We start from the raw sequence: 60,948 nt of genomic DNA on the forward strand, positions 1-60,948 counted from the left end.
CTTTTTTTTTTGTCAAACGTATTTTAAATTTCAATTCATTTGTCATATACATATTCCATATTCCACTAGAGTCAATTCAAAGACATACATTCAAACTAAAGTCAATTCATTTGTCATATACATATTCCATATTCCACTTTGAAAAAAAACTGCCAACAACCAAGGCAAGTTAATGTAGAGCAAAAAATAATCAAAAAAAAATTAGAGATGACACATAGACTTTATCCTGAAGAAAACTAGATTGCCCTTATTAAATGGGTAGGGCACAGAAATATTCCCACTCGTAGCTCAACATCCCTGAAAATTCAAGCAGTGGACTATGACTGCTCAATGCTCCTCTGCTCGTGACATGGAAAAGTCAAATGCATTAAAGATATGATTAATTACCAAATACTGCCTTTAATACATTCTCAATTGAAGATCAACTCAATCAAGTAAGGAATCATCATCACAATCAATTAAGGATGCTTACATCATTATCCCAAAATATTATTATCTAATTAATATCTTGGTAATATATTTACTCATTCATCCTACGGATGACATAACCTTATCTAATGGGAAGTCACCAAGTGTAAGGCAAAACCCTACATATAGGCCAAATATCTTCCTGTAAATACCTCATCTTCACCAAACTTTGGTAAGCTTTTACTACGCATACATGCCCTAAACACTCATTCTTTTCAGAGATACTAACTTAGGCATCGGAGACCTATTGGCCAAACCTCCTCCTACCTCGTGGCCGCGTAGGGGTGGGCGGTTCGATTCGGCCTGCTTCCACCCTCAAACCGGAATCGGAAAATATCAACGGTCCGGTTTGGTGCAATTCTAGTTAAATTTATTACTAAAATCGTACGGTTTAGTTCATGCCAGTTCCGAGTTTGGTTTATGCCGAACTATGGTTCTAAATACTAAATCTTTTGATACCAAATCAAAATGGTATTCAAAATTTGCTTGTTTTTTTATAATTGATTCCGTAAGAGTCTCAAATATAACCATTATTTCCTGTCAACTAGTTATTAGTTAACAACGACCACGCCTAAAGGATCACATGGAAAATCTCAAAAGAAAACGACACTCTACAACCACTATATTTCTTAGCATTTGTAGTCCCTGTTAATGTACTGTAAGTTACAAGCACCTTATTAAGGGCTGGTTTGGTATTGATGTGCTTTGAAAAAAAGCTGCTGTGAGAATAAGCGGCTGTGAAATAAATCAGCAGAGTGTTTGGTAAACTTTTTTGTAAAAGTGCTTTTGGAAAAAAAAAAGCAGTCTGATAGTGGATCTTTTCATTAAAGGAGCACTGTAGTTCTATGTGCTTTGAAAAAAAGACAGTTTTCCAAAGCTACAAATTGCAGCTTCAACTTTTTCCTTTGATTTCAGCTTATTCTCACAGCAGCTTCCAAAATAAGCCATTTTTTTTAAGTTTACCAAACACCAAAAACACTCCCAGCTTTTTTTCATAGGAGCTTTTTTTAAAATCACCTCAACCCCAAACTGGGGCTAACTCCCATCCAGCATTTAAAAGGAAAGAAGCTAATATTTGGCAAGTTGTAACTCAAAGGTAACTAAGGGGTGATAGGTGAAGTGAGGGTGAGAACTGAGGGCGAGGGTGAGTGAGGCATCGAAGGATTGAGGCTGTTCAGTAGGTGAAAGTAAAACTTAATTGAGAAATGCTCTCATGCAGTCGTACTAGGTGAAATTAGTTTGATTTTGACCACTCATTTAGTGACACATGTATAAAATTATTATATTTCTTTATTTCTTTATTTCTTTATATTCACAAATCAGTTCGGTGCAGTGAAAATCGGAACCGAAAACGGTAAGAATGTTTCGATCCGGTTCTTGAACCTATGTTGACATTTTTTTATCAACATGTTTTTTTTACGGTTTATGTTGTCGTGGTTTGATTCGGTTTCGTGGTCCACGGTTTTTATGCCCACCCCTATGGCCGCGTGAGACTTTGGTCTTTGATCAAAGGTGTTAAGGATGATTCTTCTCTCACATTAAATGATTACGATTAAGCCAATATCTTATATTGAGTGATAAAGACAAAAAGAAAAGTGTGAGAAAAGAGAAAGGAATGAGATGAGAATAAGAAGGGAGAGAATCTTACTCCTTGTTATGCGAGAATTATTGTCTTTTAACATTTTACAATTTTTTTGTTCTAACTTTTAAATAATGTTAGTTGAATGTTTTTTTTATTTAAATTTAAAATTTTAAAGCTCTTTTCGTTAATTTTCATTAAAAATGTACTAATTATGCAAATATCTTTTTCATTGTTTTCGTGATATAAACCAAATTTGCATGTGACATAGTAGAGGGATGAAGTGTAAGGCCATCTCCAACCGAATGGTCCAGATAGCCAAAAATAACCCGAAAACTGTCTCCAACAGAGGGCTAGGCCAAAGGGCTCGTGGGCCTTACTGGACAAAAAAGGGTCAAAGGGCCAACCGGCTGGCCCAAACTAGCTAGCCAGCCAACCCCGGGCTGGGCCAGAATTTCATTATTCCTGTCAGTTATAGTCGATAGCATTGTACTTATTCCTGTCGGTTATATCCGACACGAATTGTAGGCCAAAATTTGAAATACAACGACTAGCTGACGTCAGTTACCATTGGATTCTTTTTTTTTTGTTGTTGGGCCAATTTTTTTTGTATAAATTTAAAACATTCCCTTTTTTTTCCCTATAAATACCTAAATCATTCCTACACCATTTCTCACATAATTTTCATCATTCCATACTATCTCACTTCATTCTATTTCAATTCTTCACATTATATTTTCTTACATCTTCCAATAATCTTTCCTTCACTTTTTCCAATAATTTTCAAATGGCCTCATCTACAATGAAAGGTAGGGCTTGGACCCGAAAAGAAGATGAAGCTTTTTGTAGGGCTTATAGATGGGTGTCAGAAGATAGTGTGAGGGGGAGTTCTCAAACAAGTGAAGGTGTTTGGACTCGTTTGTCCAAAAAATACTTAGAGTTCTACGAATGCACCACTCCACCGAATATCCAAAACCACGAGAGTTGTTCTTCAAGATGGAAGAAACATTTTCAGCCAAGTTTGAACAAATGACATTAAGCACTGTTAGCAACCGCAAGTAGACATGAAGGCGGCGCTAACTACTACGACGAAGTAAGTGTTTTCATAATTTAATTTAAATATTTAATTATATTACATTTAATTTCATGAATTACTTTCCTTTAATTTTTGTAAATATATTTAATATTACATTTAATTTCATGAATTACTTTCCCTTAATTTTTTTAAATATATTTAATTATATTATGTTTGTACCATACTTATGGCCTCCGTATTTTGATCTTGTATAAATACTCGGGGGACTCAAATGTAATTATGTAATAAATGAAGGGACAAATATGTAAAAAGGGAGAGAGCCCTTATTCTATAAAATGGCCTCCTCACCCTCACAAACATCAAGCTCTCATCCTCACAAACAGAGAGCTCTCTCAAACTCTCTCTTTCTCTGGGGGGGACTCCCCCTCACCCTTGTAACCCATTCATACAGAGAAGAGAAATACAATCAACATCAGTGTGGACGTAGCCCAAACATTGGGGTGAACCACGATACATCTTGTGTTCTTTACTTTCTTACGGATTCACGGTCGGATTTACCATGTTCCAAGACCTCCGGTTTTGTGCATCAACATTTGGCGCCGTCTGTGGGAAACGACACGAAAAACTATGTCGGTTCTCTCTCAATTTTTCATACCTCTACCGTGAATCTGCAAAAACCCAAGTTGTTTAAAGTGCTTAATTACACTCACCGAAACCTCACCACAACAGTTCCCAGCAGATTTGCCATTGATTTTCTATCAATTCGAAAAAGTGACGACCCACTCAACCCTCCACGTAGGCATAAATGTGGTGGGGATCAGCCTCTTTCATTCTCGACAAGCAGGACGAGGAGCGAAACGCCGCCGTCTTAGCCTCCAAACCTGAGTCTCGAAAAGGCAGTGAAAATTCCAATGGCTACTGCTGCAGTCACCTCATTCTCACTGTTTAGGAATTGTGCAGCAACAACTGTGAGAGCTTTTGTGACAATGAAAGCCTCCAACACCAATTTCACAACTTCCCTTCTTCCTCTGCACTCTCACAGATCCATGTGCCGTGTTAGCGCTACAAACAACGAGGAGGCTACTGCAAAGGTAGCTGCAGTGAATGCCGACACTAGAGCTCCAAAAATATTTGACAAGATCATATCTAAGGAAATCCCATCAAGCATTGTATATGAGGATGATCTGATCTTGACATTTCGTGATATCAATCTGCAGGCTCCTGTTCACGTTTTAGTCATCCCAAAGCTCAGGGATGGATTAACCGGCCTGGGAAAGGTAATCTATGGCCCTTTTTTGTCACCTGGGCGACCAACTTTCCGAGCAGACCTCGATCTTCAGCCTCCGTCTCTGGATTATTGTTGGGGCGCAGACAACCTCTCTTCTCTTTCTCTCAGTCCTTAATGCATCCAAATCTAGATGTGGGCCAAAATCAGCAGCAACTGTGTCTGCTAAACAGTACACTGACTGATTCTTCATCACCCCATCTTTCTAAGTCCTTCGTCAGTGAGCATTGGGAGGGTTACAAGGATTTCTGTTGCGAATGATTCTCCTTCGCCACCAACTACTCCAAGTTCGTTAAGTGGGACAAGCCTCTCCCTCCCTGGTCCGACTCCGACGTCGAAGCCTTCATTGCTCTCGACCCTGTTCATAGCCCCGTTTTGAAGACTGCTAGGGAAGCAATGAAATTTGGTCTTGCATGAAGTGTTATTAGAGCAGTATGAACTGCCAGCTTTGTGTGGAGATATTCAAGGAGTTTACATGAGACCCCGGGGAGATCAAGAAAAGCAAAAGATACCTTGCAAAGCAACATGGGTGGACAGAGAAGGAGCGGGGAGATCAAGAAAAGCAAAAGATACCTTGCAAAGCAACATGGGTGGACAGAGAAGGAGCGGGGAGATCAAGAAAAGCAGAAAGCAAAAACAGAAAACAAAAAAAGATAAAAAGAAACAGACATAATTGCGGTGGTGATGGCATGCAGAAAATGGAATTATGGGCGTGACCCATTGAGCAGAGGGTCGGATTTATTTTTGAATGATGTGATTTATTTTTCTTATCTTTTGAAGACATCTGTATAACCCCATCAGAGGTTAATAATAAAATAAATAAATAAATAAATAATGGCAAGCCCAAAATAATGGGCTGGAATGTTATGTGAAGGGCGAAACCCATATGCCCAAAAGAGCCAGGCCCTCTATTATCACCAACCAGGTGATCAAAAGTACGTCCAGTACTACAAAAAATTATTCGGCAACCTGCCGCTATTATCACCAACCAGGTGATCAAAAGTACGTCCAGTACTTCAAAATTATACATGAGTATCACTCATGTCAATCATACATAAACATTCATGAGCATCATTCATGTCAACATTCATGAGCATCACTCATGTCAACATTCATGAGCATCACTCATGTTAATCAGCTTCGAAAGCTTCATTTACAGAGCTCCAGCTTCGAGAGCTCCAGCTTCAAAAGCTTCATTTACAAAAGCTCCAGCTTCAAAGCTCCAGCTTCAAAGCTTCACTTGCAAAGCTTCACCTACAAAGCTTCAGTGCATGGTATACAAATACCACCTCTGAACAATCGCCACTTCGGCCCATACATGGATTCAATTTGAAGTCTCCATCTAACAGCTCTATTAACTGAAGACTTGGGGGACTACACTATGTACCATATATTGGGCTTCCACAACTAGGCCTCATGAAAAATGCTTGGGGGACTCTAGCCCATCATTTATGTATTGAGGAGCGAGCCCTTATTCTATAAAAATGACTCCCTCACTTTCATTAGAGAGCACCCATTATTCATGTACTGAGGAGCGAGCCCTTATTTTATAAAAGGGACTCCCTCACCTTCATTAGAGAGCATCACCGCCAGCTGAGCAACCACATCGACGCAAGCATCAACTCTAGCCCATCATTTATGTATTGAGGAGCGAGCCCTTATTCTATAAAAGGGATTCTCTCACCTTCAACGCCACAAGCCGAGCCAACCAAAGGCAACATAAGCCACAAGCCGAGCAGCCTCGCAACATGTGCTACTTCTAGTTGAGCATCATTTCAAATTGAGCACCGCCTCATATCGAGTATCAGTTCTAGACGACATCTAGTTACTTCGGCCCACACATGGACTGAATTTCAAGTCTTCAGCCAAAAGACTCTCTTGATTGAAGACTTGGGGGACTACTGTTTGTACCATACTTAGGGCCTCCGTATTTAGATCTCGTATAAATACTCGAGTGACTCAAATGTAATTATGTAATAAATGAATGGGCAAATATGTAAAAAGGGAGAATAACCCTTATTCTATAAAAGGGCTTCATCACCCTCACAAACCTCAAGCTCTCATCCTCACAAACAGATAGCTATCTCAAACTCTCTCTTTCTCTGGGAGACTCCACCTCACCTTTGTAACCCATTCATACAGAGAAGAGAAATACAATCAACATCAGTGTGGACGTAGCCCAAACATTGGGGGTGAACCATGATACATCTTGTCTTCTTTACTTTCTTACGGATTCACGGTCGAATTTACGTTGTTCCAAGACCTCTGGTTTTGTGCATCAACATATTACATTTAATTTCATAAATTAATTTCCTTTAATTTTTGTAATTGTATTTTCTAGGTACGCCAAGCGAAGGAATTTTATATGGATGGAAACTCGAAACCCTTTCAGTTTCACGGTTGTTGGGAAATTTGTAAAGGATGGGTGTTATTTGAAGATCCACCTCAACATAGAGTAGGTCCTACGTTGGTGTTCGGAACTGCATCCTTAGTTGTAGATATGGACGGAGATGGATCTCCTACCATTCAACAAAGGTTTCATACCTAGGGCTATGGGACGAAACAAGGCCCGAAAGGTTGAAGGAAAAGGGTAAGGCAAATGATGATTACGCCGCTCAACAGGAAGTGGCGGCCTCATTGCGATTAATGGCGGAGCAAAATGCCATTGATGCGGAAGAAATGAACCGTAGGCATGAAGAACGGGCCAAACGAATACAATAAGAGATGAATGATAAGAATATGGAAATGAACACTTCGAATTACACTTCAATGAGTAAGGCCTATTTTGATAGGAAAAAAAAAGATATTATGATCTGGCGGCAGTTGTTTACCTCTGACTATACTCCTACAATGGTGGATGATGAAGATGATATTGATTATGGATATTAAATTTAAGTTGTTGTAGTTTTTAAATTTAAGTTAATGTTGTTTTTAAATTTAATTTATAGTTTTTAAATTTTAGTTGTAGTTTTTAAATTTAAGTTGTTGTTTTTAAATTTAGGGTTAAACTCTGTTTACTACCCTCATGTTTCGTGGTTTTCAACATTTAGTACATCACGTTTTTTTCGTCTCAGAGTCATACCTAAAGTATAAATTTTGAGACAGTTTCATACATTCGTTAGTCAAACTGTTAAGTCTTCCGTTAACTGATGACGTGGTACCCACACAGACAATGACTTGTCGCCACGTGTCATTAAAAAAATTATATAAGAAAAAACCCCAAAATCCCCTTCTTCTTCCCTGCAACCCGTACCCTCCCCCAGCTTTTTTTTCCTTTCTCTCTTCTTCTTCTTCTTCTTCTTCCTTTCTTCCTCCCCCAACCCTACTTTCCTTCTTCCTTGCAACCCACACCCTCCCCCAGCCTTCATTCACCACTAGTCTCCCCCAACCTTCCCCCACCTTCCTTCTTCCCTCTGTAATTTCTTCTACATCCCTCTCTCTAAAAAAAAAAAAAATTGAAAAGCAAAAACACAAACCCTACTGACTCAAATTGGAAATGAATACACAATTGGGGGGAAGTGGAGGGATGGGGAGTATACCTCGGCACGTGCGAGAATGAAAGCAAGGTAGTTATTGAAATCGGGGAACTAAGAGTAGTGCTAGAGCTGCTGCCAAATCTGAGACTTGTCAGCGAAGGAAGCCGAATGCAAAATCTACTGCTCCAGCAGCCCGCAGATCGCTGCGAACCCTTCTTCCTTGGGCTGCCACGGGGCGGTTACCGCCATTAGAATGGAGACATAAGGTTTTGGTTTTCTGCAACCTGGATGTTGGAAGCGCACGCAAGCTTTGGGGGTTTTGAGCAGAGAGAAGAAGAAAATGGGATTTTATGGCAGCTTTGAGTAGGGGTGGGTTAAAAAAATCGAAAACCGAAAAAAATCGAAAACCGAACCGAATCGAAACCGAAAAAACCGAACCGAACTGAATTCTTTTGGTTCGGTTTCGATTTTAGTGATCTAGAAACCGAATCGAATTAATTAAATTAATTTTTTTATTTAATTATTTGTTTTGAGTATTATTTTATAAACCCAATTTGTAAGTTAAAATGTACTAAACCAAATGTGTTGCCAAACTTTAAGCTCAAAATATTAAAAAAAAGGCCTATAAAAACTCTAAACCCTAACCTATTATTTCTCCCTCATATAAGGTTCCGGAACCAAACATCCTCCTGAAGTACCTACATCCATCTCCATAGTACTATCTACTTCTGCCCCAGCTTTCTTTTCCAAATCTACTCTCATATAACATGTAACAGAATCCATAAACATTTATTTCGAGTAGATTACTTGCGTAATTTGTGATGGAAAAGAATCCAACACACACTAAATAAATCCACCCATGCATTACTTTTACTAATCAAGTTGTCAACATACAGTTACAAGCAAACAACCCTGATCTTTGAACAACATCATACAATTTAACTTTTCTAAGTCATTTGTACGATTTTTTTGTTGTGAGGTTGTTAGTTTGGACTTTGGAAGACTTGATTGATGATTTTAGTTCAACTTTAAATGTTTATTTTCATTGTCTTTGATTCTAGTTAGAATGCTTATGTTATGATTGTGTTGGAGATGTTAAAATTTAAAATTTCAATGTTTTTCAGTTTTTAAAAAGAAAAAAAAAACAAAAAACTGAAACCGAATCGAAACCGAACAAAAAAAAAATGAACCGAACCGAAATTTCGGTTTTGGCAAAAAACCGAACTGATTTGAACCGAACCCACCCCTAGCTTTGAGGGGTTTAAAATTTGATTGGGGGAGGAAGAAGGGAAGAAGAAGAAGAGAGAGGGGAAAAAAAAGCTGGGGGACGGTGCGGGTTGCAGGGAAGAAGGAATGAAGGTTGGGGGAGGAAGAAAGGAAGAAGAAGAAGGGAGGGGGGAAAAGTTGGGGGAGGGTGCGGGTTGCAAGAAAGAAGGGGATTTGGTTTTTTTTTTTAATATTTTAATATATTTTTAATAACACGTGGCGTCCAGTCAGTGTCCACGTGGACACCATTTCATCAGTTAACGGAAGACTTAACAGTTTGACTAACGGATGTACGAGACTGTCCCAAAATTTACACTCTAGGTATGACTCTGGAACGAAAAAAACTTGATGTACCAAATGTTGAAAACCACGAAACATGAGGGTAGTAAACAGAGTTTAACTCTTAAATTTAAGTTGTTGTTGTTTTTAAATTTAAGTTGTTGAAGTTTTTAAATTTAAATAATAAATTATGTTTGGCCCTTTGACCCTCGATTGGAAACAGTTTTTTGGGATAAGGCTAAAACGAGCCATATGGCCCTTTGGCCCTTTGGCCCTCAGTTGAATATGGAAACAAATATGATCATGTATTATTTATTAAAATATTAATCTTAAAGAATCAGAAAGCTAACCTTCGATTGAAGATGACCTAAACAATCCAATGGTAACTCTTAAGGAGATCCAAGATTAAAGAACCACCACAATACTACCAATAACTCATTCCCACAAAGGCTTACACGTGTCAGTACCCCAACTCCCCTTCCTTGCTTGGCGCTACAATGTCGACCGGAAAACCTGGAATCGCCAGTCAACCAGCTACACATCATACCCAAAGTTCTCTCTCTCTTTTCTCCTCCAACGGTTCCCCCTTCCCTACTGCTATGCTATGGTCTTAGGCTCTCTGTTTTTCTTCCCACATTTGTATATCTTTCTCGAATTACTTCATTTGGGATTTTGAATTCTTGCTTTTTTTGCTGAATTCTTGATCTGGGTTTTGGAAATTTCGATCTGTTTTCTCCGGAACGACTCGAAAAATCAAATCTTTTGGAAAAAAAAACAGAGGCTTGGAGTTGCAGGAGGAGCTTGCCTTCTTGATCTGCTGTGTGAAATTCTGCATCTTGGGTCAAGCGCTTGATGGTTTTTGACAGCTGGGTTTTGGCTTTTGGAGGCATTGATTGTGTATTAGTGCTTTTTCTGTGAGCATATGGGGGTTGTGTGACAGCTGCTTTTGGCTTTGGCTGAAGTTATGGTGGTTTAGTTGAAAAGAGTTGTGAGAGAGATTGATGGGTTAGGAAGGAGAGATTAATGGCTTCAGGAACTGCAGATATCTCGCCACAAGTCACCGGATTGGATGGTGGGTGCTTAAACGGAGGTGGAATGCCGATCATGGAAGATCAAAACGTCGACGCTTTGGCCAATTCGAACCACATTCCAACCGGAAAGCCTCCGAGAAACCTCTCGGTTATGCGAAATTGCACTAGCTATGCATTGTTGACCGAATCAGTAAGTTGAGCGAAGCCTCATTTTTCTTCTTAATCTGCATTTTTTCTGAATTGCGTATGCAGATTATTGCACCTTATATGCATTTATGCACAATGCACATACTTCCCTCATCAAAACCGGAGAGATCAGAGGTAGATACTGTGGGCGAAAAGGGTCGATTTTACGTTGTTAATTAAGAACAGGCATTTGATGGTTGTGTTTAGCGGGAACTGGGAAGTAAATCAGGAAAGAACGAATTGTACTACTGATGTATTTGTTGCATTGTGGAAGAATTTGAATGATAACAGCAGCAATGAATCTGGTTTTTGGTGTGTAATATTTAGAGAATGCCATGCTAGCTTCAAAAAGGAAACAATTTTTCGACGTGTTGGAAGTGGTCAGAGAATGCTACCAGCAAACTTGTTCAACTGTTATCTTAATATGCCAACCCTGAAATTTAATGGGACAATGTCTGCAAAATATCTGGTTTTTACTTAATGAAACTGCGCAGATTGGCACGCCGCAAATGGCAACCAAAGAAATGCATTGATAGTTGTTCTAGAGGGTAATGCCTTATTGGATCCGTATTGATCCTTGTAGCATGCAATGCAATCCATGTTTCTGTTGCATATAGAGAAACTTTCTGAGGTCAATGATATAATGCTTAACTGACACAAAATGCTTTAATTAGTATGCTTAAATGGATTAAAAATCTATTCAGAATAAGAAAAAAAATTAACTAATTATTCCTCTGCGCTGTCCTTTTTCATAGGTTTCAGATATTGGAAGTATGGGATTGAAGTCACCGGCAAGTGAGACAGCTGAGTTCGTATTTGTATTCCGTTCAGGAAGCTGCTCTGAGAAAGGACCTAAACAGTACATGGAGGATGAGTACATTTGCGTAGATAATCTCCATGATCATATTGCTGAAATTGAAAACTTGCCTTCTCCTGGGGCATTTTATGGGGTATGTAACTTGGACTTGTTAATTTCTTTTTGAGTGGTACTTTTTTGTGCAGGGACAACCATGCTTAGAATTTTCCATAGTTTCTTTTTGACAAGGCCATCTTATTAATTGAACTCTTACTGAAATTTTGTTGATTTCCACAGGTCTTTGATGGACATAATGGTGTTGATGCAGCGTCATTCATCAAAAGCAACATCCTTAAATTCATCGTTGAAGACTCTCACTTCCCATCTGGCGTTAAAAAGGCAGTTAGAAGCGCTTTTGTGAAGGCTGATCATGCTTTTGCAGATGCTAGCTCAGTTGACAAGTCCTCCGGTACCACTGCCTTGACTGCCCTGATCTTAGGAAGGTGAGCAATTACACTTGATCTATCTGTCTATGATCATCAACATTAAGATCTGTAATTACGTTTTAATCATTGAAAAAGTCGAAACAATATGATTAAACTTTGCATCTACAAATTTTTACTTTATCTCGAATGCTGCTGTATGCTTTCAGGACCATGCTAATCGCTAATGCTGGGGACTGTCGAGCTGTGTTGGGCAAGCGGGGAAGGGCAATTGAGCTATCTAAAGATCACAAGCCTAACTGCACCTCTGAAAGATTAAGAATTGAAAAGCTGGGTGGTGTTATCTATGATGGCTACCTCAATGGCCAACTATCCGTAGCGCGTGCTCTTGGAGACTGGCATATCAAGGGCTCGAAAGGTTCAAAAAGCCCCTTGAGCTCCGAGCCAGAGTTGGAGGAAATTGTCCTAACAGAAGAAGACGAGTTCTTGATAATGGGCTGTGATGGCTTGTGGGATGTGATGAGCAGCCAGTGCGCAGTTACAATGGTGAGGAAGGAGCTCATGCAGCACAATGATCCCGAGAGATGTTCAAAAGCGCTCGTCAAGGAAGCGCTCCAGCGAAACACGTGCGATAACCTCACTGTTGTCGTGGTCTGTTTCTCCGAAGATCCACCTCCTAAAACCGAAATATCTAAATCCCACAAGAGAAGGAGCATTTCAGCTGAAGGGTTGGACCTTCTCAAGGGTGTCTTAAGCACCATTTGAACAAATGGACTGCATATATACAGATGGAGCTTACACCCCCTGTCGGGGATTTTTCTGAGTCGCTCCTGCACCCTGCTGCGGCCGCACCTTCCAGATTTCTTTTAACTATACGTCCTGTACAATTTGAGATACGATTAACAATCTCGAATTTGATTCTTTAAAATCAGAATTTTTTTTTATGTTAGAACTGCATAAGTTGCTGCAAGGCTCTCTTGCACCAGTCAGCTTACTTTCAACTTGGTTATAGGATTTAAATAGCAAACTCTACAAGTAGTCCTCTTATATGTAGAACTTTTAACAAATATGGATCATGTATAAAGTCTTTTTCCCTTTCCCTCTCATTTTCTTGTCCTTGAGTTACCGCTTATTGCAAAGTCATGCAATTGATATGGACATCAACTCCTTAACGAGACAATATTCTAAATTACTCTAATCAACTGTCAAGAAAATTAAACTTTTTGCATTGCAAGTCTGTTTTCTTTCCGACCACTTGGAATAACATACCGAAAACCTCATATTAGGGTTCTAAAAAACCTAAAGATTATAAATGAAATTTACACATCTTACAACACAAGATAAAATAATACACAAGATCTACTTACCCCACTGAATAAAATGAAAGAATTTAATGTTGTGCCATATAGGTAACGAGGTTGAGCACCTGCTTACCCAAGTTTTTCTCTATATGTTTGGTTAAAAAAAGCACCATCAACATAAAACAAACTTTAGGCTACAAACCTCCATCCGAAGAGACTACAAATTCGTAGAGATATTGGTTTTCCTTTTGGTACTAGAGCAAGACATGTTGGTCTTTGATCTAAGAGCAACTCCAGCGTTGCTGGTTGCTCGGGGGACAGGCAAGGAGAAAGGGCCCGATGGCCGGGGGATGGGGATCCAGCGTTGCTGGTTGCTCGGGGGATAGGCGAGGAGAAAGGGCCCGAGCGACAGGCTCGGTGGGGATTGCCAGCCCGAGAGCCTGAGGGCTGTGTGACGTATGGCTGATGTGCAGCATCGGTGCATGCGCTCGGTGTTCTCTGCGTCCTCCTTCCTCCTTCCTCCTCCTTCCCCTCCTCACCTTCCTTCCTCCTCGGTGTTCCATGGCTGCTGCTGAGAGAGAGAGAGAGAGAGAGAAAGAGAGAGGACCGGTCCTCCTTCCTCCTTCCTTCTCGTCCTCCTTCCTCCTCGGTGTTCCATGGTTGTTGCTGTGAGAGAGAGAGAGAGAGTACCGGTCAAAATTAGGAAAAAATAATAATATTTTATGGATTGGGTGAGAAAAATAATAATATTTTATGGATTGGGTGAGAAAAAAAATATTAATATTTTATTACTAATTGCCAGGGGGAAGGGTTCCAAGAGTGGAGATGCAAATAGCAATTACTATTTATTAAGGGCAATTACTGTTCATTAGGTGGATTGAATAGTGAATTGCCAGGAGGAGGGTTCCAAGGGTGGAGTTGCTCTAAATGGTTACACATTTTTCTTCTTTTTCTTCAAAAAATAAAAAACTAAAGTGATGATAATGGTCTGGGCCAATGAGTATTAAACCAACGGCCCAGCCCAACAAGGCCTGCTCCTACTTGCTTCACTCTCCATTTACCACACCTGCAAAGTGAGTGAGCGTTTGTAGTCGAGCAGCAAAACCCATGGCAACCCTGAAGGAAATCCTAACCCGACGACCCGTGGCGGCGACGATCCGCCTCACAGTCCCGGCGGGAGCCGCCCGACCCGTAGCTCCGGTGGGTCCCGCTCTGGGTCAATACAGGCTAAACCTGATGGCCTTCTGCAAGGACTTCAACGCCCGGACCCAGAAGTACAAACCCGAAACCCCCATGGCAGTGATCATCACCGCCTTCAAAGACAACACCTTCGAGTTCACTGTGAGGTCGCCGTCCGTCACCTGGTACTTGAAGAAGGCCGCCGGGATCGAGTCTGGCAGCAGTCGTCCAGGACACGCGGTGGCGTCGACGCTATCGGTGAGGCACGTGTACGAGATCGCGAAGGTGAAGCAGTCCGACCCGTATTGCCAGTACATGCCGTTGGAGTCCATTTGTAAGTCGGTTATTGGTACGGCTAATTCTATGGGGATTAAGGTTGTTAAGGAATTGGAATGATTTGGGAGGAAAATGTCCAATTTTGAAACCCTAGGTTTGATTGTGATTGTTGTTTTGGGGAAAAGCATGTGTCGTTTTGTTGGGTTTAAGGTTTTGACTGGAACGATGTTGTTGGAAAGTTTGATTATCAATAATTGTGTTAGTGATGTTCATGGGATTAGTGTAATTGAGTAGCTCTTTTCTGCTTGTGATTTCATGGTAGATTTTGATTTGAATGAGGAATGAGGACGGCTTTCGTTTCATTAAACTAGCCTTGTTTTGTTTATGATGTTTCTGTCTATGCATTTGAGTGTCGTGATTAGTAACTTAAGAAATTCATCAAGTTGATAGAGTGAAAAATGCCGTGCTCGGTTTCAAATGTCAGTGTACTTTGATCCTAGGTAGAATTGAGATTTTTCTTTTTCTGTTTGTTTATGTCATTTGGATATGGTTAAGAATACATTTAGTTGGCCGGGTTGGGACGTGGTTTCCCGGAAGGGATACGGGAGTAGCTATGGCTGGAAATTTCAGTTTGTGATTGTTTTAACATCTTGAGTTTGTTTAATGATCAGAAAACAGACAGTATCAATTAAAATTCTATTGCATTGATACGTTATTAGAGGTTTGAGTTGAAGGGGTGGGATGGAATTGAGTTTCGGAAATTTGGAAACAACAGAGGGAGAACAAAGGGGTTGGTGGTTCTAGTTTCTACACTAGTGTCTTATATTTGTGTGTATATGGAAAATTGATTGGGTGAAGCGTTTGAGCTGTTAATAAGAGTTGGAGGATGTTATTAGTTGTGTTTTGTGAGGAGAGCGACCAGTAGTTCATCAAACTTCCCGAGCCCACGAACTGGTCTCTTGCCCTACCGCATGGCAAAGGTACCAAACTACTAGATTGGCCCTGGGGGTGGCCTTCAAGACCTGTTTGCTCAGAGTTCGGGGCAGAGTTTGTTTGTTGATGGCTCGTTGAATGAAAGTGGATCCGGTATCAGCCCCTGACTTTATTTTATAGGGGTTGGACGTGAATATGGATGTTCTAGCTCAGAAACAACTCTAGCTTCGGATGGGAGGAATCAAGGAGGTATAAAATCAGATGGTTGGGGGGGAAGGGGAAGTCTAGGTCGTCTTGTCCATGATCGCTGATTTCATTTCATCCATGAATTCTGGCATGACAAAAAGGGTATGGTCGTAGCACCGTCGGGCTGATGAAAGAGATGATTTTATTCATGGTTTCTTTCATGTTGCATCAACATTTGATGTTCGTGTTTTGATGATGGGTTGTGTGCAAGGAAAGTGAAGTGGACCAACCATGGTAGGATAGGAACTGGATAATGTGTTTAGGCATCTGGCTTTAGGCCTTAGGCCAGAAATTGTGATTTTCGTATATCTTTCGTTGTATGATTGTATGCAACTGATGATACGTTGTACGTCGTATTGTCTCTCTTGAAGACGGCTCTTTGTTTATATTAATTGGTTGAAAAGTTGCAAATGTTCACGCATCCGTCTTTGTGTTATTTTTGTAGGTTCAATTCAAGTTATGTGAATTCAACAGAAAGGTCCTAAAATTAAAAAATTAATACAATAAAATTAAAAAATGGTAGAAAATTAGAAAATTCATTTCTTCTGGTGCTTGTGTGCCCATATCAATGAGAATGAGAATACGGAACATTCGAAAGACACCTGTAATTTAGCCCGTCTCTAATGAACTCCAAAACAAAGTTAGGTTTGTTCTACCAAGATTTCAATTAAAATTATAATTATAATCCAAATACGGTACAAAAAATAATGAGGATCCTATGTTATGATATTCAAAATTAGAGTAACTGTAAGTAGACTAAATTTGCAAATCATATAATATGTCACCAATAGAAAATAAGCACGTTAATCAACATTTAATAATAATTCAATCATCAACAACCACATCACATAATTTGCAAAATTTAGTTTAAAAATTTATTCTCCCCTAACATTACCCTTAAAATAAATAAATAATTTAAAAAAGGATTCGAGTTTTGATTGCAAAATTAGATTGATGGAATGGTGTTTTTTGGTCAAAGATTGATGGAAGGGGTTGTGAAAACATCAAATACTCATCTAGTCTTGACTCAACTAAATACACCTTGGATCCGATTGCTCGCATTGCAAGACTCCAAGTTGTGTCCCACACTTTTTGAGTCTGGGCGCGGACACAAGTAATACATGATTGTCGTCAGCTCGTGCTGGCATTTCAAGACTCCAAGCTGTGTCCCACTCTTTTGAGTCTAAGCACGAACACAGGTAATACATGATTGTCGTCAGCTCATGCCGTAAGAGTGAGAGATGTGATACATAGTGAGTTTAGTACGTCTCGTCAAAGCGGCTCCGAAACAAACAAAAAGGTGTGTGCCGCACTCACGAGGGTTTAGGTTACGATTGGTATGCAAAAACGAGAGTGCGAGAATGGGAAAGTACCATGAAGTGTGAATTTTTTTTATGGGAAAGTACTCGTATTTTGGTTTAGCGGTTAGATATTTATGCTATAGTTTTTTAATGTTGGTCTTTGGATAATGCCAATTATTCTCATTTGGCTTTTTGGCCCCTTCCAATAACTTGCTCAAGTAGAAATAGACTAACCCAGCTACCCATCCCCACACCCATCATCTTTCCCAAATCCCAATTTCCACCAATTCGCCCTCCAATCCAATCTCCAAATTCTATCTACTCCCTCTTCCCAATCAAAATCCCAAAACCCAAACCCCCAAATTTCCAAATTTCTCACTTGCACCCCTAGAAAATTAGGAACTTGCAATTGTCCACCCAGCGACACAGAGCGGCAGCAGCAATGGTGGTGTTCGACAAAGAAGCCAGCTCCTCCACCAACACCCTACCTCCCTTCCCCCGAGAAGACACTCCACTCCTCTCCAAACCCAGCAAGCTCTCCTCCCAACCCAAAACCTTCGCCAACGTCTTCATCGCCATCGTCGGCGCCGGCGTGCTGGGTCTACCCTACACCTTCAAGAAAACCGGCTGGGTCTTCGGCTCCCTCATGCTCTTCTCCGTCGCCTTCCTAACCTACCACTGTATGATGCTCCTAATCCACACCCGCCGCAAGCTCGACTCCCTCCACGGCGGCGGCCTCTCAAAGATCGCGTCTTTCGGCGACCTGGGTTTCGTCGTCTGTGGCCCAATCGGCCGGTTCTCCGTCGACGTCATGATCGTCCTCGCCCAGGCCGGGTTCTGCATCAGCTACCTAATCTTCATATCAAACACTTTAGGCTTCGTCTTCAATTACTCAGGCCCCGACCGGATTCTTGGTCTGACCCCGAAATCAATCTACCTCTGGGGCTGTTTCCCATTCCAGTTGGGTCTGAATTCGATTCCCACCCTGACCCATCTCGCCCCTCTGAGCATATTCGCCGACGTCGTCGACCTCGGCGCCATGGGAGTTGTAATGGTAGAAGACGTCATAATCTTCCTCCAAAACAAACCGGCTCTGCAGGCGTTCGGCGGCTTCTCCGTCTTCTTCTACGGCCTCGGCGTGGCGGTTTACGCCTTCGAGGGAATCGGAATGATCCTCCCCCTCGAATCAGAAGCCAAAAACAAAGAGAATTTCGGGAAAGTCCTGGCATTGTGCATGGCATTCATAGCTCTGATCTACGGATCATTCGGAGTTCTGGGTTACTTTGCATTTGGGGAAGAAACCAAAGACATAATCACCACCAATTTCGGGCAGGGCTTAGTAAGCACACTGGTCCAGCTGGGTTTGTGCATAAACCTGTTCTTCACTCTCCCATTGATGATGAACCCGGTTTTCGAAGTGGTGGAGCGGCGGTTCTGCGGCTCCACCTACTCCCTGTGGGTGCGGTGGCTGCTGGTTTTTGGGGTGAGCCTGGTGGCGCTGCTGGTGCCGAATTTTGCAGATTTTTTGTCGCTGGTGGGGAGCAGCGTGTGTGTGGCGCTGGGGTTTGTGCTGCCTGCTCTGTTTCATCTGATGGTGTTTAGGGATGAGCTGAGTTGGTTTGGGAGCGGTTTGGATGGGTGTATTGTGGTGGTGGGTGTGGTGATTGGGGTGTCTGGGACTTGGTCTTCAGTGGCTGAGATTATTGCACCCAAAGCTTGATTTTGGTTGAGCCCCTTGAGGGGTTAATCAATTAAGTTTTAATTTGCTGCTGCGGAATTGTATTTTAATGCTACGTTTGCTCATTATTTTCACCAATTGTAACAGCTTAATGCAATGTGTGAGACTCACTGAGATAGTAGATATTCTTCCTTTTTTTTTTTTGTCTGTTGAACTGCATAACATTTACACCTCATCTCGGTGGATTGAGTAGGTACTTGTTCGAGACTGTTTCTGAAAAGGTTAAAGGTCGTTGTTTGGGGTTTTACATAACCGCTTTTTACGAGGGTTTTTATTAGGGTTTAGGATTTAGAGTTTTTCATGAATCTGGATCATAGGTGCTTATTCAGGAAGCGAATGCTTTTCTAGAAAGAACTTGGACTAACCGTTTTTCTTAAAAAGCACTTCTAACAAAAACGTTTATAAACAAAATTGCTTCATACCATATGCAATTTCAAATAGGAGGAATTTTGAGTTTTTCAATTTCATGTTGGAATCAATAAAAAATTGTCTTCGATATTGGGTAATATCAAAAAGGGTATAGAAAAAATGAGGAACATCCTCACCGTTTTTGTGAGTAGAACTTTAATGCTATGTAGCACTAGGATCTTTTAGCTTTTAATTTGATTTTCACTGTTAAATTTTTTTATTTTTAATATCGAAAAAGAAATTCAGAAATTGAAAAGTTTGGAAGTACTTGATTGCCATCGACAAGTCCACAACTTTATGCACTCAAACAATTTTTCTTTTGTGTTTTGCATTTTTTAAATGTAAACAGTGTCACATCCCGACCCGAGCTCAATTCCGCCGTAGCACGATATTACACTCTCACGGTTTTGTTTCTAGGAACTCACACGAGAACTTTCCAATAGATCACCCATCCTAAGATTGCTCTCGCCCGAACTCCGAAGCCAGTGTGTTCTCAAAATGCCTCGTGCTATAGGGAGGTAAGCATGTACATATAAGGCATAAAGGATTCACTCCCTTGGACAATGTGAGATCTAACAATCCACCGCGCCTTAGGGGCCTGACGACGATGTGGGATCTAACAATCCACCCCCCTTAGGGGTCTGACGTCCTTGTCGGCACACTCGCACCGAACGACAGAGTGGCTTTGATACCATTTTGTCACATCTCAGACCGGCTCCGCCGTAGCACGATATTGTTCGCTTTGGGCCCCGACCACGCCCTCATGGTTTTGTTTCTAGGAATTCACGCGAGAACTTCCCAGTAGGTCACCCATCCTAAGAATTCCCTCGCCCAAACTAGCTTAACTTCGGAGTTCCAATGAAACCCAAAGCCAGTGAGTTCCCAAAAGACCTCGTGCTATAAGGAGATGAGCATGTACATATAAGACATAATGATCCACTCCCTGACCGATATGGGATTTAACAAATAATACTAATATATGTTGCATATTGATAATATTATCACTATCTAAGTGCTCCTATTTTATATTAATTCTTTATTTTTTTCAAGCTAAACAATGCAATTAGTGCTAATATTGTAATATTATTCAGTCACTAATTTAATAACTAAGATTAAATAAATTGGATTTAACCATAAAGCAAAACAAAGGGGTAAACCATCAAATGCATTTTCAACATCTACCGATGATATGTGGACTGAGAGAAACCTTTTTGAAGAATTTAAGATGTATTTTTACTCATCATCTTTAAGTAATTTCAAATTTTAAATTTATTCAACGGATATAAATAGGATGAGAAACATCACAATCATGTTACTTAAACATGATGAGAAAAACTATTTCCGAAGAAATTACCCATTGGATTCTCGCGATAAAAATACACGTAGCTCGCCCGCATGAGGCAGGTGAACCCTTGGAATATGGGCCAATATTGGAGACATGCTACGGTTAAATACAGCCCAAGAACCTTTTGAGCTCAATAAGGTTTAATAAGGCAGGAAGCCCAACAAGATCAACTGATGGACCAATACTCTAAAAATCCAGGCCCAATCACAAGCCTAATTCATGACACGTGTAGTGATCCAGAAATCATGGACTCTTAGTTATCATTCAAATTACGAATTGACTGCATGGGCAGGAGAAGGTTCTTCTTATCCAATATGGGAATAGGCCAACCTTTTATAAGCTCTTGTAAGGTTTTTTATCTTCATTCATGTGAGATTCTCTTATCTTCATATCATTGCACACCAAACTAATACGGCATACTTTATTAGATTTGTTGACACTTACGGTTTTAATTACTCAACACAACAACATACAACGAAAATTGTAGGTTAACTCGTAAAAAATATTCACGTCGACATCCTGAATTGAATTTCTACTCATGATCATATATCTCTTGTTGGAATAAAGGATAAACCAAACAAGGACTTGTAACGCCCCAAATGTTCCAGGATTTAGACTTTATTAGAAAAGGGGATAGCCATAAAGAAATAAAAGATTATTGAGCAGGTGGCTAACACCCATCAAACCATCATCAACCCCTTTCCAACTCCACATAAAAACCGATCACTTCAATCCACCTAACGAGTACAACCACCCGTTCCCCCTTATATTGGCCACCTCTTACTCATCTTCTTTTTTAGTGATTTCCCATAAAACAAAACAAAAACCCAAAATCTCCAATTTTGCAAGTTCACACCATCACAATAAAAAAATAGTGTAATATTTTAAAGTACAAGATATGGACCATGACGTATATTTGTATATCTTTGTAGATATTGAGCCACATAAAGAGTCAGCTATTATTTAAGGAGAAATTTTATTTGAACTCATCTAACCTCTTCCTACACTCAATTTACTGTCTTCACCCATATTATTTTTTTATTAAAGAATTAATATATCTTTAAACCCAAATTTATTACCTAAAATACCCTCTCAAACCCAATTCAAAATGAAAAATTATCTTTACACTCATTCTCTTTATAAAATAACATTTCTAATTGAATTTTTTTTTCTTTCAAAGAGGCTTCCTTTGCCCCTCTATAATGGCATATGCCATATAGGACTAGTATTTACATGGATGCTTTTTTTCTTTTTGCTACCACAACCCATCCATGGACTTGGGATCCAAGAGATCATTTCATAGACTTGAATTTTCCAAGAGAATGTTATGCAAGCTCCAGTTCAGTCATTTTAAATGAGCATTTTCATGTACTTTTTAAGAAGTGACATAGAGCTGGGTGCTTTGCTGCTATGTTAATAAACAACTAAACAAATTGGAGCTATTTTGAATAAAAAAGGTGCAAGACATGGCACCCGCTAGTTCGTGGTTAAGGTTGAGCAATCTTTATTTGCACCAAAAATCAAGTTTTATGTCTTTGCAGTACTAATCAAAAGTCTTTGCACTGGTGTTTTGGGGCGCATATAGACGGTAGAAAAAAAAAACAAATATAATATAATATAAAAAAATATGAAATTTAATCCAAATAAGAAGCAAACAAACAAAATATCCATAAATCGAGTCATATCTTAGTTGGAGAATTAAAAACTTCAAAATCACCATCCATCAATAGAAAAGCTTGTTTTTCTCTATCAAAGCTATTAGGGTTTTAGTCAGAATAAACGTAAAATAAACAAAGGGTGATGCTAGAGTTTAATTATAGTATGTGGGTCTATTGATAAATTTGATTTTTATTATTAATTTCATTTTGTACTTAATAGTAATTATGCAATAGGGTAAAATAAACAATTAACATTTAAAATTTAAGTTGGGTGTAGAAAAATATTAAATGAGTTTAAATAAAATTTCCCTTATTTAAGTATTAAACTGTAATACTAGTTATCCCAACGTTTATCCGTTAACAATTAAAAATGAGAATTATTATTGACACTCTAAATATCTTTATAGATGTTGAGCCACATAAAAAGTCATCTATTATTTAAGTACAAGTACAAATATAATACGTCATCATTGAGTTAAACTTAAATATCTCGTCTACAATTAAAAAAATAATATCGTAATATCACTAAACAACAGAAATAATTATTCCAACGTTTATCCGTTAACAATTAAAAATTAAATTCGGTGTCATAAAAAAGTCGCCATCACGAAGGGGCAAAATGAGAAAACACCCATTTTCCTCGGAAAGACCCACCGCACCCAGGGAAAATGCCAGCAATAGCAACCAACTAGAAAGAAAAAAAAAGAAGGAAAGCAAAGAGAAAAAAGTGGAGAGACATCAGAGGAGAGAGAGAGGAAGGCTTCCTGTTGAAGACCACACAATCCTCCATTAATCCATTTTAATCTCAGACATAGACAGAGAAAGTAGAGAGAGAAACACAAGGAAGAGTGGGTGAGTCTCCTTTCTCATTGCAACGGAGTCGTCGATTCAAATCCAGCAAACTTGCCATTTTTAGCTTTTACCCATCATTTCAAATCGCCTTCCATTGTCGAAATCGCAGAAAAGGTCGTTGCTTTTCGATTGTTGGGTTCGGATTCAGGAAACCCAGTTCGAATTTGGATCGGGAGAGGAAGGAAACCCTGTTGATCAAACGCCATGTCGTGCTCATCTTCATCCGGGTCGGAGGAGGACGATGAGGGCATCGACTCCTACAGGAAAGGAGGCTACCACGCCGTCAGGGTCGGCGATCAGTTCAACGGCGGCCGCTACGTGGCCCAGAGGAAGCTGGGTTGGGGTGAGTTCTCCACCGTCTGGCTCGCTTACGACACCACCACCTCTGTAAGCCAAGCTTCTTCTTCGTTTCATTCATTTTTTTTTTGTGTCATTAAATGTTTCTTTTTGTTATTAGTTATTGGTATGAAATCTTTTCTGGATTACATGTAAATCGGGAAATTTATTTGCTTTTCATTTATAATTTACATTTGTTTCTCGACTTTAGCATTTTTCTGTATATTCTGATACTTAAATGTTTAAGATCTTCCTTAATCTATTCGAATTTGCATTTTTCCGTGCATTTTTTGTTGTTGATGTATGATTTGATTTAATTTTCAACCCTTTTGGATTGTTTTCGATTCGATATTTGATCACCTTTGGATATAGGCTGAAGATTTGATTTTTTTCAACAAGACATTATCTTCATGTGTTCTGTATATGCAGTAATGCTGAATGAATAATTTCTCCGTGTTTTCGTGTTACGATTGTAAATTTTGGTTCATCACTTCCATTTTTGGCTCTTTCGTTGCTCCATGCATCTGCATGAAGTAAATGATTCGTAGGAAAGAATAATATGTTACTTCAGTTAATCCGATTGTTGCGTCATCTTATGTCTCTTTTGTATTTTTTAGACGTACGTTGCTCTTAAGATTCAGAAAAGTGCAGCGCAGTTTGCTCAAGCTGCTCTTCATGAGATTGCAATTCTTTCCAATATCGCGGACGGTGACCCCACGCACTCCAAGTGTGTTGTGCGGCTGATTGACCATTTTAAGCATGCAGGTCCGAACGGGCAGCATCAGTGCATGGTCCTTGAATTTCTTGGTGATAGCTTACTTCGGCTGATCAAGCATAACCGTTACAAAGGCCTTAAATTATATAAAGTTAGGGAGATCTGCAAATGCATATTGATAGGTCTCGACTATTTGCATCGAGAACTTGGTATCATCCACACTGACCTAAAACCCGAAAACATCCTTCTTTGTAACACCATCGATCCTGCCAAAGATCCAGTCAGGGCTGGCCTCACACCAATTCTAGAAAGACCTGAAGGGAACCTGAACGGTGGAGCCACCATGACTCTTATTGAGAAAAAGTTGAAAAGGAGGGCAAGGAGGGCAGTTGCTAAGATTTCGTTGAGAAGAGAATCTATGGGAGGTAATGAACCTCCCAAGCCTGAAAGAAACCTAGATGGGATTGATGTAAAGTGCAAGGTTGTTGATTTCGGAAATGGATGTTGGGCCAACAAGCAACTTGCGGAAGAGATTCAAACAAGGCAGTATAGAGCTCCTGAAGTTATACTGCGATCTGGTTACTCATACTCAGTTGATATGTGGTCATTTGCCTGCACTGCATTTGAACTTGCGACTGGCGACATGTTGTTCGCTCCAAAGGTGGGACAAGGCTTTAGTGAGGATGAGGTAAAGATGGTTTCACTTTTACACCATTGTATTAAAGTTTTATGACAATGTTGCGAATGTTTGTATAGCATACTCACGAATTTGTCGCAAAAAAAGTTATAAATATTATCCGTTTTTCCATATTTGAAAATTGAATAAACCCTATTTTTTGCCTTTTAAAAGCTTTGAACCCCAGCTCCCAAGATAATTCTAATATATGTAGACGGGAATTTCTCTCTACGAACAATTTGACATTTTGAATTTGGTTAATGTTATCGACTGTCTTTATTTCTTGTGAATTACTTGGAGTTTGTCAAATTTGTGCGATTGGTCATGTTTTGTAGAGAGTACCCTATTTTCCACTGCCTTCTGCTTACTGGTTTGCAATCGAAATATTTGTTGGATTGATTGCAGGACCACCTTGCGTTGATGATGGAACTCCTTGGAAAGATGCCTCGAAAGGTGATATTTTAATCCTTCATCGCACTTATATTTCTCCAAGACATTTATCTGATGCCATTCATATCTTATGCTTGGGTTTTCAGGTAGCGATTAGCGGAGCTCGTTCCAAGGACTTCTTTGACCGACATGGTGATCTAAAGAGAATCCGAAGGCTGAAGTTTTGGCCACTTGATAAAATACTGATGGATAGGTACAAATTTTCAGAGACCGATGCTCGGGAGTTTGCAGATTTCCTTTGTCCAATTTTCGACTTTGCACCAGAGAAGCGGCCAACAGCCCAGCAGTGCCTGCAACATCCGTGGATCAATCGCAGTACTTCGAACCAGAACGAGATGAAAAGCAAGTCAAATGTGGAAAAGGTGAATGTTGGGATGAGCAACCCGCATATTAAGGTTGGCAAGTGAAGAAAAAGATTGAAGGATGACGATGCTGGCAACTCCTACCGCACCCTTTCTAAGGCTTCCGAACAACTCCACTCCGCACGTACGACCCTATTGATTGCGATTTAATTTTGTTTGTTACTCGACTAATAAGAATCATTATTTTTTTTATTAACTATTAACTATAAGAGTTGTAAATTAGTAACGATTTTTGTGAGAAAAACGACGCCGAAAAATTCGGATAGAGAATTCGACTGTCGTTTTGGATATATGCCCCTGGTGGCTTGTAAACACATGTATGTGTTCCCACACCCTGTATACTGATGATGATTGATGACTTTCTTGATTGATATAGGGTTTTAGGTTTCTTAATCCCTTCTTGACTTTTGTTTTGCTCTCTAATCCTAATCCTATTCCCACTTTCTTGAGAATGGAAGATGAATGCATCTTCTGTACAGATTCCAGATTCGTGCTTAACGGGAACATAATTCAATGGATTGTGATGAACCTATACTCGAATAGAGAATGTGTGAATTGTCGATTTAACTACTACATTTTAATTGGAATTTGGTTATTCATCGTGTACAAGAATTCCTGCTAAGCATCCATGGTTGAATGGTTAAAACTCCAATATAAGATGGCGTTAAGAGTTTGATAAGAGCGCACATCTTCAGCACGAGGGAATATTTAATCAAAACATTAATTAATTATTGCTGTAACAATTTAAACCCTAATAAAGAACAGTGAATATCTCGATCAAACTCCTTACCTACTTTTTTTTTATTGTGACATAACAGTCCACCAATCCGTGTTCGTTTATCTTTTCGATTGTTCGATCAGGTGGGAAGTGGGCGGGCTGGTCCTAAACATTAATAAATAAACTGACTTATAACAAATCAATTGACAAATGAAATGAGTTTTTATTATTTTTTGCATCTGAAAGTTAAGTTCTACATGCTTAACTCAAGTAGTCAGTCTAATGGTATTCATGTTCTTTTAGAAATGAGAAATCTTAGATTCGAATCATCGTAAATAACAAATTCGAACCAATTTAAACCGCTCATTAAATAATTTTATTGAGCTCTCTCTTCTTAATATAAAAATATCAATGCACTAAAAACAAATGAAACCCAAGTGTGATCACCGCCCCCAACATACAGCGGGCCCACTTCGGAAAAATAAAGGTTTCATGCCTCTGTTTTTTGTTACTGCAGACGTACAACAGCAACTTCTGAAACTATTGACTATGGCAATGTACTGACATCATGATTTTTTTTAATTTTTAGTATACGTTAGGGATACGGAGATGCAAAATGTCGGCTGAAAAGCTTTTATAATGAAAGAGTAAAATATTTATAGGATGATTTATTCACACACTTATTTTAATTTCAACACTCTCATAATTTATGGTGTTGGATTGAATTAGTTGAAGATGATCAAAAGATTTCAACACTCTCTCAATTTTTGGCGTTAGATTGAATGAGTTGAAGATGATCAAAAGACATAAATTAACATCAAGCGTGAAAGGTAAAATGAGTATAATAAAATGTAAATATAAATCTTTTTTTTATCCATTTTTAGAAGATAAGCCCCTTGAGTTATAGAGAAAAAGAAATGATCTCAAATTTACACCATTGGAGTAGAACGAAATATAAATGTGATTTTGATATTTCGGAGGCATCTTTCTACTGGAGATGCTCTAACAATATATCCATTTACTGTTAGGTGTGGTTACTAGGTTGTTGATTAAGGATCTAACTGTTAACATTAGCCCTTTTAGGCCCACACAACGACATAAGCCCTAGGAAAGACTAAGAAGCCCAAGGCCTATAAAGTTCAAAAAGAGGCCCGACCCTAGTGCTTAGGCCAACTGAGACAAAAGAAGGATTACACGACCACGCAGAACGCGTGGGCATGCTGACAACTTATGGCACAAGTCTTCAATGACAGAACAACTCAAGTGCTACTCATACTATTCAACATTGTGCAGACAACAGTAGAGACCTAGGATGGGACATAAGGGCAATTAGGGCAGTGCTTAGCAAAGCGACGCAGAGTAACCGAGGTTCGAGTGAGATGCTCGGGCGACCTGGGTGTTGAAAAGACGTGTCATCTGACTGCTAGAATGTCACTTTGCTGTCGAAGGCATGGCCAAATAGGTGAAAAGTTGTTGGTAAGTTAGTACAAGCGGTTGGCACATTGAATGTTAGTTTGAGAGACCTCAAGAGGGTAAGGCCTATATAAAGGGGTAGAGACCTCCATTATAGGGGTCAGACGAATTGGAGAAAATAGAGTTAATGTATTAGCCGAGCACTATTTATCTTTGAAATCAATATATTAAGAGCAAACAGTGGATGTAATTTAGTTTTGAGGGGTAAACCACTTATATCATTGAGTCCATTAATTTTAGCTCATCTTGCAAGGCCATTTAGTTTCATTTAGTTAAGTTTGTTAACCTTATAATTTGAGTGTTAACACTAACAATTGAAAATCTCAATGTTTAAAATGTACCCAAACATACTAGAAATTTTCAAAGTGAAAATTTTGAAGGCTGAAAAAAGGAAGTGAAAATCTTCCTACATCTTACTCGCCAGTGAATGAAACACCTACATTTGAGTTCCTTTCTGGCGGGTGGATGCCACACCCGAACTCGGCTCTCTCCAGTGAGCTCGTGCCCAATATTTTTTTGAGATTTAGGTGGCTGTTGGATTGGTTGGTAGCATAGTATTTTAGACGTTTTAGAAGTATTTTAGTTTTGCTCTTTAAGGTTAGTTTTAGTTATTTGACTTGAAAAGTTCAAAGGATATGTCATGAAAAGGTAAATGATTCCAATTAATATTTGGCTCCGAAAGCTTTAAATCTCGAAGTAAGATTTTCTCCTCTCTCATCCCCTTCCCTTCTATTTCACTTTCATTTTTGTCTCTCTCTATAAAAAAAAGTCAAAACAAGATGTTGATAATCGTGATTGACTGTTCAAAAAGGAGGAGATTGAAGGAGAGGAAAATTTGAAAGGAAGAGAATCCTACAATATGGAACTGTACTACTAGTTCAATATGGAATTTTCCTTTTTAGCATAGACCGGCTGATAATGTAAATCGAGATTCATAACTATTAAATTTTTAGTCATTCAATTATTGGTTAAGGGTTCATAGTTATAAATCTCGATCTGTTCTAAAATTTTCATTCATTGTAATATGAAAAACAAGACAGTGTTTAAATTGCTGCTTTCATGATGAATTTAGGGTTCGAATTACGGGAAAAAAGTCGGTATCATACGAAGTTCAGTTGCCGAAAACTGATACTGCCAAATGTCGAGAACCGATCGTCTTTTCTAATCGAAGGACAATCATTGTTCTTTTTTATATTGCAACAGCAAAGTACCTAAGTTACCAGATCACAGAGGATTAGTTCATTGATTTCATGAAGAATTTACCCCATTTATGGAAAGAATTAACCCCCTTCATTAGTTTCATGAAACAACAATCTCAGACAGTAAAAATTTCAAATGAATATAATTACCGAAGACAATGAGAGTTGTTTACATCTATGAGCACACCAGCAGTAATTATTGTGCAACATATCAACAAAACACTAGACATTCTAATTGCATCCCTGTTATCTCAGCTTCCCGAGCAACAGGCGATTCGGACGAGCGGGTAAACCACGACGGATGCAAGTAATGTAACATCTAAATTTACAAGTAGTCAGTTTCAAGTTCATTACAAACCCAGACGGAGCGGAAGAAAAAAGGGTAATGAAATAAGGCCGTTTTCTATAAGACGTGAAATCGTGAATCCTACCTCAGCTATCCAATCCTAACTCATAGCTCACCACAACAATATCGTTTCGACATCAAGATTGCATGACTTTGTTTTGATTCATGCACGCCGGAGCCTTAAAATCCTTGCATTTCCACACCGGTGTGGCTTCAATTGGCAGCATACTATCGGCAGAAGACTCCACAGGGAACAAAGGCTTCTTTGCGGCAGTAGGGTTACCCATGTTCATGTCAATCAATGGGGAGCCTCGTGCATCCGTATCTTCTTTCAGATTTGCTTGATCCCTGAAGGTGCAATTGCTCAACGGCAACTTTTTTAGCTTCACTCTTCCCCTCTTTTTACCGGTGGTACTCGCAGCATCCCAATTTTTCTCTGTACGACTTGATTCTGCTTCTCCATTATCCATCTCCATTCGACCTGCTCTATCAGGTCCACCATTTTCGTACATGTCTTGGATGGTGCCTTCAACGTTGACCTTATCTGCTACAGAATGTCCATTGCAAGTAGACGCTGGGCCTTGTTCCAATACAATTACCCCATTGGGAACCCCAACTTTCTCGGAACCATGTGAAATTTTAGGCTTCTTGTGTTTATGACCCTTGCCGTCAGCACTTGATGAATTCTTCGTAATTCTCGGAGAGCTATTTATAGCTCTGTGCAATTTCCGGGCCAACTCTTCGTCCTTCTTACAATTTTCAATTGGTTGGTATTTTTTGTACAAGAGCTGAACTGGAACATGCTTCTTCAGCTTGTTCTTTTTCAGGTGTTTTTCCTTGCCTGCTGCCTCTTCGGAAAAAGAGGCAACCAAATCTAAAGCACTCTTCGCTGCAGCCACTGCCTTTGCAGCTATTGCAGCTTTTTCCTCAGCTGCAGTTCTCGCAACCTCTGCAGCCTTTGCTGCAGCAGCAGCAGCCGAATTCGAGACCTCTACCAGCTCCTCGGGCGAAAGATTAGTATGAGAACTCAATATACTGTTGAGGCGAGTGTTAAATTCACTTGAAGAATGCGAAGAAGAAGAAGATGCAGAAGCCGAAGCTGATGCTGAATCTGCAGCTGCAACTGAAGTAGCAACTAGAGACAGCCATGCAGCACTATCACCCTCCGGACTCTGTTTCTTCAATCCAGCAAGCAGACGCTTTCGTGGAGGTAGAAGGACGTCAGCGTCCAAATGATTGACATCACAGATGTTTGCCTCCATCAGTACGCTTCCAGTATACCCCTTTTACACTGCAATGATAATTACTCTCCACAGAGGGGAAATGACCACACCATCTACATAACAATAAGAATTCAATCAAGTTTCGATGAAAAGACAAGTACTTGATATATGAAATACCCAAATAGAAAAACCCTAAAAATGTTGAGGAATACTAAGGCCTACTAAACCCAAAACCGAAATCAAATCAACATACACAAATCGTTTGTTTACTGGTGAAAAAACCCGGAGGAAAAGAAAGAAACTTCAAATCAAAATACACAAATTGGTGGCTTCAAGTTTCGATAAAACTTAAACCACAATAACCTCGACTAAATCCTGGGAGTTTACATAGCTAAATTGAGTTCCTTTCTTCTTCCTCAATCATCCTAGTAACTTAAGATAATGAAAAACAACCGGAAAACCACAAATTACCTTGCCCTTATCCAACCCTCAAAATTTTCCTGAGAAACAAACAAAACTTAATCAAAACCGCATCCAACAATTCAACAACAACAACAACAAGGCAGCTGAATCATAAGCATCACAATCACAGCAAAATTCAAACACACCAACTCAAATTAATCACACAAACAAGATCGGAAGCAGGCAAACAAACGGACAATAATCCGAACCAATCCGTAATCCCAAAAAGCTCAATTCACTAGAATTCAACAAATCAATGCAAGTTTCAACTGCCATTACCGATAATTCTATCAAAATTCAATACAAAATGATCAGAACAGAGAGAGGAGGGCAAGCAAAAAAAATACCTGATCTTATTGCTAAAAATTTGTCCGTCTCCTTGAGACAAAGGAGAGAGATAAACGGCAGAGCTGTAATTAGGGTTTTCAGGGGGAGAGAGAGGTGGAAGAAAAATCAGGGTGGTGGAAGAAAAATGGAAGATGTTGTTTGTTCCCCCTATATATAAATAAATAAATATATATATATATATATATATATATATATATATATATATAATTTCGATTGGTTCTGGTTCTAGAATCCCAAAATCCCCACAATTAAACCCACCATTTTTATTTCTTATTTTTACCCCCAATTTATTCACTCTCTCCTCATCTCATGCCACCATGGCATCACCATGCATTCATGCTTTTGCTTATTCATTCCATGACAAATGCTAAATAATGTATTCAAAGTGAGATTTTTTATAAATTTTTTGTTATTTTATGTTTTTGACATATATTTTATAATCTTGGAACAGAACAGAAAATTAACATTAAACTGTGAAGTAACAGAGAATCTATGGACTAATGTTAATTCATTTATGAATGCCAAGTTCATCTTTTCTCAAGTTTGTTATTAACTGAATTAATTATTTTCCTTTTTAATACATTCAAACTCGAACATTAACCAACTGGGTTACAAGTGATTGGCCGACCTAATTAGCCGTAAGTAATTTGGATTGGACCGACTTGGATGGATTAGCTCTTTTTTTTTGGTTGAAAGGGTATGTAATCATGACTGATTTTTGTTTTAGGTGGTGGTTAATTGAGTTTTATATTGAATAATGTTGTATTGTCCAAATCCTAACTTGATGGACATTGGATACTAACTAAACTTAATCTTGAGCATGTTAGGTTTAAGTAAATTACTCCTCTACCCGTTGTCCTAATTTTTTTAATTTTTAACATGGAGAGCTTGCTTAGTGTTACTCTTATTTATTAATTTAGATATTTATTTTTATCGCAAAGAGCTTGGTTAGTGTTACTCTTATTTAATAATCATATATCTATTTATCTTATATGGATATAAATAAATATAGGGGTAGATTCGTAATTTACCAGAAGACATCAGCTTCAAGTGAAAGGGATAACGACTGCTTGAATCTGTGAATTACATTACCTGCGGGATACTTTTACATGTCGCCTGTCAGCCTTCTATAAAAGGACAGGGATCCTCTCCCCGCGAGACCCTTCCATCAACTTCATCAAATCATCTAATTTAGATTTTTAAAATTTAATTTAACGGTTAAAATTATTATAATTTTTTAAAAATAATTTTCTGTTTGTAACCGTTGAATCAAATTTATAAAATCTAAATTGATTGATTGGATAGATTTTGTGGAAGATATTTTCCTCCTATAAAATAAATAGAAGCAGACATATACCGCTCAAGCGCCACGTGTTAGGGTTGCTACTATCAGCCAATGACGTTCCAACTGTGATTCACCTAGGCCATGCCGCGTGTACGATTATCAAAGCCCGCTCAATCTTCACGGGTCCTCACACTCGCGCAAACGGCGGTTAAAGATTCAGTTAACTGGAGTCTGACACTGAACCGCCTTTTTTTTGTCCAAACCCGCGAAATCGGAGGGCTCCGAACCGTCGTCTGATCATCCAAACGACGTCGTCGTACCTAAAGCCCAAACCCCTAATTTTTCGAATTCGTTCTCGCAGTTAAGCTACGGAGCATTTCAATTCGCCAATACATTTTCCTTGTCTCTGTTTGTTTGCCGAGAAAGTGCGGGAAAATTGAACAAGGTAACAATTTTTCGTTTTCTGTAAGTTAAATGATTGGAAATTGTCGTCGTTGTAGGTCTCGATGAGGGGCGTAAAGCCGTTGCCGGAGGCGGTGCGTAGCTCGATGCGCTCTGGAGTTGTTCTGCTCGAGCTGACTAGCTTTGTGGAGGAGCTGATTTTTAATAGCTTGTATGCCGGCGCAACGAAGGTAATTGCTTTATGCCATTTAAAGGTGTAATTAAGTCGTTTTAAGTAGTAACGATGGCAAAAAAGTTAATTAGCTTCACAACTGTTTGTTTATGGTCTCAGGTATCGGTTTTCGTAGGTGTTGGGACATGCTATGTAAAAGTAGCGGATGATGGTCAGTGCTGATCTTCCTCTTTCGGTTATAATCTAAAGAATGTTAGGTTTTAGGTGTTGTTCACAACAGAATTGCTCTAGGCCTTTGTGCAAGTTTTTCTCCGGTTGACTTTTCCTCTATTTTTCATAGGGATGCAAATGTTTGTATCTTGGAATGGATGATAACAGGAAGGATGTGGGTACTACAGGTACCGACCTATTACTGTTCCTATTGTCTTCATTTAAGCTTGTCAAACTTTCTAACGTTGCATCTTTGTTTATGGAAATGATTTCATTGAAGGTTATCAACCATGATCACTTTGACGGGTTCTGTTACATTACCAGGGATAAATGCTTATTGGCGTTTTCCCTGGATAATTCCACCTACATTAAGAATTTGATTAATCACTTGGTTGTCGTTGTAGTTGTTGTTCGTGATCTGTTCTACAATCAACCAGTTCGGAGGAAGTACATGCAATCCAGGTGCCAGTCCTGAACCATTTTGTTTTCTTTATGTGGTTTATATAAGATTTTTTTCAGCTGCCTTAAACATGATAGTGCAATGAAATAAACTGACTTGATCTGACTTTTGATTTCCATTACAAACTGGAAGCCCCAAGAAAGTATTGCACTGTGTCAATAAATGTGTACATCGGATCGCCCTTGTGCACTCAAATGTTTCCTTCAAAGTTGTAGACATTGAAAGGTTTCTTCTAAACACATTTTCTTGTTGAAAAATGTATGGTTGTTGTTATTTATTTCTTTGTTTATTAACTTACTTACTCCAGTATGTATGTAGTGAGGATGAGCTTCTTCGTACAACTCCTTCTCCCTCTCCCTTGATACTATTGAAAAGGACTTTTGGGACTGAGATCTCCAATGCTCTTCATGAATTGAACATAAGTGATGGCAGATTAAAGCTTTCTGGATACATATCTACTCCTTGCAATAACCTTGCTGATAAGGTAGATTTATATGAATGATGCAGATTATTTTGTACTTTTTTAAATATTAGTATCCTTGTTTCTTATTCTTGAAACATCTATTTTTCAGGCCTTCCAGTATGTCTGTATCCATGTCCATATTTTGGAGAATATTTACCAAGTTATAGAAGGAGTGTGTTAGGTCTGAGATGAGTTATATTTTGTTCTTGATCTTGATGCTGGCAGATATTAACTCACGGTTCATTTGCAAAGGGCCAATTCATAAATTGCTTAATCAGCTGGCCAATAGTTTTGAATTCTGGGATCCAGGGAAGACTATTGATGAGTCTAAAAATAGGAAGCAAAGTAGGCCTAAGGCATTCACAGCTTATGTTTTGAATTTAAGCTGTCCCCGAACATTCTATGATTTAACCTTTGAATCATCAAAGACATATGTGGAGTTTAAGGTAACTTTCCTTTTTTACTGTGAGTTGTGATCTATGTATCATATACGATCTGCTGAATGTTTATGCTTCTTGTTCTTCTCTCACTTTGGCCAGGATTGGGTTCTGTACTCACCTTTATTGATAATGCCATTAAGAACTTCTGGACGAAAAAATGCCTGATGGTACACCTTTACCCCTGGCTTGTTTCTGAGAGCTTCTTTCACTTTTGTTGGTGTGAAGACATATTAATGGAACATTATTTTGGTATAATGTTTTTTTTTTTTAAAGCGTATTAACCTCTAGGATATTTCTAGGGAATCTGGTTGTCATGGAGCTGATATTTTAGAAGAAAATCAAATGCGGAAGAAAGGTGGCAACATTAAATCTGCAGATGAAAGTAAGGAACAGAATTTTTTTTCCCATTTTCATTAGACACTGTGAAATGAATATGAGTCCTATCTTTTAGTTTCTTCAATTCATTTTTGTGCTATGGAATTAAAAGATGTTACTTTGGTTCAGTTTTTCCTTGGCTCATATCCTTTCTCTTGCTAGATTTACTTGATGGAGATTTGTCAGAACTCTCTAAGTTCGGGAAAAGAAAGAGCAGGAAAAGTTGTCAGGCTTCTCCCGACCTTATGGATATGTTAATTCAAGAAGACAACCATACATCTCAGAAGAGATACGTCAGAAAGCCATTTGAATCTACTGAAGCCTTCAATTTCCAAGGGCAATATATTGGGATTGAATTTAGTTCTCATACTGCATATTCTTTTCAATCACGGGATGATACTCTAGACAAATGCATGGTAACAACAACTCAAAAGAAGGAAGACCATTTTTGGAAGTCAGATATCAAACGTTTCTCTGGTGAAGATTATATCCTTGAGAATAGATCCCGTGGTGGAGAAAGATCCAGTAATGTGGAGGACAATATCTTTAGCTCAGAATGGCAAGATGAACCCTTTAAAGTTGATTCCAGTGTTGGCATTGATTCAGCAACTAGTAGAGTATCTTATGATCATCATGAATTTGATAGCGATGTAGAGTATTTAGTACAGCCGTTCCTCAAGAATTGTTCCTCAAAAGAAAGGTTTCTATGTGAGAGGGATTTGTGTGTGGATGATGGGTCCAGATATCAAAATGATGGCTTCGGGAACAAGAGAAGGCGGGGCGGATCTTATAACTGTGTACAAATTCCAGAAATTGATGGCAGCAAGGGTTTTGATTTCTTTTCAAGGACTTTGTGGCCAGAAAAGGAATCTACTGCTCGGCCCTTGACCAGAGTTGTAACAAAATTTGACCTGCCTACAGAGTTCAATTCTTCGTCAAGACCTTTAATAAAGTCGCTCCCACACTATGAGGAGCTGTTTTATGAAGAAGGTTCAGTTATTGATGTAGAGAACCTTGGTTCCTGCCAAAAGACCTTAAATAATGATTGGTGCTCTTTGACCTCCCTATCCCAAAACACCTATTTGGATTTTGAACCTATATCTGATATTAATGCAGTTTAACGGCATTATAGATATGTTAAAAGGGCAACTAATAAGTATTTTGTGGATAGTGAAGAAAAGAACTGCACATTTAGTTATGATATAATATCAAAGAGGTCCTGCTGAGAGCACTGCACTACATATAAAGACCATGGACTGGATGTTAGTGATTATTTAGATTCTGGAAAATTCTTTCAACTGCACAACTTAGATGGTGAGTTTTCTCTTGAATGCCCAGATATATTAGCTGATGAGACGGATTGGTCATGTTTGCATCCGTGCAGCAAAGATAACAAGGGTACTGACTTGTATAAAATACAAAAACATAAGTTTAGAGTTCAAGATTGTCTGCAAAATCAATCTTCCATAGGAAGGTTGAGAAGAAGCCATTCTGCTCCACCATTTTATAGAAGCCAGAGGAGGTACTTTACATTAAGTCATCCTTTGACAACAACAGCCAGCAAACCTGATGCACAAACCTTTCGTGATGCACCTACTTATCCAGGTATTATCATGTGATTTTCCCTTTAAGCCTCGGCAGCTGATATCGATTCAGACTAGCTAATACACCTTTTTGTGCAGAAGTTAGCAAGATGAAGGATCTCCATCAACCTTCTGGTGGTTACCATCTAAATTTGAAGCCAAGTTCTGTTGAGGATTTCCCACTAGACACCAGGTACTTGAACTTCAATTATTTTCCTGTCACATCATATTTTCTTTTAATTTATTGACTTTATCCTCTCAACTGTCAAATTTTCTTTCAGGGCAGATATTGAGAAATCTCAAGATATAGAGGCTGGTGTAAACAAGAGTCACGAAGTTGAAATGTTTGAACAGTCCACATGTTCTGAGATTCAAGCTACTGCTCCAATTAAAGGTATCTTGTATGTTTTTTTTTCTTTTTTTTTTTTTTTTTTTTTTGTTTTGAACAAACTATATTATCTACACTAAGGGGGAGGGGGTTTAGCAATAATGAGGTTCAAATTCGCCTTTGGTGAGAATTAAACCTAAGACCTCTCACTTACAAGTGAAGAGGAATACCACTTGACCGCAGTACTCAGTGGCCGGTATCTTGTATGTTTATTATGCACCAAGTGCAATCAATACTTGAATGCTTATTATATAAAATTACTTCTGAGCCAAGATGGGATCATCGCTATAATTGCTTGCCACAAAAGTTTGCATCCACTTAATCAACTTGTAATTATAAATGTAATTTTGTATAATGCAGAACTCAAGTAAAACACAAGCTCTTCATGATCAAAACATACTCAATCTCTTCTGGATTCTTGCATCTCTCAGCTGACTCGTTAGTTCCTCAATCTATCAACAAGAACTGCCTCAGTGATTGCAGAGTTCTTCGGCAGGTGGATAAGAAATATATTGCAGTTATGGCCGGTACTACACTTGCTGTTATTGACCAGGTCCGTTTGTTGTGTATTTTTTTAGGGTGGTATTTAAGTTTTGGTTTGGGACTTGTGCTCTTCTGTAAGTCAGCACTAAGTTTCTTGTTAAATAAGGGGCACCTACACTTCACTTATAGATTACAGCAATAGGTATCTGATCACTTTCTTTACTTGCCCAAAAGTGGCCTTCAGAGAGGAGGAAATAAACTTAGGATGTAAGTTTATATATGAAAATAAGAGAAAATTGTATGTCTTCAAAATAGATGCATAAGCGTAAATATGCAGTACATGCAGCTGTTCATAAAACATTGGCTACATTCATACTAAGTGTCACATGCACACGAGTGCAGCTGGAGTTCCAACTTTGACCGCAATTCTTTTCTACAGCATACTGCAGATGAAAGGATTCGGCTGGAGGAGTTGCATCAGAAGGTATTAGTATCTTTCCTGTTTAAACTGTTGGAAATGATGTTGCTACTTTGGCTTACATGACTAGTTGGACTACCTAGGTGTTATCTGGAGAAGGAGAAGCAAAGGCAATTACTTTTCTGGATGTTGAACAAGAGTTGGTATGTAGTGTATCTGATGCTAAATGAAGTTTAATGGTTGCATTCCTTGACTCTTTGGTTCTTATAATCATAATTCAGGTGCTGCCAGAGATTGGCTACCAGTTACTGCATAACTATGCTAAACCAGTTGAAGGGTGGGGTTGGCTCTGCAACACACTTGCTGAAGGTTCAGGGTCCTTCAAGAGGTATTTTACGTCCCGGCATATTTCTTATTTAATAATAATTTATCATTTACAAAAGAGTATGATGTCCAGCATTATAAAGTTATGAATATAACACTAACTTGGTAGGCTTCTGCATTGCTAATTTGAGTGTCGATAGATAAACTCTACAAGAATATTGGGCTGCACCTAAGGATTTGAAATTCTTGTAATAGCAATCTTGAGTTTTCGGTTACACAATTGTGTTATGATTCGGCGTCTAACGTGCATGTACTAGTGTTTGATTTCACTGTTATGTATTCATCTATTAAATGTTGTTGCTTCTTTTACCTCATTTTGCTTTTCATGCTTGGTGTTACAAAAACGTGATAAGTTAGACACTACTTACATGGTTCATTTATGAAATTGTATTGTATTTTCTGAGACCTTATTATTTGTGTACCCTGAATTTTGGGATTTAACCATTTGGCAGGCATTTGAATCTCCTCCACAGGCAGCCAACAGCTGCCACACTTATTAGGGTGAAGCACCCATCACTTCTCAATTATAACTCTTCCATTCACCTTTTTTATTAGTTCAAAGCATGTTGAACCAAGATCATTTACCCATCTCGATTTCATTTGTTTAGTTCGAAGTAATGACGATATGAAACTGCCTCTCACACGTTCACGTTAAATGGGATGCAGGTGCCCTGCATCCTAGGTGTCAATTTATCTGACTCGGATGTTATGGAATTTCTTCAGCAGGTAATGTAAAGCGTGCCTTTAATTCTAGGACTTCTTTCCTCTCTTCTTGTGTTGAATTTCTTTATCATTCCCCAACTTTAGTTAACTAATGCCTGACACAGCTTTCTGCTCAATCTTCAGCTTGCTGGTACAGATGGATCATCCACAACGCCGCCATCAGTTCTTTGAATCCTAAATTCTAAAGCATGCAGAGGTAAATCTGAACCTCAAGGCTCTCCCTTGAGGCAAACTAGCCTTGTTCGAATATATGGACCTAAAGATTCTTAAACTTGGTGCCATTAAGGCCTTTCCACCGAGTGTATTTTCATTCAGAAACTGGAAAGTCAACCTTTGAGTTGGTATAATTATACTGACAAAATAACCTTTTACTGTTTTTACCTCTTTACACAGTGCATGCCTGATATCAAATTTCCAGACAAGTTTTTCTGACATATGAATTTAGTGCTTGTATATAAATAATTATTTATTTATATAATTTCCTTCTCTTGTTAGGTGCAATTATGTTTGGGGATTCCTTGCTTCCTTCCAGAGTGTAACCTCATCGTTGAAGAGCTAAAGCAGACTTCTCTATGGTTCCAAGTAAGTGATCTTTAGAGGCTAAGAGACAGCTTATGGATGTGAGTGTGAATTTGTAGTGCCTGGGAGAGGCTTTTATGTTGGCTTATCGAAAAACTATGAAAATTTTGTATTTCAGTGTGCTCATGGTCGACCAACAACTGCCCCACTTGTCAACTTGGAGGCGTTGCATAAGCAAATAGCTAAGATTGCATCGTTGAATGTTGACGCAGATCATTTGTGGCATGGTTTATGTCGAGATGAACTTAGTCTTGAACGTGCAGAAAGACGATTAAACTTGGCTAGCAGGTAGAGTGAAGTCGATCCAATTTTGGTCCAGAGTCATACTGCCCGGTCCTGCCTGTTCGGAATTGACACATTCAAGCTGTAAATTTGTTCGCATTCTTTATACCTAGTGTAAGCATGCTCAAAAATTGAAGCCCCATTAAAGAAAAACAATGATCGAGCTTTTTCATCAGAAGAATGATGATTCTGTTGTGTGAGCGCTTGATTGATCATGTAATTTGCTTTCTTCACATAATATCAATTAATTTTTAATTTTCGTTTAATCAGTCTGGTCTCTACGAAGGGCTACGACATTCTGTCATGTAATCTGCTGTCACCGGGGCTTGTGTTCCTTTGTGTCTACATCACTCATTGTGCGAGTAAATTCCGGGTTTCCACGAGAACACATATTCATGATATCTGTGGGGCACCTGGGATTTTTAATCAACTTGTGGTTGGTCTAATCTTTGGTGTCAAGGTAGGCATTTGGTAAGCAACGATTTCAATCATCTCTCTTGAATAAAACTCAAATGTTATCTACCAATTTCGGAACTTATTTGGCTCCAAATATAACAAAGTGAGAAACAGGGCCAGGGAAGCAGAAGCGTAAACTCGAATAAAGAACGAGGACAAATTTTGAATTTACATTGATTTTGGCTACAATTAATTGAATCAGCAGATTGTACAATGTGATTTGTGTAACTGATTGCAACAGGAATCCCTTTGAATCTTGTTCGAATCAAAATTTTCTCCGTTCATCCTCCGAGTCGTATCAATGCGAACTCTAAACAACCAAGTGATCAAAGAGGATGCAATTAGCTCTGCAAATTATTCTGCGTTACTTGAGCAATGGAGGTTTCTAATGCACAATTGAATTAATCATCTCCATCAACCATCTTCCGTACATGTGTTTGAGCTTCCTTTAGTACCAGTGGCAGCGCACAAGGCCTTCCAGATGGGCACCAACATTTTCATAGGCGGACGCAAGTCCTGGAAAACAAAGTCAACTTTCAAAAGCCAAGTAATAAATATAAGATCGGCAGTTTCACCACATTTATGCCTCCTAATACCTTGCGCCAAGCAATAGCATGAATTGTACCTTAAAAACTAACACCAATTCTGCTTCCCCGTGCACAATCAAAGACAGGCTCCAGTAACATGTAACTGGAGTCGCACATTCTAGTAACACAGGTTTCAAAATCTTGTCCATAGGAACGAACCGGCGAATAACCTTTCCACTATAAGAGTAAAACACGGAAGGAAAAGAAAAGAGACTATTGGAAAAACTGAAAAAGCACGGAACTTAATCAACAAGGAATACCCACAAAACAAAAATAGAAGCTACCTCGCATAGTGAGTTTCTAGTTGAACTCCAAAGGCTGGCATAATCACTACGGACTCTGTCATTAATACACTAAACAAGGTGAGCACATGAAGGTGAACTAACACAGGATGTACCAATTCAGAGGACAAAAAGTACCATCACTTGGGTGCTCACCTTTCTCAACACTCTTCTGAAGCAACTTTACAAGGAATGCATTTAAAAGGAGACTCCATAAAACGATGACGACTGATTTCTCCTGTTATTCATATCATCGTTATGTTAAGTTCCTGAGTTATGATGGATTTATAGATAACCAATAACAAAGAAAACAGACATAAAATTAAGAACAAAATTATTATCACGAACAAGTTTCATCATCAATAAACCAATCCGAAATCCTACAATGGTGAATGGCAACTAAAAGTCTCTAACCAAACTAAACTCAAGTTCCTAATATCCTAGTTAAGCTTGGAGCCTTGGATGTTGGCCTAATAAGTTGGTAGACATAAATTAAGAGGATAAAAGGCGTACCTTAACCAAGAAAAGATAGAAGGCGGTAGCTAGAATAACCAGAGAAAAGAAGTATCTGAAGAAACCCTTTGCACCACTCTTTTTTACAATGATGTGGTGCACGTCAACTGCTTCACAAGGCCACTTACAGTCATGTAAATACGTATATTTCGAACTAGTTATAGATGAACGCATATTCCCCCAAACTAATGATTCATATAATCGCCCCTTTATAGCTTCATCTGCATATTCACAAAAGAAACAATTACTAATATTGCAGGGTTGGAAGAAAACTTTTTCAGGATAATTGTGTCATTCAGCGAAGCACTTGTTACAAACAATATTCTAAAAATTACTCTAATATACAGCGAGGGTGATTCAAACTAGGTTGCAACGGGGCAGGCACGATGTCCAACTGACCTAACTCACAACTGCATCTTTCAGTGAAGCTTAATTTAACATGATAGGGTTTGTTTATTTCACACTGTAAAGCTCACACCTTTAAAACAATGGCTTAGCTACATTTTCGAAATCAAACAATTTGAAAGCATTTCCAACAAATACATTGCTGGATTTTTGCCCAAATTTTCCATGAAACAATTAAAAACCTACAAAGATAAACCCTATTTTCACAAATTGGTAAAAATAAAAGCTTGGCGATTTCTGTGGATTAGGTACTGCATTGACATTGGCCAACACAATGCCGAATCCATGGCAATTACGGCTTGAAGTTTGCACTGAATTGGGAATTTTTTATATGCCCGAAATCAACTTACCCGAGACGAAGTCCTCTTTCAGCCAGCAATGGCGATCGGAGCTAAGGCCTAGAAGCCTCTCAAATCCTCTTCCTCCTGCCCTTTTCTGCAAACCCTAATTGTGAAATCATGGAAGACGACGACTGCGATGCGCAGGTAGAAGTGATGCGTTCGATCAGAAGAGTGAGTCTGCTGAAAACCCTAATTTTCGAAAATTGATGGAGCTGGCGGAGCACTCAACCTTCGTACTTTCAGCTGCCAATTAGTGTAGAGAATACAAACCAACTGGGGAAGTTGTATGATGGTAAAGTTAATTAAACAAATTACTTTCATGGTAAAAATTAATTTAACCCATGGCTTATTAATTAAAATGTTATCTGAAACTACCATTTAGTCTCAATTTATCCTTTAAAACTGATTTTGTCTCACTTTGCCATATGAAATCTATATTTTAAACCTTTTTAGTCTCACTTCACCTCATCCCATTAAAGAAATGTTAAAAATAAAAATATATTAAACATTTCACTTTTTACACACCGCATGAAATATGTAAGTTATCAAAGTTTTCAAGCTTTTTTATTAGCTTTTCTTTTTTTTTTAAATTCTATTTTGTGCGACTGATCTAAGATTATTTTTTTATGGGTGAAACTCATGGTTAGGCCAATTTCAGTTAGAAAGAGATATTGGAATAGGCTTATCATGTTTTCTTTCTATCGTAATGAGTATTTTCAAGTGCAAAGTTTACATTGACCAGTATATGGATGCCTTACAAGTGAAATGAACAAACTTGTAACCCTTATTTTAGTTGATATAATGATTTTATAGTCAGAAATTTTTCTATTGATTGAATAATTTATTTTAAAACAAACCCCAAAAGTCATGGGTTTGAATTATAGTTGTCAAAATAAAATTAAGATTGTTTTAGTTTGTAGACTAGAGGTAAATAGATGTTTAACAAATAAAAATATTTAAAATATCCTTGAATTAACATTTCTTTAATGGAATGAGGTGAAATGAGACCAAAATAGTTTAAAATGTTTGTTTCAAGGGGGTAAAGTAAGACAAAACCAGTTTCATGGATAAATTGAGACTACATGGCAATTTCAGGGGCATTTCAATTAATAAACCTTGACCAATTAACAATAGTTATATAACTTATATTAGTATAATAATAGTTATTAATGGATTCTTATCGACATACGAGAAATTTTTCAATCTACCGGAAACATAACCCGGTACATCAAATGTCATTATTTCTAAGTTAAACTCAAATTCCCCCAACTCGATTTTTTTTTTCTTTTTGTCAAAATTTTGTAACTCAAATGAGTATATCAATTTTCTTTTGTTTATATACAAATGATATTCTAAATTATGCTAATCTACGAAATAGAGATTCAAGTTCAAGTTCAAAATGAGCACACAAACTGTCTTAGTCAACGAATCTAACCCTCATTCTATTAGTTACTGTTACATTTTGCCATTTTAGCAAGGGTTTGTGCTTAAGCCTTCCTCGTAATTACATAAGAGGAGATTAAACTCGTAGTTACAGTGAAAGAGATCGAAGAATTGACAATACAAGTCTTTAAATAATGCATTATAAATGTAAATAGAAATACCATCTATTTAAACCATATTTTGTAAATCAATCTCTTATTAAATTATTACTTAAGTGTTAATTAATGCAGAAAATAATTGACATATTTTCATAATTGCACCAAACCCCTCATGCTGGTGAATGCAATGAGTGTATAGAACCTTCAATTTCAAACACAATGACCGGCTTTTCTCTTTTAAGACCAAACTATATGTCGTCATTTCCATCATTCCATCCCCCCAACTAACACAAACACCTAACCTTTCCTTGCAAACAAAGATATAATAAAATCATAAATTAGGCACGCAAATGCAGATTAAGCCAGTTGGCAAGAATAGTGTGCATGTCCTTTTATACAAAGATTTAAATTTGCCTCCACACAAATAAAACTTGTTTAAATTATCGCCTTGCCAACCAAAAAAGGAAAAGAAAATAAGTGCATGATCTATTTTTGGCTTCCCAAAAGAAAATATTTAATGTTCATTCTACTAACAAAGCAAGATTGAATAGCCAAGGCTCAAAACACAAAAACCCCAAAGCAAATTTGCATGTCATACTAGTATAATATATATCACTATATCTATCTACTCTCCATTCTCCAAGTTAAATTCAGTTGGAGCCACAGCTCTCTGCTAGGGTTAGGCTTGCTATGTCTCCATATTCAAACAGGACCAAACTCACTCTCTCACTCAGGGATCTACTTCACAAAATAGCTCATCAAACAGAACAAAAACTCAGACATTCCCTAATGAGCGTCAACTCGTCAGGCCGTAGTCTTCTGCCTCCTGAAAAAGATTATAATTTCCGGCTTCCATCTTTCCGGTCATCAGCTCATGCCCTGAAAAAGTAGATGCCATTTGTGTTAAGAGTTTCACAAATCTTAAAAGTTCCATACATATTTTGCAAGTGTGTAAATGAGAGAGCAAGGGAAAGGGAGAGCACTTGTTTAACATCGTTAACCAAGTCAATTACCAAAATGCACTCCTCGTCTTTGTTCATCCAAAGAAAAAAAATCAAATTACAGCCGTTGCTAGCTCATTAAACGTTTCTAGCCAATTCTGTAACTTCAAATTTAGGGGTGCGGCATTTGTCTAACATTCTACGCTATTCACTAGACTAGGGAATGATAAAAGCTCTAATCAAACTGATAGAAACGTATAAATGGTTAAACAAGTAATGGCTAATTTGGTTCATGGTGAAAGGTGTTGTAAGAATCAGAGAGCTAAAACGAATGAGGTTAAGAATTCTGTGATATTCTTCTGCAAGACATATGCGTGCGCAAACTTAGAACCTATTTAGATTTTCAGCTGTTGGTATTTTGTTTGCTTGTTGAGTATCTTGCGGAAATGATAAATTATTGACATATCGGATGGGAAGCCAAGAGCCAGAAGTAATATATGGTTAATATGATAACTTACTTGAGTTTGCAAGCACTTCATCATAGAATGACATTTCGCTTAAATGCCTAGAACTTCTTAAACCGCTGTGTGACGGGAACATTTTATCCACCGTAGTGGCATGTGGATCCAAGAAATGCAGGTCAGAACTTATCTCCGGGCTCTGGAAGCACAAATCTTCGGTCCTTTGAGCTGAGTGCTGCTGGGACTGAAACGTTTCCTCGGGTCTAGTTTTCTTGTCCTTGGGTGAGTCAACTTCCGTCTCCACTTCTGATTCAGCATGGTTACATGCTGCATTTTGCTGCTTCCTTTTTGATCGAGCGCGCCTGTTCTGGAACCAATTGTACACATTTGTTTCGGAAATTTGTCCGTGCTGGCTCAGCTCAGTGGTGATCTCCTTGATCTTCTGCTTGCTCGGAGTTCCATTCCCTTGCTCGAATAAACGCTCAAGAATTTGGAGCTGCACTGGTGTTGGCGTCCACCGCTGCCTGGCGGTAATTTTGTGGCCGGTGGATGTCATCAGCGGATCGCAGTACAGATTTCCCATCCTGACTCCTGAGAAAGCAAATGCAGATGGTTTTGTTCAAAAGCATATATGGTGTCATTTCAGATACCCTAAACTAATAAATTGTCCTCCTTCTTGAAAAAATGTATTAGTGAATGAGCAAATGTATTAGTAGATATTTATTTATGTATTAAATATTAAATTTAGTAAAATTAAAAAAACTGCCTTGGCGCTAGGCCCTGTCCGCCGTCCAAGTAGCGTCTATCACCTTTTAGAACCTTGCCTAAAGTGCAGACGTGGGGGTAGCCATATTGACTATGACGGATGTTTAAGGTAGAATATTACTTGTACAAAATAAAAACCCGAATCAGTTCAATTTCCAGATCACAAAGAGCTAAATCTGACCAAACAGAGGAACCCAAAGAAGTGAAATTCAACATCTCAAGTTAGGAGCTTTTACCTACGCCACCAATTTCGGAGGATGAAATTCTTAGAACAAACACCAGAAGAAGATAGAGATCAATGGTAAAAAGTGTTGGTATATGGTCCAGCCCATGATCAATGTTCTAGATTATTCTAGTAAGCAAGAGAGATGGCTGGAGCATGCTAGACAATTCTAGCATGTTATTAAGTTGATGGAAGAAGCTAGAGAGTACTAGCTTCCTTGGTTGCAAATGGAAAGATCTAGAAGCCACACTTTTGTGGCTAGTCTAGATCTTTCTATGCTAGAGGTTTGAAGAATACACTAGAAACTAGTAGAATGCCAAACCCTCACCTATAAATATGGGTGTGATGTTGTAGTGAAACAACAAATCAAGAGAGTAGTGAGTAGCAAAGGATCAAGTCCAAAGCTAGAGTTCCACTCCAAGAGTGAGAGTGAGAGTGTTCCACTACACATTGTGTGAGTGAAGTTTAGTGTGATAGAAAGTGTGTGTCCTACTTTCTTGTATCCATCAAGCCTTGTCTTTGGCTTGGTAAGACTACTCTTGTTGTACTCATCTTTTCATATAGTGAAGATTGATCCTTGTTTGGTGGACGTAGGCATAAATTGCCGAACCACATAAATTTTTGGTGTCCATTTTCTACTTTACTTTGTGCATTCTCTATCTTGTAGTACCGACATTCCTAACAAGTGGTATCAGAGCCCGGTTGGCTCGTACTGCGAGATGGAAGGAAGTGGCACTATGATCAAACTCACCAACTCCAATTGGGTAACATGGAAGCCAAGGATGGAGGACATTCTCTATTGCAAGGATTTGCATGAGCCAATTGAAGGAGATGCCGCTAAGCCCGAGAGCATGTCCGATGCCGAGTGGAAGAAGATGAATCGCAAGGCTATTGGCACAATTAGACAATGGGTGGACGATAGTGTTTTTCACCATGTGTCTAATGAAACCAATGCTCGCGAGTTTTGGACAAAGCTTGAGTCCTTGTTCGAGAAGAAAACTCCAGCCAAGAAAGCCTTCTTGATCAAAGAGCTCATCAATGTGAAGTACAAGGATGGTTTAAGTGTAGCAGAACACTTGAACAATTTCCAGAATATCATCAACCAGTTGGCTACTATGAAAATGACGATCGAGGACGAGCTACAAGCGCTCTTGTTACTTGGATCCTTGCCAGACAGTTGGGAGACCTTTGTGGTGAGTATAAGTAACTCTGCTTCTAATGGTGTTCTTACTCTTGATAATGTTAAAAATAGCATGCTCAATGAAGAAACAAGGAGAAAGACTTCTGGCACAGATAGCAGCCAAGTATTTGTCACAGAGAACCGCGGAAGAAGCAAGAGTAGAGGGCCTAGAGGTCATGGCAGGAGTCCTAGCCGATCCAAGTCAAAGTTCAGGGGTGCATGCCACCACTGTGGCAAAGAAGGCCATATGAAGAAAAATTGTCGAGTTTGGAAGAGAGAGCAAAGGGAAGGAAACAATCAGAAGAAAGATGATACTGGCAATACCACCGCTGTCATCTGTGGTGATGTACCAGAAATATTGTCTGTTGGTGAATGTCTGCATATGGGCAACTCTGACAGAGACATTGAATGGATCTTTGATAATGGAGCTTCCTTCCATGCTACGTCCAAACGGGAGTTCTTCAGTACATACAAAGAAGGTGACTTTGGCATAGTGAAGATGGGGAATGAAAGCTATTCCAAAATTCTTGGAATTGGTGATATCTGCTTAAGAACTAATCTCGGCTGCCAATTGATGTTGAAAGATGTGAGACATATTCCTGATATACGTCTCAATCTGATATCCATCGGTACCCTTGATCGACAAGGATATTATCACCATATTGGCGAAGGAAAATTGAAGCTTACTAAAGGCTTAATGGTGGTAGCAAGAGCACGACTTTGTTGTACGTTGTACCGGTCAAATGCCAAGGTTTTGAAAGGTGAGTTGAATGCTGTGGAAGACTCATCTCTAGACTTGTGGCATAAAAGGCTAGGCCACATGAGCGAGAAAGGCCTACAAGTTTTGGCAAAGAAGTCTCATATTCCCTTTGCCAAAGGTACGTCGTTAAACTCTTGTGAGCATTGTTTATTCGGAAAACAAAGAAGAGTTAGTTTTTCTGTTCCATCTACAAAGAAAGGAAACTTGTTAGATCTTGTTTATTCAGATGTGTGTGGTCCCATGGAAGTCGAGTCACTTGGAAGAAATAAATATTTTGTTACTTATATTGATGATGCTTCACGAAGGGTGTGGGTGTATTTGTTGAAATCCAAAGACCAGGTGTTTCAGACATTCCAGGAGTTCCATGCCATGGTGGAGAGGGAAACTGGGAAACCTCTCAAGTGCCTTCGTAGCGACAACGGCGGCGAGTACACATCTCACCAGTTTAGAGAGTATTGTGTAAAACATGGCATACGTCATGAGAAGACAGTTCCTGGAACTCCACAACATAACGGTGTTGCTGAAAGAATGAACCGAACCATCATGGAGAAAGTCAGGTGTATGTTGAGGACTGCAAAGTTATCTAAGCAGTTCTGGGGTGAAGCTGTAAGGACAGCCTGCTATTTGATCAACCGATCTCCATCAGTACCATTAGGTCTTGATGTTCCAGAGAGAGTATGGACTGGTAATGATGTGTCTTACTCTCATCTGAAGGTGTTTGGTTGCAAAGCTTTTGTGCATGTGCCCAAAGAGCAGAGATCGAAGTTAGACTACAAAGCTACACCGTGCATCTTTCTTGGTTATGGCGGTGAAGATTTTGGTTACAGATTATGGGACCCATACCAGAAGAAGTTTATCCGAAGTAGAGACGTGGTCTTTTATGAAGATCAAACAATTGGGGATTCGGATAAAGAGGCACAACCAGATGGCGCAGTCAGAGGAGTTGATCCATTAGTTTCAGATGAAGAAAGTCACGATGACATCCCTGAAGCAACTGCCAATGAAGTGCCTGCAGAATCAGATAATGCTGATCAAGAGGAGCCTGATCAAGATGTGCCAGACCATGAGATTGCTGATCAGGGGGAGCCTAGTCAAGAAGAGCAGATTCAAGGAGAATCCAATCAGGGGGAGCCTCTAGCCCCGCAAGAGAATGAAGATCAGGTCAGAAGATCCATCAGAAGTCGAAGACCGTCTACCAAGTATTCTTCATCAGAGTATATCATGTTGACTAATTATGGAGAGCCCGAAACATATGAGGATGCCAAAGCTCATAACGACAGTGACAAATGGATGAAGGCAATGGAGTCGGAGATGGATTCCTTATCAAAGAATGATACCTATGAGCTTGTGGAGCTTCCAAAGGGCAGGAAAGCATTGAAAAACAAGTGGGTGTTCAAATTGAAAAGAGACGACAACATGACAAGGTACAAGGCTCGTTTGGTTGTCAAAGGTTTTGGTCAAAAGAAAGGAGTTGACTTTGATGAGATTTTCTCACCGGTGGTGAAGATGACTTCCATTCGAGTTATCCTTGGTATGGCAGCAAGCATGGATCTTGAGCTCGAGCAGTTAGATGTTAAAACTGCATTTCTCCACGGCAATTTAGAAGAGGAGATATACATGGAGCAACCCAAAGGCTTTGAAGTCAAAGGTAAAGAAAATTTGGTGTGCAAGCTCAAGAAAAGTTTATATGGTCTTAAGCAGGCTCCGAGACAGTGGAATAAGAAGTTCAACTCATTCATGGTGAGTAATGGGTACAAGAGAACTCATGCTGACTCTTGTGTCTATATCAAACAATTTTCTGGAGGTAAATTCATCATTTTGTTGCTTTATGTTGATGACATGTTGATTGTCGGTCAAGATGCTTTTATGATTAAAAAGCTCAAAGAAGAGTTATCTAAGTCCTTTGACATGAAGGACTTAGGGCCAGCCAAGCAGATTTTGGGCATGGAGATAATTCGTGACAGAAAATCCAAGAAGTTGTGGCTGTCACAAGAAAAGTATGTTGAACGGGTGCTTGAAAGGTTCAACATGAAAACAGCCAAATCGGTAAGCTCACCTTTAGCCAATCATATCAAGTTGAGCAAAGAGTCGTGTCCAAAAACATATGAAGAAAAGGAGAAAATGGCAGTTGTTCCCTACTCTTCAGCAGTAGGAAGTATCATGTATGCAATGGTGTGCACACGGCCAGATATTGCTCATGCAGTAGGTGTGGTGAGCAGGTTTCTCTCTAATCCAGGGAAAGACCATTGGGAAGCTGTTAAGTGGATTCTCAGATATTTGAAGGGGACTTCTAAGATGTGCTTGTGCTTTGGCGGTTCCAAACCAATCTTAGAAGGATTTACAGATGCTGACATGGGAGGTGACCTGGATGGTAGAAAATCTACGTCTGGGTACTTGTTTACTTTTGCAGGGGGAGCCGTGTCTTGGCAATCCAAGTTGCAAAAGTGTGTTGCTTTGTCTACAACCGAGGCTGAATACATAGCCGCTACAGAAGCATGCAAGGAGTTGTTGTGGCTGAAGCGGTTTCTCCAAGAGTTGGGTTTGAAACAAAGTGATTATGGCGTTTATTGTGATAGTCAGAGTGCTCTGGATTTGAGCAAAAACACTGCATACCATTCACGCACCAAGCACATTGATATTCGTTATCACTGGATTAGAGATGCTATCGAGAACAAGATGCTACAGCTGAAGAAGATTCATACCGATAATAATTCTTCAGACATGTTGACAAAGGTGGTCACAAAATCAAAGTTGGAATTCTGCATTAAGGCTGCTGGGATGGACTCCAGGTAACTTGGAGTCATGATCGGAATTCCTCCCTCATGGACTGGAGGGGGAGATTGTTGGTATATGGTCCAGCCCATGATCAATGTTCTAGATTATTCTAGTAAGCAAGAGAGATGGCTGGAGCATGCTAGACAATTCTAGCATGTTATTAAGTTGATGGAAGAAGCTAGAGAGTACTAGCTTCCTTGGTTGCAAATGGAAAGATCTAGAAGCCACACTTTTGTGGCTAGTCTAGATCTTTCTATGCTAGAGGTTTGAAGAATACACTAGAAACTAGTAGAATGCCAAACCCTCACCTATAAATATGGGTGTGATGTTGTAGTGAAACAACAAATCAAGAGAGTAGTGAGTAGCAAAGGATCAAGTCCAAAGCTAGAGTTCCACTCCAAGAGTGAGAGTGAGAGTGTTCCACTACACATTGTGTGAGTGAAGTTTAGTGTGATAGAAAGTGTGTGTCCTACTTTCTTGTATCCATCAAGCCTTGTCTTTGGCTTGGTAAGACTACTCTTGTTGTACTCATCTTTTCATATAGTGAAGATTGATCCTTGTTTGGTGGACGTAGGCATAAATTGCCGAACCACATAAATTTTTGGTGTCCATTTTCTACTTTACTTTGTGCATTCTCTATCTTGTAGTACCGACATTCCTAACAAAAAGGACCACCCAAGTGAGTAACCCTAAAGAAAAGTGAGAAATGAGACCGCAAGAACTTTCCTGGAACTGGAATGTCTCAAATGAACGACCGCCAGGTGGAAAAGTTATAATACAAAAAAGTGCGAGTGGCTTGAAAAACCGTCACCGTGGCATGTCAAATATAGATAAGCCTTCAACTCCAAGGAGGACAAACTGCCGGGCATGAAATGAACTGGAAAACTACCCAAAAAAAAAAAAAAGGCCAAAGCTTTGGGGAAAAATTACAAAAAAAGAAGAATCCTTCATTTGGAAAACAACAAATCAGAAAAAAAATCATCACAGAAAACAAAGAAATGAACCAAAATGACCACTGAAAGAACCCACAAACAAGAACCATATTGCAAACAAATGAAAAGTTGGAAGGACTAAAAGAGAAAAGTGAGAAGAAAAGAGGGACCTGCAAGATCTTGCTGGGAAGTGAGGTTCTTGTGCATCTCAACAAGCTGCTCACAGATGGTGGCATAAACTGCAATCTGTTTCCTCAGAGTCTCCAACTGCTCATCAGTCATCACCTTCACATACATCACTCCTCCATTCCCATTATTCCCACTCCCGTTCCCGTTCCCCTCCATCTCTTGCTGCTCTTTCAGTTGCTGCTTCTCCCACTCCATCATCTCTCTCTATAAATTTCTCTCTCTAGACTCTAGAATCCTCGGTCTGTGTGTGTTGAGAAACCGAAACAGCGATGCTTGTCAAAGCAGGATGGAGAACACAAAGATAACGAGAAAGTAAAGCGAGGAGACGAAAAAAGGGAGAGAAAGTATATAGACGGGGGCCAGAGGATGTTGAAAAATCAAAAAAAAGAAGGAAAATAATTGGTGGGTTGGTGTATTGTTCCCATGTTTGTACGTTAGTGCAGTCCTTTTGCTATACGTGAATGGATACTTGTTCATATTCGCTCATTAAATTTTGAAATTTTTTTAGCACATATCTAAGCCGTTAAAATTAATAATATATGTCATGTATTTTAGAGTTTTTGACGTTGGAATTCACGTTTGGATCCTTAAGAAATCTTTAATTGATGGTAAAAATGATTTACCTTCCAGTTTAACCTATGATATTCTTTATGAAAAAGTAGGTTTGAAGCATCACAACTCATCCTATCATTAAGGTTTGAGTAAAATGCAACCCATTAATTGTGTTTATTTGCTTAATTTCATCATAAAGGATCCCATCAATAAAAAGATATCATGAAGAGATTTAAAAGATTAACACGAGGGATTTAAAAGATATAAGTAAAATGTCACTTGGAACTATAGTCTACTGGTATTTCTCTTCATTTATAAGCGAGATATTTTAGGTTGGATTATCGCCAAAGAATAATTTGAACCACATTATTGCTATCTAACTGTGAGGTTTAGCCCATTCCTCTACCTCTTTAGTGTAGATAATATTATTTATTAAAAAAAATTAGTTTAACACAAGGGATAAACATGAGAAAATTTAGACAAAAAATATTTATTCTTCTTGTAGTTGGATTTTTTTTTCAAATGCATTGAGATGATTTTTGCAAATGTATAGTTATTTATATTACTTCATTACAAAATGTTATTATTACTTTAAGCTACACTATCTGACATACCCCGACTTGGAATGTCCATTAGAACTCCGAATCGAGCTATGATGGCCGACACTTAGAAGGTGACGAAGCCATAAAGTGTGATGATGTGGAAAAATATGAATAAATTTAAACCTAAGAATGCCTAAATACCAGGGTGCGCTGGTGAGCGGGAATGAATCCCCTTCACATGTGACGTTAGAGCATTAGTAAGTACAGTATAATGAATTAAGAATCATACCATCAAAGGTAATCTTCAATACCAAGACTTGCCATGAATCCTCGACGATAAGAAGCTCAACTAATAAAACCTAGAAGGTGAAAACCAAACAAGGGTGAGTGGCCCTGGAAATACAATTTTTATAGAAACCATATAAAACTATGGATCATCATATATGGATCTCATCTAGGAAGGTCCGTACAAGATCAGCACATATGCTCCAAAAATGCTAACTCATTTTTGCTAACTCATCACATATATCATTACATATGCTAACTCATCACATATATCATTACATATGCTAGCTCATCATATATTTCATCACATATGCTAGCTCATCACATATTTCATCACATATGCTAGCTCATCACATATATCATTACATATGCTAGCTCATCACATATTTCATCACATATGCTAGCTCATCAGTCGGGAGTCACCTCTAATGACCTGTACAACTTATCCATATCTCAATAAGTATACCTGCACACGAGTCAGAACCACATAAAGTAGTCTGTACGACAGGACTGGGTGTAAATAAATACGCTCGAGTGCTACGATCACGTAAAGACTGTGTGAATAATCACGGGTCACCTACGAGTCGGAATCACCTATAGTGGTCTGTACAACAGGCATGTGCACCTACCTTGGATCCAAGGTGAGCGTAAGGTGCGGGAGGTGAACATCACATGAAGGACTGTGGCCTGGCCATGGGCAGGAGCACTAACACCGGGGTGTAGGGTTATGAACTCTAAATGCATCTCATCATATCTCGCATACTAAAGCAATCTCATATGACATATACAACTCATAGACAACATGTACGACAATGTCGAAGTTGCCTAAAACATAAATGTGATCATGCCACAACCCAATCATTTCAACTAATACCATAACTCACCTGAACTTACCTGAGTATTCTACGTTCATCTTTGTACTTCAAAACATTCACAATAATTATGTGCAGGAACATATACATATGGATATGCCATAGTGCAAGTCTAAAACTTAACCATATCATAGTATTTTTCCAATATATAAATATATATATATATATATAATGTGGTGTAAAATACACAATCTATAATGCCCTACGCCCGAATTATTTATTCTCGGAAATAATTATCGAGGATAAGTCCAACTAAACACTAGTTTAATTAACTATCGTTACTTATGTTTCCTTATTTCAATTTCTTGATTCCTTCCACATTGATTTATGACCAATATCCAATTACTAAAAACATAAGGTTAAATCTCATATTTTCACCAATTTCCTTCACATTGCTCAATTCCCATACAAATTTTTTGTTTCAAATAATGTATGGCTGAATCTAACGTCTAGTTAGACTGCCTACGTACCCTAAACAGGGATCAGCCATTTGTAGTTCACTTCAGTACTTCTAAGCATTCACAGTAATTATATGCAATAATCAATTTATAACCGTTTGTGAAATTATCAATCATATATATATATATATGTATATATGTATATATGTATACGTATACGATAGGAAGGAAAAGACTCAATCACCTGGAGTTTACACTACAACTCCCTAGCACACACAAAGAGGTGTCACGAACGATCGGTGCCTAGAACAATTATCAAATCACATCTCAAAATTCTTATCAATAGAATACATAATTTACATAAAACATATCACTACGTAATTCAATTCAAAAGATCTGCATCATGGATTTCCGATCCGTTGCTTCCAAAGATCCACATTATACTTGTAGAACAACATCCTAAGGTTTCATTACGATCCAACGGTTTGATCTCCGCCAATTGCCAAAACCAAATGGCGGTCAACATTTTATTTTATGAACTTACAACTCCAATTCGAGAAGATCCGTTAGTCGATTCCCGATCTGTAAGTTTCTATAGTCCTCAAATATTACGTACTATAACATATTAAAGTTTGGTGACGATCCAACGGTCGGATCGTCGATTCATATTTTTACCAAGTAACGTATCGTAAGGGAATTTAGTTTCAAACGATCAACCTACGTTATAAAATTTCCAAAACTGAACTCAAGGCCTCTAATTTAGCCTAAGAATGACATTGGCGGGCCCCTGGCCACGCACCGACGCACACGCCGCCGTGGGTGGCAGTCGGCCGCCCAAACTCGCCGGAAAATCCAACTATTTCCAAAAATTACCAAAAATTGTAGGAATGAAGATCTCAATGAGTAGAGCAAACTTTATACATGTGGCCAAGTCCAATTTGGCCTGGAAATGCTCCAATTTGCCTCGAATCCGTCGGGAACCCTAGAAGTGGGTGTTCTTGATTCGTCCCCAATTCGACTCTGACGCTCCAACCAATGATTGGGCATTGTTCTAGGCTTCAAGGGAAGTCTATTGGTAGTGTCAATTGGAATAAATTGCTTCAGAAATGGGAGAATCGACACAAGACCCGTCGGTGTCACCATTGCCAAATGTCACGGATTTGACCCAATTTCCATCGAATCTTGATAGAAGAATGAAGGGGAAGAGTGATGCGAAATATATAAGCACACAAATTTAACCCTCTTTTTGACAATTGTAGTATAGATGTAAGCAGGGATCGTTCTAAACCGGGGATTAGGAGGGATTGCTAAATCACTTGAAAACTAATTTAAAAACATAAAAACAAAGTTAAAAATGTAAACAAAAGATTTTAAAACAAGAAAGTAAAAGGGGGATTTGAGTTTGGTGAAGTTGAAAGTAAAAACGAATAAACTAAAAACTTAAATAGATTTTAAACAAATTTGGGTTGAATGGATAATGGAAGGCTAGCTAAGGGGTTCTTCTCCACACATGTCTTGCTTGCATACAAAATGATTTCCAATTGCATTTCAATAACTTATTAATTCTCAACGCCCCAAATTAACCGTGAATTGCACTAATTAACCCTAAGTTTTTCCACAAGTTATTGGGTTGGATGATTGCATACGACAACCCAAAACATTCCCTACAAGTTCCCTACATGAATTGCATAATAGAGATACAAGCAAGAATCATTAAGTTCTATGAAAAACATAAGCATTGACGAGGCACTCGTTACTATGATTTGCATGAAACTTATGCCAAGGATTTACTTAACACAATCGTGACTAGCGACTTTTACTACTCATGAATATAAGTTCATAACGATTAGGTGAAATTCCCTTATACTCTAGCATCATATTTATGCATGCAAACTAAGTATGCATCCCTAATCAACATACATAAACATGTTATCAATCAAATAGATAAGTAAATCGAATTCATAACTTATGAAACGCAATTAAAAGTAATCAAATCATATTGCAAGCATTAACATGGTTTCGAATCCCCCCCTAGCCAAGGGGGGTTTAGTTCCTCATTATTACAAAACAAAGATAAACAAATTTAAACATTGAAAAACAAAGGAAAGAAAGCACATAAACGTTCCAACGATCCATGTTGGATAGCAAGTGCGTCTAAGGACTTTTCTCCTTCTCTTTGCCGCAACAACAAGGTTGGAATGATGTTGAAGGGTTGGTTATTTGGAGGAATGGATGGGAAGGGGTTTAGATATGTAGGAGAGGCAAAGAAAGGCTTGGAGAATGGTTAATTTCTGGATGATTTGAATGAGGTTGCTGCCATGGTATTTATAGGAAGAGGATGGACATGTTTAATGCAAAAATCTGGTGGAATGAAGTAGGTAAGGCATGGCAAGGTGGAGAATTGTTGGTGAGGGTAGGTTTTGAGTCATCCACTCACATGTCATGGTGAGTTAAGCATTGCATCATCCACTCAAATGTCATGGTGAGTTAAGCATTACATCATCCACTCAAATGTCATAGTGAGATAGACATTGCATCATCACTAAAAAAATCTGGTGGAAGTAAAACAAAGGGAAGGCCACGGCATTGATGAATTTTATGGGGTATGCATGGTTTTGAGTGAAGTTTTGGCCAATCCTTCTAGAAATTTATCCCTTCTTGCAACTTGTATTTGTTTCACCAGATTTTTAGCATGTTCCTAGCCTCTTTTGTCTTCAAATTCGTCCATCCATCTTGCTCATATCATATGTAATCCATTACAAGCTCAAAACTGCTCCAAAATGCACCAAAATGCACTTTCTTGCTACCTTAGCCCTTTGGACCTACAAACACACGAAAATGGCTTAAAGTACTAAAATAACTAAGAACTAATAACGTAAATGCAAGAAAACTAGTTAACTAAGTCGCATAAATATGCGTCTATCAAATTCCCCCACACTTAGCTATTGCTAGTCCTCGAGCAAAATAAAACAAATAAAACATAACCTAACCTTCCAACATTTGCCTTAGGGATTTTCAATGCAACATGACATGCAAAAGATCATCATAACCACAGATTTTTTTTTCCCTACCCTTGAGCACATACTTAATCAAAGTCACCACATACTAGTTCACATATAACCAATTAAAACGATGTTTTGAATGTAGTAACATGCCTTAGAGAATTTGCTCAATTCCTTACAAGATACACTCTTATTTTCACTCTGATTTTCTGACTACTTACCCTACACTAGATGTATGTGAGAAGATTGATGTAAACATGAAAACGAACACTCACATATGTTTATAGCAAAGAAAGCAATTTCTGGAGTTATTAAGCATGTATAGATATGATCTCATGACTGGAATGCTACTACTTAGATGCGAGAACCAGGGACACCATATGCTCGTACCAATCCCAAACTCCACATATTGAAACACATAACACTCAAGATTGAAGTTAAGGGTTGTAACGGGGTTAGGGGTGATTGGCTAACAATGAAAGGTAAGGAAACAAACGTTTTTAAAGCATAATAAGCAAAGTAATGAAATTGATGCTTAGAATTCCCTTTGAATGCAGCAACTAACTTTAAACACAATGGGGTTATTCATTCAACTTTTTAGGGCCGATTTCAACTACAAACAACACTTGTGAGCCTTTCCTCACTTATTTCAAACTCTTTTTTTTTTTTTTCTTTTTCTTTTCTAACCCGTGCCTTATTACTTTCTTTTGGCACACAAAACATAAAAATCTCATTCCCCCACACTTGTTTTCTGCATAAGGACAATCAAAAGGAATTCATTTTAAGTCATGCTTCATTATGCTTTAAAAACAAGGGTATGGATAGTCCTAATCTAGGCTAGGTAAGGGAAATGTGGTTTAACAAAGAAAACAGGCTAAACAAGGCTCAACGGGGTTAAACTTAAACAAATATGCACGGGATAAGCTTTTTGGCTCTAGTTCACTACACAACTTCATCTTGAATATGTGTTATGCAAATCAATGTCATGCTTTGAATGGAACGGGCATAAGTTCTAGTATTTGGAACTAAATGATGAAACGCCTTCTAAGTAGCAACCAAGCAAAGAATGATGAGATCATGCAACGACTTTAGAAAACAAAAATGCACAGATTAATAACTCTCCAAAGAACGTATTAGGCTCAAGTCTCTCAAGGTTGTAGTGTTAGTTTGAGTTCCTTCCTTCAAGCATGTTACAAAAACTGATTTTTTTCTTTGTGATTACATGTGAATTCGTAAACTATAACTATAACCAAGCATAAATCAAGAGCATATCAAACTTCCATCCATGTTTATAACTTTCTTTAACAGTCATGCAATTAAAAACCAAATCCTCATTATTTGTGTTGGAAGGTACCCTAAGACACAAACAAACACACAAAAACAACTCTTTTTGGCTTTTTCAAAACAATTTTTTTTTTCTTCAAATTTTTGTCAAATTTTCGGATTTTTATGTCAAAACATACTAACATGCTTAAAAACACACTAAAAACACTTAAAACAGCAAGAAACAACATTGTAAGTGATAGGTGAATAAAATCCCACGAAAATCATGCAACAGCAACTTGTTTACCCCCCCCCACACTTAAATATAACATTGTCCTCAATGTTTCAAACATAAACTCACACGAAAATCATGCAACAACGAGGAAACATGATAAACATGGCAAAGTAAAAGCAACAGAGAGGAGGGTTAAAGAACGCAAACACCTGGTTTTGGAGTCGGAAATTCCTAGGTCTTCTTTATTTCCATGGGTTGCCTCCATCACTAATGAGAACTCTAGGCATGCCAAACCTAGCAAAGATATTAGTTTTCACAAAATCTGCAACAACCTTTGAATCGTTAGTCCGGGTGGCTTTGGCTTCCACCCATTTGGAAACATAATCAACAGCTAGCAAGATATAAGTGAAACCAAAAGATGGAGGGAAAGGACCCATGAAATCTATACCCCAATGTCAGAAAACACTATAATGCAAATAAAAATAAAATAAATAAATAATAAGAAACAAAATAAAGCAATTGGACTGAAAACTTCCCTAGTTTGCAGTAAAACCAAGCGATGACCCCCCAAGCTAAAATTCTGCAATCAACTTCAAGGGTGGAAATAACCAAAAGTTCCTGCAAAGAAAAGAAATAAATCAGTTTAGTAGCACAAGAAAATATAAAAAAAATTGCAAACGAAAAATTGAAAATCACGATAAAAGACAATGAATAGAACTAATAAGTGATCATTGGTCGTGCTTGTTGACTTTCCACAGCTTTCCTCTTGAACAGGGTGACACTTAGCTTTTTACTTGCAAGTGATGATTTGATGATATTGTACGGCGAAGCTTTGCTCTTTGGTGATGTTGCAGTTCCTTATTTGTTCTCCAAGCAGATGTGGCATCTTCTCTAGTTCTTCAGCTCGGACTCCTTCCGCTGGGATGATTGTGCAAGCTGCATTCTTCTCTGCTTGTTTCTTCTGTACGTTGTCTCCACATGCTGTTGGTATCATTTTCGCTTGCCTTATCTGTTCTTCAGGTAGATGTGGCAGCTTCTTTGGAAGTACATCAGCAGTGGAAGACGAGTACTCGAGAGCAATTTCTCCATGTCCTGCAGGTTAGAACAAAGACAAGGAAAAGGACATGGAGAATGCATGATATGAGATACTCTTGCTTTCAACCTTTATGATATGAAATACTTTTGCTCTGGATGGGTTGTTTGCAGGGGTATCCCAGGGAATGAGGAATACAGTGTGACTCGAGAGGGTTCTTTGGGAATGCATTCTCGGAGATGAAGAAGTGCTGAGAGGGTTTGCCTTTGCTGTGGAAGGCAAAGGTAAATACTTATAAGACTTTTCTTCACAACCGGAACTATTCTCTCACTCATTGTCGGCAGCCGGTGGATGGATGAATAGTACAAATTACGCGTTT

General features: G+C 38.6%; 10 protein-coding genes across 19 annotated transcripts; 7 read left to right on the plus strand and 3 right to left on the minus strand.

The window, feature by feature from the left end:
• Positions 1-3,994: 3,994 nt before the first annotated feature.
• LOC114821327 (uncharacterized) lies at positions 3,995-4,486 on the plus strand. Its single transcript, XM_029093385.1, has one exon. The coding sequence runs from the start codon at positions 3,995-3,997 to the stop codon at positions 4,484-4,486; it is 492 nt and encodes a 163-aa protein (XP_028949218.1).
• Positions 4,487-9,920: 5,434 nt separating this feature from the next.
• LOC103400985 (probable protein phosphatase 2C 47) lies at positions 9,921-12,951 on the plus strand. The gene is made up of 4 exons (XM_008339680.4): positions 9,921-10,610; positions 11,362-11,556; positions 11,700-11,905; positions 12,055-12,951. The coding sequence occupies exons 1-4, from the start codon at positions 10,413-10,415 to the stop codon at positions 12,608-12,610; spliced, it is 1,155 nt and encodes a 384-aa protein (XP_008337902.3). The 5' UTR covers positions 9,921-10,412; the 3' UTR covers positions 12,611-12,951.
• A 1,209-nt stretch (positions 12,952-14,160) lies between these two features.
• On the plus strand, positions 14,161-14,873 carry LOC103400986 (large ribosomal subunit protein uL11m). The gene has a single exon (XM_008339682.4). The coding sequence runs from the start codon at positions 14,254-14,256 to the stop codon at positions 14,719-14,721; it is 468 nt and encodes a 155-aa protein (XP_008337904.3). The 5' UTR covers positions 14,161-14,253; the 3' UTR covers positions 14,722-14,873.
• A 2,068-nt stretch (positions 14,874-16,941) lies between these two features.
• On the plus strand, positions 16,942-18,940 carry LOC103400987 (amino acid transporter AVT3B-like). Its single transcript, XM_008339683.4, has one exon. The coding sequence runs from the start codon at positions 17,524-17,526 to the stop codon at positions 18,799-18,801; it is 1,278 nt and encodes a 425-aa protein (XP_008337905.3). The 5' UTR covers positions 16,942-17,523; the 3' UTR covers positions 18,802-18,940.
• Positions 18,941-22,843: 3,903 nt separating this feature from the next.
• On the plus strand, positions 22,844-26,014 carry LOC103400988 (uncharacterized). Its single transcript, XM_008339684.4, has 4 exons — positions 22,844-23,469; positions 24,036-24,821; positions 25,215-25,262; positions 25,346-26,014. Exons 1-4 carry the CDS (start codon positions 23,287-23,289, stop codon positions 25,664-25,666), a joined length of 1,338 nt encoding a protein of 445 aa, XP_008337906.3. The 5' UTR covers positions 22,844-23,286; the 3' UTR covers positions 25,667-26,014.
• A 3,113-nt stretch (positions 26,015-29,127) lies between these two features.
• On the minus strand, positions 29,128-31,611 carry LOC103400989 (uncharacterized). Of its 2 annotated transcripts, XM_008339685.4 has the most exons (3): positions 31,390-31,611; positions 31,052-31,080; positions 29,128-30,693 (listed from the first exon to the last, which is right to left on the minus strand). In XM_008339685.4, the coding sequence occupies exon 3, from the start codon at positions 30,617-30,619 to the stop codon at positions 29,495-29,497; it is 1,125 nt and encodes a 374-aa protein (XP_008337907.3). In that variant the 5' UTR covers positions 30,620-30,693; positions 31,052-31,080; positions 31,390-31,611; the 3' UTR covers positions 29,128-29,494. The 2 variants fall into 2 exon arrangements, with proteins under 2 accessions (XP_008337907.3, XP_008337908.3); XM_008339686.4 differs by lacking the exon at positions 31,052-31,080 and having other exon boundaries at positions 31,390-31,563.
• A 1,267-nt stretch (positions 31,612-32,878) lies between these two features.
• On the plus strand, positions 32,879-36,486 carry LOC139192180 (DNA mismatch repair protein MLH3-like). Of its 8 annotated transcripts, none has more exons than XM_070813724.1 (11): positions 32,879-33,035; positions 33,176-33,307; positions 33,409-33,460; positions 33,590-33,647; positions 33,740-33,921; positions 34,052-34,144; positions 34,238-34,403; positions 34,608-34,828; positions 34,922-34,989; positions 35,122-35,204; positions 35,360-35,637. In XM_070813724.1, the coding sequence occupies exons 4-8, from the start codon at positions 33,618-33,620 to the stop codon at positions 34,758-34,760; spliced, it is 624 nt and encodes a 207-aa protein (XP_070669825.1). In that variant the 5' UTR covers positions 32,879-33,035; positions 33,176-33,307; positions 33,409-33,460; positions 33,590-33,617; the 3' UTR covers positions 34,761-34,828; positions 34,922-34,989; positions 35,122-35,204; positions 35,360-35,637. The 8 variants fall into 8 exon arrangements, with proteins under 8 accessions (XP_070669825.1, XP_070669828.1, XP_070669830.1 ...); XM_070813727.1 differs by having other exon boundaries at positions 33,864-33,921; XM_070813729.1 differs by having other exon boundaries at positions 32,915-33,307; positions 33,864-33,921; positions 34,492-34,828; positions 35,360-36,486.
• Positions 36,426-40,303, plus strand: LOC103401012 (DNA mismatch repair protein MLH3). The gene is given in 13 exon segments (XM_070813730.1): positions 36,426-36,802; positions 36,880-36,973; positions 37,062-37,174; positions 37,600-37,721; positions 38,091-38,135; positions 38,213-38,272; positions 38,351-38,457; positions 38,906-38,954; positions 39,120-39,179; positions 39,300-39,372; positions 39,672-39,706; positions 39,708-39,758; positions 39,874-40,303. Coding segments are annotated over 12 exon segments (972 nt in total). The 5' UTR covers positions 36,426-36,802; positions 36,880-36,890; the 3' UTR covers positions 40,048-40,303.
• Positions 40,304-40,614: 311 nt separating this feature from the next.
• Positions 40,615-42,896, minus strand: LOC103400992 (uncharacterized). 2 transcript variants are annotated; one of them, XM_008339688.4, is made up of 6 exons: positions 42,630-42,896; positions 41,875-42,095; positions 41,518-41,599; positions 41,365-41,419; positions 41,119-41,257; positions 40,615-41,009 (listed from the first exon to the last, which is right to left on the minus strand). In XM_008339688.4, exons 2-6 carry the CDS (start codon positions 42,046-42,048, stop codon positions 40,908-40,910), a joined length of 552 nt encoding a protein of 183 aa, XP_008337910.3. In that variant the 5' UTR covers positions 42,049-42,095; positions 42,630-42,896; the 3' UTR covers positions 40,615-40,907. The 2 variants fall into 2 exon arrangements, with proteins under 2 accessions (XP_008337910.3, XP_070669920.1); XM_070813819.1 differs by having other exon boundaries at positions 41,090-41,257; positions 42,630-42,891.
• Positions 42,897-44,625: 1,729 nt separating this feature from the next.
• LOC103415901 (WUSCHEL-related homeobox 13) lies at positions 44,626-52,784 on the minus strand. Its single transcript, XM_029094996.2, has 3 exons — positions 52,369-52,784; positions 45,621-46,154; positions 44,626-45,040 (listed from the first exon to the last, which is right to left on the minus strand). Exons 1-3 carry the CDS (start codon positions 52,583-52,585, stop codon positions 44,958-44,960), a joined length of 834 nt encoding a protein of 277 aa, XP_028950829.2. The 5' UTR covers positions 52,586-52,784; the 3' UTR covers positions 44,626-44,957.
• Between the last annotated feature and the right edge of the window lie 8,164 nt (positions 52,785-60,948).

Source organism: Malus domestica, chromosome 15, assembly GCF_042453785.1.
Source record: "Malus domestica chromosome 15, GDT2T_hap1".
NCBI classification, from domain to species: Eukaryota; Viridiplantae; Streptophyta; class Magnoliopsida; order Rosales; family Rosaceae; genus Malus; species Malus domestica.

Bases quoted from the DNA above. Each gene is read 5' to 3' on its own strand.
- LOC103400986 (XM_008339682.4), top strand. From the start codon at position 14,254: ATGGCAACCCTGAAGGAAATCCTAACCCGACGACCCGTGGCGGCGACG.
- LOC103400985 (XM_008339680.4), top strand. From the start codon at position 10,413: ATGGCTTCAGGAACTGCAGATATCTCGCCACAAGTCACCGGATTGGAT. The intron at 10,611-11,361 runs GTAAGTTGAGCG...CCTTTTTCATAG, and splicing joins ATGCATTGTTGACCGAATCA to GTTTCAGATATTGGAAGTAT. The intron at 11,906-12,054 runs GTGAGCAATTAC...GTATGCTTTCAG, and splicing joins ACTGCCCTGATCTTAGGAAG to GACCATGCTAATCGCTAATG.
- LOC103400987 (XM_008339683.4), top strand. From the start codon at position 17,524: ATGGTGGTGTTCGACAAAGAAGCCAGCTCCTCCACCAACACCCTACCT.
- LOC103415901 (XM_029094996.2), bottom strand. From the start codon at position 52,585: ATGATGGAGTGGGAGAAGCAGCAACTGAAAGAGCAGCAAGAGATGGAG. The intron at 46,155-52,368 runs GTCCCTCTTTTC...TTGCTTTCTCAG, and splicing joins TTCCCAGCAAGATCTTGCAG to GAGTCAGGATGGGAAATCTG. The intron at 45,041-45,620 runs GTAAGTTATCAT...CTACTTTTTCAG, and splicing joins TGAAGTGCTTGCAAACTCAA to GGCATGAGCTGATGACCGGA.
- LOC114821327 (XM_029093385.1), top strand. From the start codon at position 3,995: ATGGCTACTGCTGCAGTCACCTCATTCTCACTGTTTAGGAATTGTGCA.
- LOC103400988 (XM_008339684.4), top strand. From the start codon at position 23,287: ATGTCGTGCTCATCTTCATCCGGGTCGGAGGAGGACGATGAGGGCATC. The intron at 23,470-24,035 runs GTAAGCCAAGCT...TGTATTTTTTAG, and splicing joins CTTACGACACCACCACCTCT to ACGTACGTTGCTCTTAAGAT. The intron at 25,263-25,345 runs GTGATATTTTAA...TTGGGTTTTCAG, and splicing joins TTGGAAAGATGCCTCGAAAG to GTAGCGATTAGCGGAGCTCG.
- LOC103400992 (XM_008339688.4), bottom strand. From the start codon at position 42,048: ATGCGTTCATCTATAACTAGTTCGAAATATACGTATTTACATGACTGT. The intron at 41,600-41,874 runs GTACGCCTTTTA...TATGAATAACAG, and splicing joins TCTATCTTTTCTTGGTTAAG to GAGAAATCAGTCGTCATCGT. The intron at 41,010-41,118 runs GTACAATTCATG...TTTGTTTTCCAG, and splicing joins AATTGGTGTTAGTTTTTAAG to GACTTGCGTCCGCCTATGAA.
- LOC103400989 (XM_008339685.4), bottom strand. From the start codon at position 30,619: ATGGAGGCAAACATCTGTGATGTCAATCATTTGGACGCTGACGTCCTT.
- LOC139192180 (XM_070813722.1), top strand. From the start codon at position 35,165: ATGCGGAAGAAAGGTGGCAACATTAAATCTGCAGATGAAA. The intron at 35,205-35,359 runs GTAAGGAACAGA...TTCTCTTGCTAG, and splicing joins CATTAAATCTGCAGATGAAA to ATTTACTTGATGGAGATTTG.